This window comes from Chenopodium album, chromosome 6, assembly GCF_948465745.1.
Source record: "Chenopodium album chromosome 6, dcCheAlbu1.1, whole genome shotgun sequence".
In the NCBI taxonomy this organism is placed as follows: domain Eukaryota; kingdom Viridiplantae; phylum Streptophyta; class Magnoliopsida; order Caryophyllales; family Amaranthaceae; genus Chenopodium; species Chenopodium album.
This window is the reverse complement of record NC_137839.1, coordinates 45652664-45724752: the sequence shown is the minus strand read 5'-3', so window position 1 is coordinate 45724752 and position 72089 is coordinate 45652664. Positions and strand designations below refer to the sequence as shown.

At 35.1% G+C, this 72089-nt stretch overlaps 1 protein-coding gene across 5 annotated transcripts; it reads left to right on the top strand.

Annotated features, from left to right (window-relative positions):
* Positions 1–26055: 26055 nt before the first annotated feature.
* LOC145636050 (origin of replication complex subunit 3-like) lies at positions 26056–53963 on the top strand. Of its 5 annotated transcripts, none has more exons than XM_081687487.1 (18): positions 26056–26224; positions 26356–26601; positions 27066–27240; positions 27711–27880; positions 27967–28094; positions 31759–32032; positions 32119–32196; positions 35423–35496; positions 35618–35684; positions 35987–36177; positions 41770–41839; positions 45519–45601; positions 50771–50848; positions 51106–51181; positions 52021–52148; positions 52857–53024; positions 53324–53493; positions 53739–53963. In XM_081687487.1, the coding sequence occupies exons 2-17, from the start codon at positions 26365–26367 to the stop codon at positions 53427–53429; spliced, it is 2103 nt and encodes a 700-aa protein (XP_081543613.1). In that variant the 5' UTR covers positions 26056–26224; positions 26356–26364; the 3' UTR covers positions 53430–53493; positions 53739–53963. The 5 variants fall into 5 exon arrangements, with proteins under 5 accessions (XP_081543613.1, XP_081543612.1, XP_081543611.1 ...); XM_081687486.1 differs by having other exon boundaries at positions 53706–53963; XM_081687485.1 differs by having other exon boundaries at positions 53324–53497.
* The last annotated feature ends 18126 nt before the right edge of the window (positions 53964–72089 follow it).

Here is a 72089-nt window from a genome sequence, read left to right as displayed (position 1 = left end):
GATGACTTCTATTTTTGGATATAATTTTGGATGTGGTGTTGGATATCCATAAAAGATGTGAAATATGCAAGCTTATTAATAACAAAATTGTTAGTTAATAAAAGAAGTTACTAGTTACATGAAATTAGGAAGGAATTAACATTAGGAAGGAATTAACATTGACTAACAAATGACAATATTGTTAAGTAAAAGACAATAAGTAACTAATTTATGTTAGAGATATAACAACCAAAGATAGAAAAGGGAATCACCCCTAAAAGTCAACAACCAAGGACAGTCAAATTTAATGAAATTCAAATTGAATGTCAAATCCTAGTAAAAATCCATAGGCCAATAATTATGATATGATAATAAAATGCCAAGGATAGTCCATGTCATCAATACAAACGTCGTAGAAAACCTCAATCAGAAGTAGCCAACACAAATCTAAAATGAACCAATCGTCCATGTCATTAATCGAAATCTCTCAAACTAGACCAATTACAGTCAAGTATTAAGTAACAATCGTCCATGTCATTAATCCAGGCCTCATAAAATAGACCAATCACATAAACACCTGATGTACATGAACTAATTACCTTTCGATGGGACAACTCCTAAGTGGTGGGACAACTCAGCAAACCCATTATTGTACATGCAAATCTCTACAACGACAGTAAAGTAATCTTACAATGACAGTAATGTACATGCAAATTGACAATAGTTTCTACAATGACAGTAAAGTAATCTTACAATGACAGTAATAGTAGACTTCAGATGACAAAATTTATGTAGTGACAGTAATCTTACAATGACAATAATGTACATACAAATTGACAACAATTTATTCAATTATAAACATAACCTCTACAATTAGAATATCTAATAGAATTGTAATAACTTATAATAGAAATTGTTGAATAGTTTGTTAATCAATTAGGTTTGGTAATTGGATTTGACCAAACAAATAATATCGAAGTAATGTAAGCTGAAGAGAAGAGACCCTTAATCCGCCATGAATCCTTTGAGGACCATAATCCTTATACGTCCTCTATATCGAAGTTGAATTAATGACAACCCTAATAGAATCTAATCCTATTAACAATCCAAATTGAAAGTTAAAACTAATTAACAGTCAGAATTCAAAGTGTAATCCTATTAACAAATCTGAATTCAAAGTCAAATCCCAATTAACAATCTGAATACAAAGTCTAATCCCAATTAATAATCCAAATTCAAAGTCAAATCCCGATTAACAATCCGAATTCAAATTCTAATCTCAATTAACATTCTGAATTGAAATTCAAAGCCCATTAAAAATCCTAATTAAAAGTCTAATCCCAATTACCAACCCAAAAAGAAAGTAAAATCCTACTTCCACTGTTCTTTTTTACTTGACCTGTTTCTTTTATCACGCTTGCCAATGCAAAACTTTAACGGTCTATTACTTTAATTCTCCATAATTAAAATATATAAAAGTTATATATTATGATATTACTTATTGAGATGAATTCAAAATGATCCAACATGAATATGTTTTTCCTTACATATTATTCACAAAACACGGTCAAAGGAGGGGTGGTGAATAGTGTAAAAGTCAAAGTAGGTCAAGTAAAAAAAAACTGAGGAAGTATTAACATTCCGAATTGTTAAATGGTTTGTTAACCAATTAGGAATGGTACTTGGATTTGACTTAATGTTTGGAATGCTTAAAATCAACTACATTTAACAAAGTATAATAAGTTCAGATTAATTCAACTCCTAACAAGTTTAAGCTCGGTTCAATGGAATTCAACTCAAATCAAATTCTAATGAATTGTTTATGGAATTGTTTTTTTTTTTTTTTTTTTTTTTGAAAAAGGTTAAAAACAAATTACATATCAGTAGAAAAACAAATTGAAAGTTGTGCTGCTTCCGCCGCTATTTGGTGAGCTCGGTGAACCCACCTTCTATCCGCCTTATGAATGTTGCAGTGTCTGAAAGATTTCCCTAGTAGTTTGATTTTGCGTATGATCCAAAGTAAATGAATGTAACCTTGACCATCCCCTCTAAGGAGAGTAATAAGATTATAAGAATCAGTAAAAATGGTGACTGGCTGCATATCTGCGCTCGTAGCCCAACAAAGACCATACAAAAAAGCTGCAGCCTCCGAGTGTAACGCTGTAGTACAGAACCCAAAATTACTGCCGCCTCTAATCCTCTGATCCTTCACGTCCTGATTATCCATGCACCAACCCATCCCTGTTATATTTGAATCTGCAAACCAAGAACCATCTATTTGAATTGTACTCATGCCCGATGTAGCAGCATATTCCCCTAGTTGTGTTGCATAAAAGCCCGGTGGTATTGTGCAGGTAGAATTTAAGCAAGGAGCGTGGAAAGGTGTAATAGTAGGATCACCCTGTATAAAGAGAGTATGTGATCGAATTACTTCCAAAACTTGCAAAAAGATAGGTTGAGGAGATGAGGTTTCTGAACGGAAAACCCTGTTATTCCGAAATAACCAAAGACTCCAAAGAGTACCAATAAAGGTACTAATGTGAGGACTTGAAGTCCCATCCTGACTAATGAAAAGTTGGATATAATATTGGATCTAATCTATAAGAGAAAGGTCTCCGTTGTGCTGTGAATGGATGCCAAGGCTTCCACCCCTCCATGCAATTCTTACGATAATGCAATTCCTAAATAAGTTAAAGAAATTTCCGGCTCTGTTATGCATAAATCGCAGTGAATATCAGCTTTTATGGAATTGTTTATGACATAAGGAAATTAGGAATGAAGAAGTATACTAAAAGATGATTGGATTTGAACTAAATTGAACTTAAGCTAAAGAGAAGAGACCCTTAATCCTAATTGAATCATTTGAAGGCCCCTTAATCCAAATTGATTCTTTAAAATTCAAATGTCAATTAACAATCCTTAACAATCCTAATTATAGTTAAACACTATTAACAATGTAATTGAGACTCAAATTGAATCCTTTGAAATTCAATTTAAACACTATTAACATTCCTCATTATAGTCAAACAATGTGTAATTGAAAGTTAAATCCTAATTACAATCCTTATTGGAATTGAACTCAATTACCAATCCTCGTATGTTGTCAAATTCATCTAACAACCTTAAATGAGACTCAATGAAAATATGATAAATAAATGTCAACAATACTTTATGTTCTTGATGTCAATATCAGACAATAAGAAATAAAGGTACGACATTAACACCAAATTCAATGACAATACAGTTCTACCCAATTCAAATACCCCAAAACACAATACCCTAAACCCCAAATCCTCTGTTAACCCTAAACCATAAACCCTGAACCCTAAACCCTAAACCCTATAACACAAACCCCATTGCATTATGACAGTGTATATGTCAAAATTACAATGTATATTTTAATATGACAATATAAATAAATTAGATAATGTAGACACCCAAATGTGTCTCTCCAAAACCAAACCTAGTGATGAATACCTTTCATGTCATTTGATTATCGAACAAAGCGAAAGTGTGAAAAGTCTAGTGATGAGGATGTTTTTAATAAAATATCTCTTCTTTCTGTTTTTGAAAATATTTCTTTTCTTACCTTATTTATGAAAAAACGTGCATTCCAGTTTATTTTGGTCCATGATAAGGGTCCAATAATAGTGTATTTAGATGGGGCTTGAAAAGATCTTTCCAACGATATATTATAAGCCCAATTCCGATTAATAATGAGGAAGTTATGGCCAAAATACTAAACTGAGCCCGATTTTATTTTTATATGCGGCCCAATGATCTAGAAGAGGGCCTATTATTAATTATCATTCCTAAAGCTATTAGGATTGATTATAGTCTTATAGAATACTCTAGAAGGTTCTTTTAAATCCTAATGGAATTAGGATTGATAATTATGTTTCAAAGAGTTTGAAATTGAATAAAACTACTCCTTTTTAGAATCCTTGTTTTGTACGAAGTGGAATATAATCAGATTTTATTTTCGTGCTTCATAATCTTTATCCAAATTTTATACAATTGGATATATCTTGAAATTATCTTTCCAATTATATATTAGGGTTTTTCTACATTATAACCCTCTAACTTTCCGTTTTCTACGATGTGCCCCCCATTTTTTAGAAATCTACATTGTAACCCCAAAATACATTTACTTTCTATACGGTAACCTTGCTGTTATCACACCGTTAACAAATTTCGTTAGTGGGACCCACTCTCCACTTAAAAATTATTTTTTATCGATTTGCGTGTTAAAAATTGTTCTATTTAAGGTTTTAGGGGCTATTTTGGTCCTTAAAGATCCAAATTGAGCTCAAATTTAGCAAAAAAAATAACATAAATACCTCGTTTTGCATATTAAATACGTAAACACACAAATCGAGACATTTTTAAATACGCAAAACGGGGTATTTATGTTATCTTTTTGCTAAATCTGGGCTCAATTTGGACCCTTAACGGCCAAAATAGCCTCCAAAACATTTAACGAAACTATTTTCAATCTGCAAATCGATAAAAAAATTATTATTAAGTGGTGAGTGGGCCCCACTAACAGAATTTGTTAACGGCAAGGTTACCGTGTAGACACTGAAAGTATTTTGGGGTTACAATGTGAATTTCTCAAAAATGGGGGGCACATCGTAGAAAACGGAAAGTTACAGGGTTATAATGCAGAAAAACCCTATATATTATAATATTAAATCCGAGTTATAACGAAAAAGATATGAATGGAATATGAAACTCTATCCAAAACTGACACGCTTCCACTATTTCGGCCATATCTTTTTATCTACAAAAGATTTTAATCTGATTCTTATTGGGATGGAAAGTAGACTTCAAGATATTTTCAACGACATATTATATGCCTTATTTGGACTTCCGGATCAAAAGATATGATAAAAACAAAATCCGCAAAAATTGTTTCTAGCGCCTGGCGCTAAGGCTTGGCGTCTGGCGCCACTCCAGGTGTCTGGCGCTAATCGTGTTTTATTCTCATTGAAACTCTGATTCGTTTTTTATCCATCCGACTGATTTTCTCTGTAAATAGCCTCTTAAAATTCTGTTTTCAATCATCAATTCTCAACAATAATCAATTTTCATCAATTATCATCAATTCTTCTCATCAACTCTCTAGTTTTCTAATTCTCTTCTCTCTCTAAGATAAAGCTTATTCTCTCTCTTTTCTAAACCAACCCTTTTGCATACAAAATTCCACATTCAGAAGACTTAGAAGCACCTAGCCAAGTTCGAAGTTGCCTTCGCCCTAGACGTGAAAGGTTTGATTTCTAAGGGTTTGGTCCCAAATCTAGTCTAAACTTTCTTTAATCCCTCTTTCAATTATTTAATTTGATTCTTTATTTTATTATTTTCCTTGAAGTTACTAACGCGTGTATTTTGTTATTAGAAAGAGGTACGAGGCATCCAAGTAAGTGCTTTAATTGATTTATTGATTTTATGGTTCTTAGAAATCATGTCTAGGTTGTTATTATGATTCCTAGTGTCATGTTAGGGTACGATATTTTGATCTTCCTAGTATCATATTTAGGGTAAAAACTAAAATTTCTAATATCAAATATGACAATTGTGTTTCCTGCTATGCTTCCTATTCTCTTCCTAATATTCATGTTAGGGCTATAAAATTTGATCTTTATTGTTTAGTGACATGCTAGGGTTTATTATTAATCTTGTTAGTATCATGTCTAGGATCTTGCTATTAATATGCTTTAACATGGTTATGATAATTATGATTATGATTATTATTGTGTCAAATTATATAATTTTACGTAATTTGTTAATTAGCGAATTGTTTCACGTAATTTGTTAATTAGCGAATTATTTCACGTAATTTGTTAATTAGCGAATTATTTCATGTTATTTGTGAATTGACGGATAACTTATATATAATTTGTTAAAATCATGTTGCTTAATACTTATTATTATTTATTGCTTGATCACACCTTGTATGCATGTTTAAAGGGAATTTGGTACTTGTAATCACGCTTAATAAGATAATTAATAATCTTGTTTAGGGTTAATTTGATTATAATTCAAGTGATCGCCAATAATAGATTTATTTGTGCATTAATATTCAACCAACATAGATAAACAAGTTTAGGGTAAACCTTTTGATTGCATGTTAGTCAGAAAGCGCACATGAGTACGATAAGAATAAAGTAGAGGTCTATTATTAGGGCAGGTTCAATCTCTTTTAGGTTGGATTTGTACCTTCATCCCCGAACTACCAATCATGGTTCCAGACCTATTGGAGTTGATGATCTCCTGGATCGTTAAGGGGTGTAACCTTCATCCTGTGAACGGTTTACAAGTTCCTAAAACTTGTTGGCGACTATTTTGCTCTATCTTCTTTCCCTTTGGACGCCATCGTACTTAAGTGTATGATCACAGCGGGGTTCAAGCTAGGGATAATGCTTGAAATATTCCTTACAGATAACTATGTCGACAATAACATATTGCATTATGACAGAGTATATGTAAACATGACAACACATGATAAATGTCATGTTATCGTAAACGTCATGTTATCATCCGACAAACCCTCTATTAACCCTAAACCCTAAACCCCAAACTCATTGCAATATGACAGTGTATATGTCAATATGACAATATATATGTATGTAAATTTAACAATATAAAATAAATTAGATAACTATATCTAGCCTATCCCTATATCCTGAACCTTGTAACTTCTACTGGCTTATACTATAAGTATCTTTGTAGTAATTATCATTGTGTAAACTATAATGTAAAAATGGTTGAGGTTTTTACACTAATAATCCCAAATTACTCATATGTGTAATTTTAAACTATTACGACTTTGGGCGGAAAAATATAAATGTTGGGCCAAAATTGTTGGTTCATATTCTCTCCTTCACTTTGACATTGTCATTGTTTATATATGATTGGCAAATATTTCCTTAATGTCCTTCAACCTGTAATATTGTCATATTTTTAAGAAATGGCATGCATATTACCTACAAAAAATAGCCTGCAATGACCTTACTAAACAACAATGAATTAAAACAGTATTTAACAATCACAAGTACAAATTCTAACTAACTACAACCATCATTATCATTACAATGACTACAACCAAAGACAAACTTAGAGTTCCCAAGTTCAGCAAATACACATACACATTACTAATTGTGGTTTTCCAAACTGCACACCATTTCTCTGTATAAACTCGTCTTCTACAGACATGATGTCTTCGTTATTTGAATAATTTCTTTTGACGAACTCATCATGAACAACCAACTGGTCCTCAACTACAGGTTGTTGTAGAGAAGTCTACAATAGTTAAGGAAAGCCTTAGACAAATGTATCTGTAATAATTTGGACAAAATATAAAAAGGTAGCTTACGAAATACATTTCACCCCTACTTAAGTAAGATTCATTGCCAACAGTGTCTTCACTAACCTGGTCAAATAAAGTGTACATTTAAGTAATTGTAATTGACATATTTAATAGCTGTAGGTTTTGAATTATAGAATTATTAAGTACTACCTGTATACACCTATTTTCAGTTGAATTAGCAATGCACTCATCACTCTTTTGTTTGCCAATTGCCTTTTGTTTTGCACTTTCTACACGAGCCTTTTTTTCTTCATATTTTTTCTTACACAACTCCTTCTGTCTTGTCACCTCCTTAAATGTCGTCATAAACCTAGTACAACGAATTGTACCTGCACCCATCTTGCTAGGAGGATCCTTAATTGACCCAACAACAATATCTTGATGTCCAAGTTGCTGAACCTGTTCCCTACCGGGAACAACAACACCTTGAACCCCACTCTTACCAACTGATGACGGAGTTTCAAATGTTAAAGACCTCCTATTCACACTAGGAGGAGTGGATTTAAACCCCGTCTCTTCAACACTACTCATAGGAAGGACAGGAGTAGTTTTCTCCTTCACTTTTCATCTCTAATTTGAGAACCTCAATTACCATCATCATTGTTTCATCATTGTCACTTGCTAGATTTGAAATAGGTTCAAACACAACCATCATCTTATCATAGCGAACTAAGTCAACAGTTTTTGTTGGATCATGAAACGCAACTTTCACCCTAGTATGCTTTCGAAAAATATCTTTACGCCACCTATTCAATATATACATACTAGGCACATCAAAAATTTGTTTCAAATCTAACACCTTGATGCAATGTCTATATAAAATCCCACTACATTCAAATAACTTGCATTCACATTCAACACTTTTATTTTCACTAAAAAATAAAACATGGTAAGTACGGAACTTGCCAATCGGCTTTTCCTTCTTATCAAACTCACTCCAAACATAAACTCTATCAACTATCAAGTGTTCAAAGTAACCTTATGATATCTCTCTCATGCTGCTGCCATTGTATTACATAATTTGTTTACACTCCCTTTGGACCTCCATAAACTTTGCATCTGTGTATAAATTCCTTAGGATCTCCTCAATCCTAAAATCAGTGACTAATCCACGAAGGTAAACAATCAAATTAGCATATGACAACCTTTTCAATTGGATACGTCGTTTCATTGCACCAACATACTACTCCGCAAAATCACAGAGTCCTGTGCTTTTATAAAAAAAAACTCATCAAAAAAATTGTGAATGCTTTCAAACCTCTGGGTCATCCTCATTCTAGCCCAAAATAAATGTTTCATCGCAGCTGGAATCCACATTTCTCTCTCTATGATACTTTACGATAAACTCTTTCCACCTCAATTCAAACTCCTCCAAAAATAAACTATCATAGATAACATTATTCAACTCATCCTTGAACTCATTATACCCTGGACACTTGCCTAGTTTGCTTCCAAATTTCTCTGTGATGTGTCACAAACACCACCTATGCCTTGTTTGTGGCATCACTGCTTTCAAAGCTTTGTGCATAGCAGTATCTTGATCTGTTAAGATAGCAGTGAGAGGTTTACCACCAACAACATCTAGACAAGTGTTGAACAACCACCTATTGACATATATACTATAAATAAATAAAATTCAAAATCTTGTCATATATACATATAAAACATATGAAAAAAAATTATAGAATCATATAAAGAATTACAAAATCATAAAATTACATAATCATAAAAAGAATTTGCCAAATTTTATTATCAAACCAACAAACTTAGCGTCATTCTCTCTGTTTCAAATTATTTAATAATATACATTCATTTGCCTTAAGTGTAATTATTACTTATCCTAAACAAGCAACTAAATGGTTAGATAGGTTAAAAAATATTGACATGGTTACCTCATTTCTTAATTTAAAGAATGGTTCAATTAGTTCAGAGATAAACAGACCAAGAAAAGCTAATCAAGATCAACATAATCAACACTTAATACAAACTCGACTCAATTTTAGTCAAGCTAAAACTTAGCTGAGCTAAATATTACAAGTATACTGAATAACCAAAATTAAAGCATAACAAAATTATACATACGTAAAAGTTTCAGTGTCCTCGTGGGATATGAGAGCGCATCCAAATAATATTGTTTGCCCATGGTGGTTTACTCCAACAATATTTGCAAAACCACTAACAATATTTGCAAAGGGCAAGTCGTACTTATTCATCAAAAAAGTCGTATCAAAACACACTACATCACCAAAATCCTCATATGCAGCTCTGCTACGCGCATCAACCCAAAACGCATATTGCAATACCCCATTGGCATCCAACCGATGTATGTGGTAGAAGTTCTTATTGTTCTTTTGCATCATTAGGAAATAATTCATCATAGCGTTGCTGTCCCCATCCTTCAATTTTAGCTTCTTCTCCCTTAGACATCAAATTATTCATATCCTTCTTAGTAAAGGGCATTTTCTCAACCCCATTCCTCTCACTAGCCAACCACTTGTGCATAGTAACAGCGGGGAGCCCCACATCGTCTCCAAAACGCAGTTTACGCCTTGCATACCGCATCTTTTCCAACTCCTCAAACCTATATTTTGTCAATAGCATTGATTTTGAAGGTGATACCTGATAGGGTTTATGCTTCAACTCCACTTTTACTATCGCCCACTTACCATAATCCTTTAAACCAGCATATATCCCGGCTTCGCAATCACATTTTTTTTTACTTCTTTATTGCAACCAGCTCCCCTTCCAACTCCTTAAGTAATATTTTTCCACCAATCCTCCTTCGGGTGTCTGACGAACATGCACACTCACATTTTCATGTAACAACCTATTTAACCTTGCAACCATCTTTCAGAGTTTTGTATGGACTTTGGCCAAGAACCACACCAAACCCTTCTTGCTTGCCAAATGCATTATAGTATATATCAACTTCTTCCCATGAATCAAATATTATTCTCACTTCAGGTGGGTCTATTTTAATTATATTTAGATTCACCATATTACCTCCATCACTATCCATCCCCACTCCACCTTCATATGGACATAATTCACCAATATCAACGCCAGCCCCTTTCCCTTCCTCAAAGTTTATCAAATCCATTACACCACCTTCATCACTATGAGACAATGATACACAAATATCTTCTGCAACCTCTGAACTTAACATCACTGCCTCACCCTTCAATAAATTATTTTTCCAAAAGTTAACAACATGTATGTTAAACATTCAATCTTTAACAATTAATCTATCACATTTAACAATTAATCTATCACATTTAATCTATAACAATTAATCTATCACATGTGATCATAGCAAGCCATGTTTGTATGTTTTTTAAGTACACCTACTGTTATTTCAAACTTTAATGGCATTTGACTGTATTATATTTTACAATTAATGGCAATTACCTAACCTGTAATTTTAGCTAACCAATAATTTTAGCTAAACAATATTATCTACTGTTATAAATAATATTGTTTTATTTCAAACTTTAATGGCATTTGTATGTACAATTAATTACCTAACCTAACCTATAATTTTAGCTAACCAATAACTTTAGTTATAAACAAGATTGTCCACTGTCATAAACAATATTGTCATTTGTGATGAATAATATTGTCATTTGTGAAACATAGCTAGATTAACAAATAAATGTTACAAATCCAAAATAGCAATTGTAAATGTCATTATTACTTTCGACCAAACCCCAATTCCAAAAATGCACCAATTGAATAATCAAGTTAATCCCAAGAACAAAGTCGGTTAACATACCTAATTCCTGCCAACTAAGTTCTAGCCACAATCACTTTCAATCAGCTCCATTGATGTAGAAAGACCTAGTTCGCATTGCTACACCACAATTTCTTAAATCCGCTTACAATTGACGCGCTTTTACCCCAATTATCAAATTTATCTCTTCATCTTTAACCCCAAAAATCCTTTATTATTCAGACAACAAATTAGGAGAGAGGAATGGGGAGGCTGAAGAAGATGAGGATTCAACGAGAATGAAGATGGGGAATGAAAATGAAAATGGGGAATGAAAATGGGATAGCTCAGCTAAACAAGATGTAGAATAAAGAACCCTAGATTTTCATTTATGTCTCTAGATGAATTAAATCAACCTCATTTGCAAAATAACGGATCAACCTGTTGTAACGGTCTTGAAAAGCGCGCCAACAATGTATGGATTTGAGGGAGGAAGTACTAATGTAGGTTTGATATGTATTTGCAAATACATATCAAACCTTAAAATATTAAAAAGTATTGTAAAGCACATGGGGGTGAGAGAAAGGAGGAGAGAGATGGGCAAGTAGGACTAGTTTTTAAATGTACCACTGAAAACTTATATAATATCATTGATTATGAAGTGATATTATTTCTATACGTAGTTAGTACCACTAAATGAATATACAGTACCATTGAATGAATATATAGTACACTGAATGTTCAATGATACTTTTTGATCATCTAGTGATACTATTAATCACCTAATGGTACACTTAAATCCAACACGTGGGGGTGAGAGAAAGGAGGAGAGAGATGGGTAAATTCCATGCGAAATGTCTCAAATGCCCCTTGATATGTATATACAAGTACCTATCAAGCCTCCCTTTGGAAGGCCTCGGATTTGGGGCATACAAGTTCATACGTACATAATACACACCAATACAAGATAGGGGCCACCAAGAGCATTTAATATTCATAAAATTGGTGTGCTGGTCCAACATTTTGCTGGGCTAAGCGTCCCCCTACGCCCTTACCTCCTCCTCCTGTTCCCCCTCTCTCTCAGTTATATCCGTTGAAGCGCACTCAACGTTCTCTATTAATGCACAGTTCAAGTTTTCCATTGAAGCGTACGATGCCGTCTAATGCTTGTAATCCTCATCAAAATAATAATAATAAATATATAATCAAGCAACATAATAATAATCCATAATCAATCATTATAATAGTCATAATAATAATCATAAATAAAATAATCATCATCAAAATAATAATAATAATAATAATAATAATATTCATAATCATCATAAATTATAACAATTATAATCATAATCATATTCATGTTAATATTAAAGCATAATAACAGCAAGATCCTAGGCATGATACTAACAAGATTAATAACAAATCCTAGCATGTCACTAAGCAATAAAAATCAAATCTTTAACCCTAACATGATACTAACAATCATAAATATTAGGAAGAACATAGGAAGCATCGCAACAATCATATTAAGCATATTTGATATTATAACATTTTCCCTAAACATGATACTAGGAATATCATAATAACAATATAAACATGATTTCTACATCATAATATCAATTAAAACCTTTAAAGTACTTACTTTGATGTCTCGTACCTCTTTCTAATAACAAAATACACACGTTAGTAACTTCAAGAAAAATAATAAAACAACAATTAAATTAAATAATTGAAAGAGAGATTTGGGACCAAACCCTTAGAAATTAAACCTTTCACGTCTAGGGCGAAGGCAACTTCGAATATGGCTAGGTGTTTCTAGATCTTCCGAATGCGGAATTTTTTATATAAAAACTAGTTTAGAAAAGAGAAAGAAAGAAAGATTATGAATGATTAAAGAAGATAATGAGAGAATTAATTGAATGAAAACTGATTGTAGGTGAATATTAATTAAAACTAATTGTTGATGAGAATTGGTGAATGAAAACGGAGTTTTTACGACGTTATTTATAGAGAAAATCAGCCAAAAAAATAAAATTAACAAAACAGAGTATGGGCGCACAAAAAACAGAGCTGGCGCCAACCCTGGCTAACTGGCGCCAGGCGCCAGGCCTAAATCCAGGCGCCAATGCCTGGAGTCAAGTGCCAAGCTTGTTTTCGACGCGCTTTTCTCAAATCAGATAAGTTTCGCCGTACAGGAGGATAAAATCGTATATTTCCCTCAAAAATGCTATTTGATTTTAATTAAAACTCTAAAAAGTCAACAAAAGTCAATTTATCAATGCTAATTGAATTAGGAATGAAAAGAACCTTCTAGAAGAATCTAGAAGACTAAAACCATTCCTAATTGCATTAGGAATGATAAATCATATTAGGCCTTCCCCTAGATCATTGGGCCGCATATAAGGTTCAAACCGGGCCCAGTTTAGTAAATTGGCCATAACTTCCTCAATATTCATCGGAATTGGGCTTATAATATATCGTTGGAAAGCTCTTGTCAAGCCCCACCCAACTACACTATTATTGGACCCATATCATGGACCAACCAAACTGGATTGTCTGTTTTCTTAAAATAAATTTTCAAAAACAGAGAGAAGAGAAAAGAAATTAAAAATATCCGCAACACTAGACTTTCCACACTTTCACTTCATTCGATTATGATTCGCATGAAAGGTACTCATCACTGGGTTTGGTTTTGGGGAGACACAAATGGGTGTCTACAGAAGCCCCCACTTTGATTGAGTTTGGAGAAACGCAAGTTTTGAAAACAAAAGTCAAAGTATCGATAGGGACGAAGAATGATTTAGAACGTTCTGCGATCCTAAACCACTCTTGTAACGCCGATACCTGCAAAACTAGCGTTAGTCAAACAGATAAAAGAGTTAAGAAATGCGTTTCTTGCACCGTCGAGCACACGTCTCTGAAAGTAACCGATTTGCTGCTGCTTTACTGTTGTTTTGATGACCTCCTGCAAGCTAGAGAATGCCATCCCGCTTGAAAACCTCTACGCCCGTAACTGCTTCCAAATTAGAAGATTTCTTCGCCTAAAACGATCCTCCTCCGCTATGATAGTATTCCACATCCAAGGGAATACTATCGAAGATTATTTCTCTTGAAATCACCTTCAGTTGCTTTTTGACAACTTTCCACAATCTATGGAACGCCATCTTGCTGCTTGTTTTGAGGATCTTCCACAATCTAGGGAATGCCGTCGATCAATGTTGCTACATCTCGAGCCTTCTCTTGAATCATAGTGACAACCTTTCCAATCATAGCAAAAGTCGTCAAAGACTGCCCATCTCGTGCTATCTTCTCAAATCTTGGGTGACAACCTCCACAATCTTAGCGAATGTCGTCGAAGACCGCCCATCTCGTGCTATCTTCTCAAATCTTTGGTGACAACTTCCACAATCTTAGTGAATGTCGTCTTGCTATTTCGATGTTCACTCGTCTCTGAACAAAGAGATCCCTTTTTTTTTGTTATGTCCACGCGTCTCTGAACAATAGAGCTTGAAAATAGGAGATCTTTGATGATATGTCCACGTGTCTCTGAACAAAAGAGCTTTGATGGAGATGTTCACGCGTCTCTGAACAAAGAGCTTCGATACTTGAATGTTTGTTGCGATAATATTCTAAAGAAGAAATTTCCGAAGACCAACGTTTGTCGATCTCTAAAGCTCGCCTGAACTTCGCTTCCGCTAAAACCAGTATGTCGGTGTTTCCGTGATGAGCCAATTCTTAGGCGCTTTAAGCTAAGTGAGACGATATTTCGTCAGGTCGACCACTTATTGTGATTGTAATCAAATCGACTACTCAATCATGTCAAATTGCTTATAGGGGCTAACTGGCGTACCAAGGAACCCAAAATTGCTGTTTTGTCGCTGCTGAAATATTTCTAGCGCCAATAATTGGAGTAGGGTCTTCCCTATTCTGCTGCACCTGTATTTATTTTTTACTATAGAACTTTGCCAATCTCTTTAATTATCTTAGGGTTGACCTAAGGTTTAGCATTGCTTGACTCATCGACTTGACACGACTCAAGGTATAAACTTGACTCTCTGTGATTGACTGACTCGAGGTTGACTCGACTCGAAGTAAAATGACACGTGTGACTCGAAGCAAAAATTTTCCGTCATTTTTGTGGAGGGTACCGACTTTCTCCCGAAAAAGAAAGACGCGAAAAAGAATCGAAGTTTTGAAGGTGCATGTTGAATGAGCTTAGTCAAATGTTGTTTGATACTATCTCTCAAGGTGCAAGGATTAATCCATCCTAGGCTATCTCAACTGTTGACTCCATGATGAAAGCATTTAGGTAACTTAGGCACGGAGGCTAAGCACTTCATACTTCGTGATGCAATGATGATTATGATTGATGAGTGATGTTGATATGACTAGGCATGCTTCAGCGTTGTGTTAAGATTCCATGACAAAGGGTTCCTAAGGGAAGTATTTGGTCATGTATCTGTGATATGTGTGATAGTGACACTAAATTTAGGCCACAAGAGCTAAGTGTGTGGAAAAATATATTGAAAAGAGTCAAATGGTGGTGACTCTTAGGCTAGGTAAGCTAATGATGTAGGGATCAAGCCCCCAAGTCTAGCTCTACGTGAAAAGGGGTGAGCACTGGAAATTCCTAGGTATGATCATAGTGTAAGTGTGTGAATGTGAATATGAATGCATTTTTATTACGGCCGCACCTCAATGTGAGGTTGCCTACGTATCCGTTAGGAATCAGGCCGAACGTAGCTCTAGCCGAACCTCGCACAAGTGTGTGTATACCTCAAAAAGGTCTTTTTAAGGGTTGCAACGTGGTTAGGCTAAAGGTTTGAAAGAAGAAGGGGATAAAGGCTCAAGACCCTAGCTAAGCCCCCAAGGTGTGCAACCTCGCTTTCGAATCTTTATATTTTTATGCTTAAGTTTCTACTCTTTTTTAGCTCTCTTTTATCTTTTGCTTTAGCATCTATTTTATTTTTATAAGCGTGGGCAATCCCGATCATGCGGTCTATCACTCACTTGGAATTCATGTTTCTCAGGCACGGTACCGAGCACTCGATAAGAGACGCAATCTGAGACGTGTTCTTATCGAAGATATTTTCATATCAAAGACATTGGAACACTTACCCTTTTCTACACTTTTATGATTATTTTATTTTTGCTTATTTTTATTTTGATCTTTTGATATCACTCAAGCCTTTTTAGAATTGCATAAGTTACACACCATCCCATCCCGAGGTTAGGTAGATGTAGGTTGAAAAAAGAAAGGTCTATCGTTAGACGAGGCTCAAAGTGGTTTATGAAGAAAGGATTGTAAATTAGAAAGGTGAAAGGAGATATGATGTGGCTACAAGGGGTGCCTTAAATCATTGGTATACCTTGTGCTTAATTCGATATGGATTTTTTTTTTTTTTTTTTTTTTTGTGCAATATAATGAAATGATCATATATAAGGAAATAAATGCTCATTTTATTATAAGAAAATATATAAGGATCCTACAAAATAAATCTAAGGAGAATAAAAAGATGCCTATGCTAGACTTATTGGGGAAAGGGTAAATAAAAAAGAAATAGAAAAAAGAGGTCACGAAATCTTGTCGTTGAAGCTCGCCTCTTGTCTTGTGTTGTTTGCTTTATCATCACTCGCTCTTCTTGTTAACTGGAGGCATGGGAAGCTTGTTATTATCAATAAAATGTTGGATAGCCTCCTTTAGCTTCCAACAGCTCTCAGTAGTATGACCCCTACCTTGATGGTACTTGCAGTGTTCGTCTGGATTCCAACTAGGCAATCTCTTTTCAGGTGCGGGATCTTGAATAGGTCCAATGGGAGTAATAACTAATGAGTCCTTTGGCATGGAGTCGATCGAAGGTAGTATCGTAGCTCATCCCAATGGGGGTGAAGTTTTTCCTTAGTTGCTTCTTAGACCCTTGGTTATCCATGGCTAAAACTTCACTGAGATCAAAGGTACTAACATTGTTACTAGAGTGGGCGTTTTCGGAAGAAGAAGGATTGTCGTTCTTCTTTCCTTTCCAGCCACCGTGGTTACTATTGTTAGTAGCTTTTTGCTTTGCAAGGTCATCTTCGATTTCAATTCCGATGTCATAAACGGCCTTGAAAGTATTCAGATTGTGTTGATATTTTAAATGCTTCGAATACTTCTCTTGGAGATTCTTGATAAACATCCTCACAGACTCCTTTTCGGTGGGGACCTCAATAATCTTAGCGGAAGTTTCTCTCCACTTATTAAAGAAAGAAGTAAAACCTTCATTCTCTTTTTGTCTTAGCATCTCAAGTTGTCTATGATCGGTTTCAAATTGAATATTGCACTTGTACCTGTCAATGAAAGCGTTTACTATCGATTCCCAGGTAGAGGTTTTCTCCTTGTCTAGGGAGAAGTACCATTGTTGGCAAACGGTTTCAAGAGATAGTGAGAACAGAGAGGGGAAAACCTTCTTATCGATACCCTTAATACTCATTATGGTTTCGAAAGCTCTTAAATGGAAGTAAGGGTTATCTGTTGCCTTGAATTTAGGGATGTCAGTGGCGTTGAACTTATGCGGAAGAAGTTCCTAGTCCAGCGAGAACCCTTGTGAACTCATGCCCTGAAATTTGTAGTCACTAGATAGCTTGCTTAGACTCTCTTGCATGAGGTCTATCTGTTATTGCTTCACGGGATCATTGATCTTGAGTGTAAGGAGCTTCAGTGTCTCAGTCACGGTAACCAGTTGGTTCCTAAGCTCATTGACTTCTTCTTGACTTGCCATTATCTTCTTAGCCTTCCTCTTTTGACGAATCGGTTTATCAAAAAACGAGACCTGAATAAAGAGGTTGTCCTTGATTAATCGCCCTTCTCTCCTCGACCAAGTACTGTGGAAAAGGAAATTAGGGATATTTATTATTAATTATTAGACTCAAGCTTTATTAAACATGAAATGGATGGAGGAGGTGAAGAAAGATTGGAATAGAATGTGAAGAAGAATGATGTAGATGGGGGGATATGAAGAATTAGGAATATAATGTACCCCCCAACTCAAATGACGAAAAAGACCGACTCATGCATGGAACTAAGACATGGTCATGGTGACATATACTCAAAGTGTGTGCTAGGACTAGTGAGTGTAGGTGACATGTTAAGACTCGTGTCATTATTATGCGGCTAGACTATGTGACTAGACTCAATTAATGACTTAGTTAAGACTTCACGTATATGCATTAAACTGGACAGACCGTGGTATTTTAGTCATAACTTTTTATCTGTGACTATGATTTGGATGAAACCAACGCCAAATTAAAGATAAAACTCGGGGCTACAGATCCATAGGCTGTACGACTCGTAGTTCTTCCTAGAACTCCGGCTATGACCAAAACAAGTTGACGTTTGTGCAGTATACGGGAATAAAAAACCGGGTTGACTTAAAGGAACTATGACTCGATTTTATGTTTATTTATTAGCTCAAATTAATTAATTATTTAATTAAAAAAATTCCTTTAGTCATTAATCAGTTTATTTAGTCTTAACACAAGTCAAACAAACGGTTAGGAAAAAATCACATAGAGTATGCACAACAAATAATGCACAATTAGTCAAGTAGGCACAATATGATGCAATAAGTTTGCAACCTAACCATGGCTCTAGTTCTCTAAAGTTCAGGATATGGTTTAGTCAATAGAGGGTCCATGGTTAATTGTCCGGATGCACCACGCGGAAGCCTAACCGTGAAGGGTTGGCGCGAGTGGATGGGACACCGCGAGTTTTAGAAAAAACTCGCTTCCATGGTTTGGTGAATTCAACAATCTCGGATGTACCCTTTGTTGCACGGAGCGTTCAATTGGGTAGATGGAGAATGAATTCCCAGAGGGTTATGTCCATATGTAGAACACATATGGGTTTCAGAAAAGTGAGAAAAAATTCAATCAGGAAGTAGGATCGTGCAAACAATACGAAAAACCGGTCGAAATTAGAGCGCATATTTCTGGATCGGTATTGGGGGAAATTGGCGCCAGCAATCAGAGACTGGCGCCAGCTTTTAACTGTAGCGCCTGGCGCCAATACTGGCGTCTGGCGCTACGACTAAAATGCTGGCGCCAAGCTCTGGCCTCTGGTGCTACTTCTCACATGCCTCGGCAGCTTTCTGTGCTCGATAAAATTTTCCAGTTTCACGCGGTGTTATTTCGGTCCTAGTTGTGAAAGATATTTCTCAAATTTCCTACGTGTAAAATCCTATGTTTTTTACTCATTACGGATGGTCTTTCCAATGAGATCTTTTTTATGCATATGACAATAATGTTAATCAAAATTACGCACATGAAATACTTAGAACGTTTCGAGTCTCATCCACTCATTCAAAATCATTGCCGAAACAAATTCAGGAATTAAAATAGAAATCCTCCCCAGTGAAGTCGCCAAAAACTGTAGGGAATAAATTTCAAGCGTTAAACCCCTAGCTTGAACCCCACTGTGATCATACACTAAAGTACGGTGGCGTCCAAAAGGGAAGAAGATAGAGCAAAAGAGTCGCCAACAAGTTTTAGGAACTTGTAAACCGTTCACAGGGTGAAGGTTACACCCCTTAACGATCCAAGAGATCGTCAACTCCATAAGGTCTAGAACCAAATAAGGGTTCGGGGATGACGGTACAAATCCAACCTAAAAGAGATTGAACCTGCCCTAATAATAGGCCTCTACTTTATTCTGATCGTATTCATGTGCGCTTTCTGATTAACATGCAATCAATAGGGTTAACCCTAAACCTGTTTATCTATGTTGGTTGAATATTAATGCACAAATAAACTATTATTAGCGATCACTTAAATTATAATCATATTAACCCTAACAAGATTATTAATTATTTTATTAAGCGTGATTACAAGTACCAAATTCCCTTTAAACATGCATAAAAGGTGATCAAGCAATAACAAATAAATATATAATCAAGCAACATAATAATAATCCATAATCAATCATTATAATAGTCATAATAATAATCATAAATAAAATAATCATCATCAAAATAATAATAATAATAATATTCATAATCATCATAAATTATAACAATTATAATCATAATCATGTTCATGTTAATATTAAAGCATAATAACAGCAAGATCCTAGGCATGATACTAACAAGATTAATAACAAATCCTAGCATGTCACTAAGCAATAAAAATCAAATCTTTAACCCTAACATGATACTAACAATCATAAATATTAGGAAGAACATAGGAAGCATCGCAACAATCATATTAAGCATATTTGATATTATAACCTTTTTCCTAAACATGATACTAGGAATATCATAATAACAATATAAACAAGATTTCTACATCATAATATCAATTAAAACCTTTAAAGTACTTACTTTGATGCCTGCTACCTCTTTCTAATAACAAAATACACACGTTAGTAACTTCAAGGAAAATAATAAAACAACAATTAAATTAAATAAATGAAAGAGAGATTTGGGACCAAACCCTCAGAAATTAAACCTTTCACGTCTAGGGCGAAAGGCAACTTCGAATATGGCTAGGTGTTTCTAGATCTTCCGAATGCGGAATTTTGTATATAAAAACTAGTTTAGAAAAGAGAAAGAAAGAAAGATTGTAAATGATTAAAGAAGAGAATGAGAGAATTAATTGAATGAAAACTGATTGTAGGTGAATATTAATTAAAACTGATTGTTGATGAGAATTGGTGAATGAAAACGGAGTTTTTACGACGTTATTTATAGAGAAAATCAGCCAAAAAGATAAAATTAACAAAACAGAGTATGGGCTCACAAAAAACAGAGCTGGCGCCAACCCTGGCTAACTGGCGCCAGGCGCCAGGCCTAAATCCAGGCGCCAAGCTTGTTTTTGACGCGCTTTTCTCAAATCAGATAAGTTTCGCCGTACAGGAGGATAAAATCGTATATTTCCCTCAAAAATGCTATTTGATTTTAATTAAAACTATGAAAAGTCAACAAAAGTCAATTTATCAATGCTAATTGAATTAGGAATGAAAAGAACCTTCTAGAAGAATCTAGAAGACTAAAACCATTCCTAATTACATTAGGAATGATAAATCATATTAGGCCCTCCCCTAGATCATTGGGCCGCATATAAGGCTCAAACCGGGCCTAGTTTAGTAAATTGGTCATAACTTCCTCAATATTCATTGGAATTGGGCTTATAAAAATATATCGTTGGAAAGCTCTTGTCAAGCCCCATCCAACTGCACTACTATTGGAACCATATCATGGACCAACCAAACTGGATTGGCTGTTTTCTTAAAATAAGTTTTCAAAAACAGAGAGAAGAGAAAAGAAATTAAAACTATCCGCAACACTAGACTTTCCACACTTTCACTTCATTCGATTATGATTCGACGTGAAAGGTACTCATCACTGGGTTTGGTTTTGGGGAGACACAAATGGGTGTCTACAACTATACAACACACATATAAAGACCAAGATATTATAAAGTCTACTAGGGGCAAAGATCCATGCCACTTTGAACAATTAACAAGTTAATGAGAATCCAATTGATAATAAAATCATGCAAAGAAAGAACTAAAATGGGAATTAATTACACTCAAGAGCAATCTCTCAAATTCCTAGCCTAGATCCCTCATTGACTAGGCGCATAGAAGAAATTTACCCAAAATGCAATCAAATATATAAATTCTAGTTCACGATCCCTTGTCAAACTAGAACTAATATGCAATCAAGTATGCTATCATGGGAGATCAAACCAATCTAAAACAAATAACATGCCATCATCAATTCAATCAATTTAATCACACAATTATCCCCAAATTTATCTCAAATAACTCAATTAACCATTACAAAGTTTCACTCAACACCTAGTAGAAGGAAATCTATTCAAACATGATTAAAAAAGCAATTAAATAAAGCATAAAGAGAAAAGAGAGTAAGAATGCTCATTGATATAAGATGGAGATCTTCAAATCATCAAATTCCTTCTTTGATTATCCAAAATCCATGAAAACCATTGTGTTTCTCACTTTCTCTCTCCAAAATTTGAGAGTTTCTCTCTCTACAAACCTAAAACTAACCTAAAAACTACTAAAATATGAAATCCCCCCTCTAAAATGAGCAAAAAGTCTATTTATAGCCCTTACTAAATTGCCTAGGAAGCTCCGCAACAAGTCGAGCAACGCGTAGAGGAGCGGGCGCTCCAATTCCGTGCACGGGCGCTCCTAGCTTCAGCAAAATATGGTAGAATCGTTCCAAAAAGTTTGGAGCGGGCGCTCCTCACAGGTGTGCGCCCGCTCCTCTCGGACTGGGCAAACTACTCGGCTTCAAATGAGCATATCTCCCATGTTTTACATCGGAATTGGGCAAACTCTCGATATAAGCTTTTATCTCCAATTGGAATCGCCCCAAAATGTTTTGTAGATCAAAAGATATAGGCGTTTGACGTATGATCTTTGCAAATCAAGTGCACATTTCTTCGTTACTTGTTCTTTTATGTTTTATATTTCTTCAATCTTGAGCAATGAACTTATCCAAGTGTTCCTAAACATAAGAGTAAACCAATTAAGTTTAATCTAATGTCATAAGCCACCAAAATATGCAAGAAAAGCCAAAATTGAGCAATAACGACATTTCACACACAAACATGACAAATGTAGTAAAACGTTATTAAAACCAAGTAAAAAGATAGAAAAACTATGAAAAACTAACTAGAAAACTCCTAAAAATACCGACATAATGACACTTATCAAATTCCCCCAAGCATAACTTTTGCTCGCCCTCGATCAAAACAAAAGAAACACAAGGGAATGTGATGCATTTTATACAAACAAAGAAAACTAGAAGGGAAATAATATACACTAACTCACTTTCGCAGGAATCACGAATACATTTAGCGTATGTATCAAGCACTTTAAACCCCTTAGATTGCTCTAGAGGATGAGTAAGCTCTCGTAAGGGTGTCCTAAGAGTTTAACCCATAACTCTTGACAAAAATCAAGGCAAGGCAATAAATAAATAAAATAAAATAAATTAAAGTAAGAGAAAAGTTACAAGTGTTCTAGAGTGGACTTTTATGATGGAACAAACACTAATGAATGTCAATCTTTCTAAAATAATAAAGGTATGCACGTTCTAAGATGTCCAAGGTTGATTGAAACATAACATATGCTAAGCATAGAGAACTAAAGGAAACACATTTCATCTTTTGTTCCAACCAATCAAACCACGTTCTCTCTACTAGTTTCAAATCCACTTTCAAGTTATCTTCTCATGATTCCACGAAGGAACCGGAAAATAAATAAGAAATTAAAAACATCGAGAAGGTTACCCGACATCTTGGCTATGCAAACTCGCTCTATAGGCTTGATTCCTATTTCCCGCCATCATTGAATGACTTAACCCTCTAGGATCAAAAGGACTTTCAAGGTTGTAACATACAGGCTAGGAGAGTAAAGGTGTGGAGAACTTTTGAAATTGGTGGTAAACCTATGTAAAGCCCGGGTGGAACTTCTTCCACAAGATCCAAATGATTCCAAAACAAAAGTACCAAGTATGCTTATTAAATAACTTTCCCCCAAGCTTATTTAACACAAGATAACAATAATAGGGAAAACAACAATAACAAAACCTTTTTTTTTGTGCTTTACATTCTTCTTTACTTTTTTTTTTCGATATATTCTTTTTCCTAGCTTTTGCTTTTTTTATTTTTATTTTATTTTTTTTATGTCCTTGCCTCTTTTAACTTTAGACGGCTTTTTCTCAAAATGCATTTGGTTTTATGCACAAAATTATATACAACACATACTTGCTTTGCAAATGAACTCATAATTCTAAACTTGCACCATAAACAATAAAACAAGCTCCAAAACAAAATTGCTTCACAAACTAAAGGTAGAAGTTAAAGTGAAACCAAGGCTGGAAGACTTGTATTGTGGTTAGAGAAAAGAATGTATATGGCTTAAATGGGCTAGTTATAGGAGCAAATGCAAACCAAATCCAAAAATTGAAAATTAATCCTATAAAAAGAGAAATGTCTTTGTCATCCCCTAAAGTGGCTTAGTTGCGATCTTGGGAGCTAATAGTCAAGTTCTAGATATGAGAATGCAATAGCCAAGGATCCAAATATGCCGCTCAACAAAGTATGATGAAGACTTGAACAATTATACCTCACTAGGGATAGCAATAACTAACTCTTGATTTCATATCCACTATAGAGAGCAACTCCATCTTACCACAAGCAAGTGAACTAGAGCTTTATGGTCCCAAAGTTCTTAGCCAACTAACTTAGCATACCATATCTTAGAGTCAATCTAACACATTCTCAACCCGTGCACACCTCTTAAATTTAGGAAAAAAGCCATTAAAGAATACAAGTCCAAAAGTATTATGTCCAAAGCAATTTTTTTTTTTGGAAAAATTAGAAATAATAATCCCAACTTTCATCAATTTTGCTACAATAATCCCAACTTTGATTTATACCAGAATAATCCGAACTTTTGGGGGTGTTAATTTTCTTCAATCCCTTACCGGTCAACAGAAGTCAATGACCTATTATATCAGGTAACTTGACACATGTCAAGTCTTGATTGGTCCAAAAAATTTAAAAAAATAAAAAACAAAAAAAACTCAAAAATTGCAAACACACCAGCTAGCCTCTCCTTCTCCACCAGCCCATCTAAACACCACCGGCCCATGCCCAGACCGCCGCCTATGCATTGCCGGCCAGCCGCCTCTTTCCAGCGCCGACTTCTCCCCTCCCCTAAACCCCCTGCTATTCCCTTAAACAACCACGAAGTAAACCCCTCCCTCACTCCCAAAAACCCCTAACCGCCCTTCCCCCACCTCAAAACCCTAGCGGCTAGGGTTTACGATGGTGGGGGAGGGGTGTTTGGGGGGTTTTTGAGAGTTAGGGAGGGGTGGAAAAAGAGTTTCGAGTGGTGGTGGTTTTCGCAGCCACCAAAATCCCAAATTCGCAGCAACCGATACCCTAAATCGGAAATTCAAGGGAGGAGTTTTTGGGGGTTTTCGGGTTTAGGAGGGAGACCGTGGTCGGTGCTGGTGAAGGGGAGTTCGATGATGTTGAGGTTGTCGGATTGACGACGGAGATTTGCGGCGTTTAAAGGGGTGGTAAGGAGAGAGAGAGAGTGAAGGGTGTTTGGGAGAGAAGGCGGTGAGCGAGGTGGAGGAATGGTCGGAGGTGGCATTGTGCTAAAAATGGTAGAGTGGGAAACCGCCTCAGGGGGAGGAGAAGGGGAAAGCGGCGAGTAGGAAACCGTCGCCGGGGAAGGGGGAGAGGAAACCGACACAGGGGGAGGGGAATTAGCGCCGCCGGTCGGGGTTAGACTAGTGATTGTTGGGGTTGGCCGGTGGTTTTTGGGGTTGCTGGTGGCTGGGGTTTGATTGGTTTTTTTTTTTTTTTTTTTTTTTTTTAATTTTTTATAAATTGTTTTAGCCAATTCAGTTGTGACACGTGTCACTTTAAAAAAAAAAAACCCATTCAACCGGTCACCGGTTTTTGGGATTGAAGAAAAAGAGGAACTCCCAAAGTTCGGATTATTCCAGAATAAATCAAAGTTGGGATTATTGTAGCAAAATTGATGAAAGTTGGGATTATTATTTCTAATTTTTCCTTTTTTTTTTTTCCTTTTCTCACATTGGACTTTTTTTTCAACTTTTGAACACATTTTCAATTGTTTTTCCAATCATAATGAATTATGTATTTTGCTTTTTACTTTTTTTTAAAAAAAAAAAATTAAAATACTCAACCAATCATGTAGTGCCACGTGTCCCCGTAACTTGATATAACAGGTTTGGCGACCTGTTGGGACCATCCAAAACGAACAACCCCTAAAGTTCGGATTATTTAAAAATAATCAAAAGTTGGGATTATTTTAAACGAACGGGCAAAATTTGAATTATTTTTATCAATTTTTCCTAAATATAAACTAATACTCCATATTCCGTACTTTTTAAAAAGGTTTACTTTAAACCCTTAAAAAGGTCTCATTTATTTATTATTATTAGACGGATCTATCCCTTTAATAACTGTGACGCCCTGACAGGCCATAAGGGTTTCATAGATTGCTCTCTCTCAGACTAGTGAGATATCCATTGAAGCGCACTCAACGTTCTCCATTGAAGCGCAGTTGGCGTTCTCCGTTGAATCTAGTTTTTGTATCCCCCATTGAAGCAACTTCTGAGGTAAGTTGTTTGTATTTGTTATCATCATATCAAGTATCTCTGAAATTATGAGATCGATAATTGAATCAAATATTCCTATAATTATGAATCAAATTTGGTTGCTAATGTATTGCATAACACTTTAATGTTAGGATTTAACTATGAAATCAGAGCTCTTTTCCATGGGCCCAGGGCTGCCGCCCCTCCTGCCCTGCCTCAGGGACGGGCCTGCTTTCTTTGTTCTTCACAGGGGTTGTTCTTCTTCTTCTTTGTGGCGGCCAAAATCCAAGAGGAAATTAAATGAAGAAGCTGTGAATGAGTTTGATGATCGTTATCTATATAATTTGAGAATTAGTGCTTTTCATTATGTGTGGTCCAACATTGACACCACCATCAAGGTAATTATCACACCCCTTTTACTGAATGTGTATGTATAATATATAGTTATTGTTTTAGAGAATTTGCTGGACATCTTACACTTTCCTAAGGTATTTGTTTGGATTAGAACTAGGATAGGAGATATACTATGAATGTACTTGAATCTTAATGGAAATAAAATGGGGGAATGATATGGTGTTAGTAAATAATGTGTCAAAGTTAATTATGGATAGTTTAAATATCCTAATGTTACGATTAGGAAAGAACAGAGGAAGTATGCCTTTCATTTAAGTCGCACTATAAGAGTAAGCAGGTTGAAATTTTGAAATTTGGATTTCCTTGATTGAAATTTTATGTATAAATATTTTGAAATAATTTATGCAACCTTTCTTCATGCTAAATTGGTATTCTTCCTTAACCATTGGTTTTTTTTTTTTTTTTTTTTTTTTTTTAATTTTTAATTTTTTTTTTTAATTTTTTACAGGGTGTCCTCAAGGAAATCAACTTAAGCATATTTAATGAAGTGAGTTCTTGGGTTCATCAATCATTTAAAGCAGTGAGATCATGTGGGGAACCGGGCTATGCTGAAACCACTCATCCATATCCTATAGCCCTTGATGCCTTGTCGAAACAAATCTACACTGGGCTCGTATATACCAGTAATAATTCTACCCAAGTCTTTATTTGTGCTAACACGGTGTTACATCTGTACAAGTTTCTGTAGTTCATACAGGATACTACTTTTCTTAAATTATTAAGTAGCAAGTGGCCTGGAGAGAGAACATGTAGAGAGAATAAATTGGATGCGTGAGTGTAGGGGATTAATTTAGTATAAATATTAGAGAGGAATAACCTGCTTAAAGTAGATTGTATACTTTAAAATGGGAGGTCTATTATTGTTAGATGTATACTTGAATATTTGATTGTTTTCTCAAAAAGATAGAGGTGTGGAGCTTTTGAGATTTCCAAACTCTCTCTATGAATTTTAATAAGATTATCATATATAGTGATGCCTTTTTAACTATATACTACTATCAGTATGACTATCAAGTAACTGACAAGTGACTACAACATAATAATTTAAATAATTCAAAGTTAACAACAACGAAATTTTATATGTTGTCTGCAGAAAATATGGAGTTTGTTGATGATCAACTTACCTTTGAAGAACTTGGCAATCACTTGAAGTCTGGTGGCTGCCATGTAGCTAATATGTCATCACTGGACTTCTCAGCTAAGAATGGGATTGGTGGTTGTTTGAGTTGTTTATTGAGAAAGTTTCTGAAGGTTGCACTGGATGTAAGTACCTTGTATTATATGCATGCTGCAAAAGATTCTCTAGCCTTAATCTACCTTTAAAAGTTACTTTTATATTTTCTGTGCAGGATGCTGATATGTCCATTCTGGCATCATGGTACTGTGGACAAAGGGAGTCTACACCAGTAGTCATAATCATTGAGGACATGGAGAGATGCTGTGCTTCCGTGTTGTCCAATTTCATTTTGATGTTAAGGTATTTAAGCTGTTGCCCATCCTTTGTTGGAAAGATAGAAGGAGATATAATTTCATTCACTTTTAACACATCTGAGGAAATTTCATTTTTCATAGTTTCAAAAGCCAATCAATGCATATCAGTTGCATTCTGAAGCAATGTCTGCAGTCTATTATCTTAGCTAGCTTTATACCAAAACATTTTTACTTTTAATCCATGATGTCCTCCAAATTTGTTTCTTAATAGTTATTGGCCAGTGGCAAATTCCGGTTAAGTCGAGATATTAATTTTTTGTTAATCAAACAAAGCAATCAAGCTGATATATTTGTTGCTTCATGTTGGTGAGTTGCAAATGAACTGAGTCAGCCCAGTCAGGCTCATTTTTAGTTTGTTGGAGCTAAGGTTCATAAGAATTATTCCTTTGTTTTTTCGTAATAGTTCCATTTCTAAATGGTACGACTTTTAAGAAATGTCTTGTAGGTGTTGTAACTTGTAAATTACAAAAGAGCCATGGAACTAAAACAAATAGTTAGAGAGTCCATGTGGGGTTTAATTGAGGAGTTCACCAGTAGTTATTGCTGCCACCCTTGCTTAGACCGCCATGCACACCCACCACCTTTATAAAATCACTACTAAAGTTCACTTGACCCACAAAACAACTGTTGTTACTGCTTGAATTCATCTAAAACCACATCCACCATCCACCATCCACCTAAACTTAATCATCACAAAACAAAAACCACCACCATCACAAAGTGAGCCTACCCAAATTGACCATCATCACAAACCAAAACTCATAACCCTAACAAATTGAGCTTAACCAAGCCTACAACACGAATCTACTACTCCCTTCGTGATTTATTACTTGCTCCATTTCTCCATCCGTGGAGTTTTTGGAGGAATAGTGGAAAGTAATAAAGTATGATGGAAGTGGGGTTGGCTGAATAATAAAAAAAAAAAAATCTAAAAAAGAAAAAGTGAGTATAAGTGGGGAGGAGAAAGAATATTAAAAATATTAAAGTATGATATAAGGGGACCACTCGTGGGGAGGAAAATAGTAAAGTAATGTTTTATGTTTCCAAAAAAGGAAATAGAGCAAGTAATAAATACGACCACAAAATGGAAGTGGAGCATGTAATAAAATACAGAGAGAGTATATAGTTTGTGCAACACTTAAATGTCCAAACCCACCATCTACACGAATTAAACTTGTCTGTATTATTATTTTAACAAAAGGCAATGAGAGAGATGAGACTATTCAAGCCCACAAAGCCACCATTTATTGGAGTGGAGGAGATTGAAACGTTGGACGAGAAAGGTGAATGGGTTGCAGGAGATAGAGTAAGTGACATCTCATTAAGTTGTTGGAGTTGGACACTAGGGGTAATTTTGTTGTTGGTGGTGGGTTGGTGCTCTCATGGTGGGCTTGTAAGGATGGGGATGGATGGAGTGAAGGAGATTGAAACGTTGGACGAGAAAGGTGAATGGGTCACATTTGGAGGAGATAGAGTAAGTGACATCTCATTAAGTCGTTGGAGTTGGACACTAGTGGTAATTTTGTTGTTGGTGGTGGGTTGGTGCTTTCATGGTGGGCTTGTAAGGTTGGGGATGGATGAAAGGGGACTATAAGGGAGAGAAAGTTAGGAAGGAGAGAGAGAGAGTATGGTCGTATGAGGGACTGAGGGTGATAAGTAAGGATAATATTGACTTTTGTTAAAGCTTAAAAGTAAATGGAACAATTATTTTTGGATGGTAGAAAATGGAAAGTGGTGTAATTATAAAATTTAATGAAAGAAGTATTAGTGTTTGAGCTAGCTTGTGCTTGAATAGGCTTCTATAATTCTTATTGTATTCTTATTATTATTATTTTATTATTATTATTATTATTATTATTATTATTATTATTATTATTATTATTATTGTTATTGTTATTGTTATTATTATTATTATTATTATTATTATTATTATATCTCAAAAACATACAAAATTATACTACCTATAGAAAATTAGTGGGAAGCCGAGAATCAATCTGGGCCCCAAAAATGGCTTCGCCCAGGGCTTCTATAATTATTATTGTAATATTATTATTATTATTATTATTATTTTTATTATTATTATTTTTTATTTTTATAATAATAATATTAATATTATTATTATTATAAATATCAGAAAACCTACAAAGTCAATCAATTTACAAGAAATTGGTGGGAAGCCGAGATACAATCTGCCAATCTGGCCCCCCACCCCTCTAGTTATAGCAAACCCGATTCTGCTGAAAATTTGGATCTCTTAGCATGGATTATGCTATGCTCTCTAAAGTTGGGTACACTCATTAAAAGATTTCAACTTTTGGGAAGCTATTAATTTTAAGCTAAATGCCTAAGGGCGTTTGGTTCAAACAATGGTATGTGTTTGGAATGAAAAATGAAACCTAGGTGGTATGGGGTTGGAACTTGATACTCGATTTCATATGTTTTGTTTTTATATAGGAATGATAGTTTTTCTTTAATTTGCAGCTGCACGAGCACTAATATCCTGAGCGAACGCCTGTACCCGCTTCAACAACGCAATATCATCCTTCTCTAATTCTCCCAACGAAGAAAAAGAGAAAGGAAGAAAACCATAGCCAATAGCCCTGCAACGCGCCCTATACTTGTCGCGCTTCCGCTGAGCTGCCGCCGACACAACACGACGAGGAACGAAGTCAGATAACCCCGATTGTGTCGAAGGTGAAGACCGTCAAGTCAACACATACATCAAGGCCTCTATCCCAGGAATAAAGAGACAAAGACACTGCTCCATCGTTCCCTCCGGACAACCCAGCGTTAACCTTCTTTCGAGCAGAAATCCCTGACTGAAAACAAATATCAACAAGGGTGTCACGAACAACGTTATGACGATGTTTAATACCCACCATCCCAGATCAAGACACTGCATGATCCCCATAATTATCCCCATAAAAAACCCTTGAGCAAGCAGAACACGGTGTTGAAACGGAGAACAAAGAAACACCTAGTTGGTAGCAAAGAACACTACGGTAAGTCTTACCATTCATAGTCTTACCCAAACCCGATATTGGAACCGTCCGCAACCAGGCCGAAGAGTGATCCCCCGTTGGGACTTCCATAAGGCAACCTGACGCGGAGATAAGGAGAAAGTGGATTCCGCGGATGCAATGACCTTCGTGAATTATTATTATTGTTATTGTTATTATTATTTAATGTTTTTTTTTTTTTCTTTCTTGTATACAAAATATTTAAGTATGTAAAAATAATTAATATTTCATGTACTTTTTTTGATTTTGATTAACCTTTGAATAAGTTATAATTAGACATGAACATAGTCACATAAGAACTAAACGAGCTTTTCATGAACATTAATGAGTCGAAAAGAAGTTTTTCAAGCTTGACTCATTTACTTAACAAGCATAAGAGTTTTATTCAAGTTTGTTTATTACCTTAACAATTGAGTTATAATCGAGTTTTGATTGAGATTGTTCGCGAGTAGTTCGTGAACGTATCAACTCATTTTCCCTCTATGCTGGTCTTTTTTCTTTCTAGAAATTAATTATTTTTGGTCTTATGTAAATGATGAATAGATGCTTCTTTCACTTTGGTATTCAATTACTTAATTTTTTGCTTCCATTGGACCTAAGTTTCTAAGTCTTGCTCATTTTTTTTTCCAGCAAATGGGTGGTTAAAATACCAGTCATCGTAGTAATGGGGGTCACAACGACGCTTTATTCGCCAGAAAATTTGCTATCTTCAAATGCATTATTGTGTCTACGCACTTGTAAATTTGTCTTGGGATCTCCAGCTCAAAGAATGGATGCTATTGCTGAAGCTGTTCTCTTAAGGCCTTGTTCAAGGTTTAATGTTGGCCACAAGGTGGCTGTTTTTATGAAAGATTATTTTTCGAAACATGATGGTACCTTGACTTCTTTTATCAGATCTTTAAAGGTACAACACCTAATTCCAATGCAGCTTATTAAGTTGAAGTTTTACATTGTGTGTTTTAATGATTGCCCTTTTTCTCTCCTTCCTAGATATCTTGTATGCTACTTTTCTCGTCCGAGCCTTTAAGCTTCTTGCTAAAAGACTTAGATGCTGAAGATGATTTTCAGGTTTGGTTTATACCCACTCCAATAATCTAAAATTTTTTTCACCTCATATTACTGCATGTATGATAATCTGCTCTTTTTTCTGATGATATTGATAACTGTCTTGTTTATTTTCTTCTGGACTGTTTTGGTCCACAAATGATCATATTATTGAAGAAATTCATGCAAAAGATCGTCTTGCAAAGCAACAAAATGTCATGTTTTTTGGTGCTGCTTTAATCACATAATATACAATTTTTTCTTTGCCACTATTATTCAACTGGCTTATCTTGTGAAATTATATTTCTTTCATTTCAGAATACTGTAATACATTCGATAACCACACTTAATTTAAAAGTGCGGCTTAGACACCCCCTAGGTGCAAGGTGCGAGAGCTGAGCTCTTCCAGGCGCAAAGATCTACGAAAGGCGGTGCCTACGTGCTTTTACTAGGTTCTTCCCCCCCCTCTCCCCTTTTGTGCCTTATGTTGTCAGTGTCATTATTGATGTAGATAAAAAAAGAAAAACACCACGCGACTGACACCTGTCAAAAATAAATTCCTAACAAAACCAACTAACAATGTAGTAGGGTAAGTAGGGTCGAATCCACATAGAGATGGCTATTCAATCTAGCTTTCAAGGTATGGAGAAACTAAACTATGTCACGAAATTGGGATAAAAATATAGTCTAAAATAAAAGTGGGATAAAATAAATAATAAATAGACCTAGGGTGGGTTCACCATGTTTATAGTTCTAAATCTATCAAATATCAATAACAATTTAATCAATCAATTATCTAGAGCAATTGCTAAGCCTACGGTCGGGTCTTAACGCTCTCAATTCAACATATGTAGTTCGGTCGCTAACATAATCAGAATTGCTAATTGTAAGTAAGCCTTTAAAAGTAAGATCTTTCGATTCAAACTCTTATTAACAAGAATTAATCAAACAATTGATCAGGTTGCAAGATTAATAAGGAAACACCATCAATTAGAGAAATCAATAATCAAAATATTAAAAATACCAATCACGATTCATAGTATAAACATGGATTCCCAAACCCTAGAAATAAAACTACTCAAACATGAAAGAAATAATTACATTTAGATCTAATAAAGAAAACATAATTAAAGTAGAGAAATAAAATTACCTCTGAATTAAAGCAACAAATTCAAGTTCCATGGATTTGTCCATGAAAAACTAGGGGTAGAGAGAAAACTAAAAAGAACGTAAAAATAATAAAAGATATAAAAGGCATAAGGGAAAATAATAATCCCTTGAGTATTTATAAACTTCCTAAATTCTAATCTAAAAATAAATAAAGAAAAGAAATAAGAAAATAAAGATTACATAAGTTGAATTATTATTGGATGATAGAAGATGACGTGACCCGAAGACTTGTGACGATGTGGAATGAAAAAGCTACTCGAGGCTTCAAGGCCGCTTGACCAGACGTGCGGGCGTAGGCCGGTGGCCGCGGGCTAGCAGCTGCGGCTGGTGTCGAGTGGTCGCGAGACAGGGGCGCAGCAACATCCCGCGGGTGGCTGTCTGCATCGCTTGGATTCAAACGCCTGTAACTTCTGTTTTAGGAAGCTTCTTGAGGCGTGCGACCTATCATTGGAAAGCTCTTCAAGTCTAGTTTCCAATGCAACTTGAATCGCTTCAATCCAATCCGTAGAACTCAAGATATGATCAAAATAGTAAGCAAAGGTCATTTTTGATTCTTTGCAAACCTTCGTTTTTCTTCGCTTCTAACTCAAATTCATTTCCGTAAAGTGCATAACGACCCTTGTGAATGCTATATTCATGTCTCATGCATATATTAATTAAAATCAACATCCACAAACATGGGATCTCCGATTAAGAAACTCAATTCATTGGCTTCCATCTAAATATCATCCGAATCAACTCTAAACACTTCGAAAGCGTCCAAATGACCATCAAATCACCTTAAACATTAAGAAAAATACAAACGAAGCGTCATAGAGCACAAAACAAACAACTTATGCATTTGCGACCTAAAAAGCAACAAAAAGACCTAAAAGACTACTATAAACTTAGCATAAACGTGCCTATAAATCCTATATAAATGTGATTCATCAGCGACTTTTCAACATTCAGATTTACTAAGGAGAGAGAAAACCGATCTGTAGAACTCAAGATATGATCAAAATAGTGAGCAAAGGTCATTTTTGATTCTTTGCAAATCTTCGTTTCTAACTCAAATTCATTTCCGTAAAGTGCATAACGACCCTTGTGAATGCTATACTCATGTCTCATGCATATATTAATCAAAATCAACATCCACAACATGGGATCTCCAATTAAGAAACTCAATTCATTGGCTTCCATCTAAATATCATCCGAATCAACTCCAAACACTTCGAAAGCGTCCAAATGACTATCAAATCACTTGAAACATTAAGAAAAACACAAACGAAGCGTTATCAAACAACTTATGCATTTGCGACCTAAAAAGCAACAAAAAGACCTAAAAAACTACTATAAACTTAGCATAAACGTGCCTATAAATCCTATATAAATGTGATTCATCAGCGACTTTTCAACATTCAGATTTAATAAGGAGAGAGAAAACCCATATCCCCCAATTCCATTTGTAAAATCCTAGGTATCGATCACATGGCTCTTTCACCTTCGCTCATAATTCTTTTTAATATTATTATATAAATAAAGTGGAGGCGTGCCTCTTTGCCTTGTGCCTAGGCTCCAAGGATTTTTGCGTGTGCATCTTGTGCACTTTAAAACTTAGTTCCCACATTATAAACTTGTAAACGTTGGTCAATGATTTGCCGAAGTTTATTTTGTAAGCCTACCTTGTTTATTATTTATTTTGCTGAGATGTTTTGAAAAGAAGGAACTAGAAAGTATGTATGTAAGACCACCTTGGTTTTTATTAAATAAACTTTTGATCAAGAATAATAGGCATCGCATAGTATTAGCATGATCCTTGCTATTTATTTAATATGCATCATCATCTGGTTGACTTGTTTATCTTGTAAAAGCAAAAATTGCATGTATTGCATGATACTCTATTTGTCGATCATGGTTGATCAAGGCTACAAGCATCCTTGACATCTTGTCTTGTCTATTGTAGAGGCCTATTATGTGGATAAAATATTCTAGAGTGTATTTAGCCTTAGTGTTGCTTGGAGTTGCCTTTCAGTAATGCTATGTTAGGAATTTCGAAACCCTTAACGTTGCATTTTCTGTTGAGTTCTCTCACGTGTAGGAAATATGGGAAGAGAAACATGCGTTTATTCAGGATATCATGTTGAAACATTCTTCACAACTTTCTTGCAGAGGGTATGGTACTATGTAGGGATGCCATTATTTTAATTTTATTTTTTTCCTAGATTTTCTATTTGCTCTTGATACTAAGAATTCATCCATCTTATTAATGTTATGATGTTGGTGAACTAACCAGTGAAAACTTGATCCATGCTATTGGCGAGCTAAAGAGATTCCACCAACGCTGGATCACAGTAGTCAAGGTGAGTTGTCAAGCTTCTCCTTCTGTTTTCTTTCATTAGTTTTGTATATATTGTTTAAATCGAAAACGTAGTCTTGTTTTCAATTGTGGCTGTTGACTAAAATTTTACGTGAGTATACATTTGCTCTAGATTTTGTGGGTCCTCAATTCGTTATAAATATTAATTAACTATACTTTCTGCATTAATAGTAGGATTTACTCATACTAACCTTCTATTAAGCTTCACGCATTTAGATTTTGATGTTACTGATCTGATTGGGGAATATGAAACCAAAGATTTTGATGTTACTGATCTAATTGCAGTGCTTACATGAAGCTGGAAAGCACCAAAATGTGCAGCTGTTAGATTTGTATTGTGATGCCCTTGATCCAGATGTTCATAAATCTGGGACTTTTTATAAGCATGGGAGATCTTTAAGGAATGGGTGTTTATCTAGTCAATATGATGACTCTCCCAAAAGACCTTACATATTTAAAGCAGTGAATAAGGTAAGGTAGGTATCATATTTTTCTGAAAATTAATTTAAGTGGTAATCGATTTGCAAGATTTATGTGTCATCAGCTTGTGCATTATTTAGTCATCAGAAATGAACCTAGAGAATGTAGAACTCATAGGTGAGTTTATATGAGTTCATGGGGGCTATCTTTCATCAATCCTGAATTGTACCTTAGCTTAACAGAAGTGTTGTACTAAGAACCCTACACAGTAGACTACACTGCAAAACTCACCTAATGAACTGGTGTTATTCATTTTTTTTTTCTAACATCATCCTCTAACATGTATCTATACTTATACAATTTGTGTTGAGAGTGGAGTGAGAAGAGGGGGGGGGGGGGGGATAAGAAGTAAATTAAATCCTACATATGATATAGGAAAGTAATGTTCAGTGTCACGTATGTGTTTTTGTGAATGTGGTTTCAATGAATTAAATTCTTTTCGACGCATTGAATGCTGATTGAGGGGGCAGGATGCTTATTGTTATAATTTTTTGTGGCCTAGGTGTTATGCTGACCTGTGTCCTCTCCATCTGATGTGTGGGCTTTTTGTATTGTCCCTTTGGTTTTATTTCTTTGTGATTTAATATATAATGATTAGCCTTCCTTTTAATTCTTAGTTGGAAATGAGTAAGGTGGCAAACTGCAATAATCTATACCCAACTCTGCTATTAGTGAGATACATGCTGCTGTAGTAGCATTTGGTCTTGTCAGTATTGACTTTAGTACATCTTATCTTTCCAAACATTTCATCACTGCTTATGGCAAGATCTATATTGTGTAATCATTGGTGGTAATTAGCTAGCAACTATTGGAACTCAAATAAAACTCCTTTGTCTTAATGATTCATGACTCTTGAGCGTGACAAATTGAATACTTGCCTGAACTTTAGGTAGACTTGGGTTTTATGACTTTATTTTAAAATCAAGCTGTGGTAAACTGGTAATACGTATTTGCTTCAACATTGGCATTCCCTTAGCTAGGGTTCAAGCTATAGCGAAGTTACTGCACTAGTCTGTCCTTACAGTGATACATGTGAGCCAGAAAAGTTGTTATACCTAGCAGTTTAAAGCTGATCTTTTTTTGATACTACTGATTCACAGTTGATCAAGAAGATTTCTCTTTCTGCAGATCCTACAAGTTAATGCACTTGTCAGGTTATTAAATAACTTCAAATCATATATTTTCATTTATGGTTAATTTGCAAGGAGTCTGAAAAAATAGTACTTCCTCCGTCTCATATCACAAATCGAGTATTCCTTTTTGGGTAAACCAAAATTAAAAGCCTATTTCTATTTATAGGTTGTACTTTTTGACAATAGTACCCTCTTTTTGATGAGTTGTCATCTTTTTTTTTTAATTTTTTTTGGGTACTAATGATGTCTTTTGACATCAATCCCAACACTTTCTCTCTCCATCTCTTCAATAATTTTCAAATTCTTTCTCTCTCTCTCTCTCTCTCTAACCCCACATGCACATATGTAATCCCAATCAATAGATTTAAGGAATCAACATCCTCCTAAATTTCCGTGAAATAACCCAAATAGGCTTTGTAATATGAGACGGACGGACTATTGATTTGGTTAATGATCATACTCTCTCCGTTTATTTCAGTATTACACTTGGAATGACACATAGTTGTCGGCAAATTATTTGAATTGAATATAAAAGATGTAGGTGGGTAATTTGGAAATTAATATAAGAAAAGATAGTGGAGTTATATTTTATAAAAAAGTGAGTTATGCGAGAGGGAAATAAATAATAAAGAAGTAGAAGTGGTTTGAGTGGGGATCGTGAGAGGAGAGAAAACTAATATTTAAATTGAGTAGGTGCCAAAAAAAAAAAAAGAAGTGTGACACTTAAAAAATCAGTCGCAAAAGGAAAGTGTAACTCTTAAAGAAAATACGGAGGGAGTATATTGAAGTCGGAGTAAATATTTTGGACATTTGCCTTTATAATTTTTCTTATTATTTTTTTTATGAAAATTTGCCAAGAATAACACGATCTTTGAGCGGTCTTCCAATAATAGAACAACCTTTGGATTATTTTAAAATGGTACGGCCTTTGATACACATCTTTCAAAAGTGGAACAAAAAACGTGTCACATGTGTGATAAGTTAAAATAATTTAATTTTTTTTTAACATTTTTTTTAATAATAATGATTTAAAAACACTTAAATTAAAAAACTTAAATTTTTTTTAAACAAAAGAAAGAACTGAAATTAAAAAAAAGAAAAAAACCCTTCCCCCGACAGCCACCCCATAATCGCCGGTGGCCACCGAGACACCGACACAAGAAATGTATTGAGAGATTAACAATTCTCTCCCAACAAGCTCATCCTTCCACCATAGCTCACACAAGCTAGAAGTGTCGGATTACAACCGTAATCAGATTCGAAAAGGATCAGGAAACAGGAAACAAACGCAGAAGAGAAGGCATTTTGGGGATGTTTTGTACAAATTAGGGCATGTAAGCATAGATTTGAAGATTGTGAAGATGGGTTTTTTTGTTGGGGGGGTCGTTTGACTTGGGTTGTTGAATTTTGAGAGGATCTTCTAGGTTTTTCAACGGCGGAGAAGGTAGAGTTCTCGGGTTTTGATGGAATTTTGAATCCTAAAACCACCACTTGATTTGGGAGTTTTAGAGTTTTCGGGTGGTGGTTTAAGGAGGGAAGGGGGTGGAGATGATCTTTTAAGGCGCGAAATGGGTTCAGTGGATGTGGGTTGGGCGCCGACCGGTGGGAAGAGGAGGGTTTTCGAGGGGAGGGAGGAGGGTTGTAGGGTGGGAGGAAGGTGGTTAAGAGGAAGGAGCTGTGTGGTTGGTGTGTGGATCTGGTCAAGAGGGGTGCCGTCGAGCAAGGGAGGGTTTATTTTATTTTATTTTAAAAAAAATTTTAAGCAGTGTTACTTGGAACGCAGGACGGTATAGCGTTCCCCGTACCGAAACGTCCGTACCAAAACGCGGATTTGACGCGTTCCAGTTCGCGGTGGTTTGCGATCAGGTTCGTCGGTCGATGACGGAGAACCCAATTTTAGTAAGATCTAAGTCGCAGGTCTTGAGTTACAATTGGGTTATTATTTGTTTATAATTTCGGGTATAATTGAAAGCTTTTTAAAAGTTTTATCAGTGGAGGAGGGTGATGAAGAAACATGTAAATAAACAAGTCTTGAGCAATAAATAAAGATTGTGGACCCCCATATCCCCTTTTCTTTCTTTTTTTTTTTTTTTTTGAAAATTGCCTACACAGTTTTCAGTAACTTATTTTATACTATGTATAACTATATAGCATGGGAAATCGGGTAATACATTAATTACAATTTCCAGAATTCTAGCTTTATCTTATTATTTTTTTTATTTTTTTTAAAAAACGAATATGTAATTAATTTACGGTAAATATTAATCTATAAAATTAAAAATTTAAAAAACCCTATTAAAATAAGGACCATACATTCCGCGAACTCTAAAAGCAACGTTCCACGTTCTCGTACCAAGTTCTGAACGTTCCGCGTTCCATGTAACCCATGTAACGTTGATTTTAAGTATTTTTTTAAAAAAATTGTTAAAAAAATCTGTCCAATGACATTGCTACACGTGTCATTTCATAAATTTTCCCTTTTTTTATTTTATTTTTTTAATTTATTGTAAGCTTGTATAAGGTTGGTGGTAGCATGTAACATGACTACTATACAATAATTTCAGCAAGGTTGGATAACTTCAATGTGCTAGAATTTTGTAGTTAATCTCTTCTTACGATTGGTGATACAATATCGTTAAGATAATTTGCTTTTTATTTGGACCTCATCACACGTAAAAGCTACTACTTATGTGTATCAAAATAATGTTCTCGGAGGATTTTTGGGTAATTGCAAAAACCTGGTTTACAAATGGTGGTTCTTGAATGTCCAATTACCCAATCTCATTAAAGTCACCCTTTCCCTTAAAGCTATCTATATCCTAATGTTCAAGTACACAATACATTCTCATGTAGGAATTTCTATGCAAATAATTATTTATTCAGTTGTGCTCATAGCCCATACTACTGTGTTGTGTATAATGTTGCCCGAATCCATAAGCCCAATTATCCATGTCTCAAGGTTTCTAGAGATTCTAGTATATATTGGCGGAAAATTGTGGAAGATACTAGCATTTGTGAATTCTAATGAAACTTCTAGATTTATGTGGAAATATATAGGGGTGAGCAGAAAAAGTGGGTACTCTGTCCCGGACCCGGAACTGCTTTGAACCCACCGGGTCCGGACTCGGAACTGGATCCAATTCCATATTCTTGGAATTGGTTCCAATCGGGTCCGGTTCCAGTTCATGATTTTTTGGATTGGTACCGGGTGGGTTTCCAGTTCTAAAGTTTAAGGACATGCATAGTAAATCTGGTGGACTTTTAGTTTTGCGTTAATGCGCATATTGTAATAGCCAGCCCACTTAAACTCTAAAAGCTATACCCACTTGAAAATTCAGCCACCTCACATGCTCAAACCCTAGATCTAAACTCTTCTTCATTCTCTATGCTCTCATCTTCATCCTTTTAAACACATCAGCCATTCTTTCTACATCACTGGTTTTCTTTAATTTGCTCTTTCATTTATTCTCCACATTATTATATGGCCTTGATTTAATTTAAGCTAGCAGCTTTATCATTATTTTTACCATTCTTTGAGCATATTTCGCAAAAATCGGTTGTTGATGATGAATTTAATGATGATGGAACAACAACAACAAAGATGGAGCAAATTGAGGAGTTTATACTTTGCAAATCGTTGATATGCTATGTAATTTATCGATAGCTAATAAATATATTTATTATTATTATTGGCAGTTTAAAGGGGATTTTAAACAATTTTTAAAGTACCGGGTACCTAGTATTGGAATTGGTTCCGGGACCGGTTCCAATAATGTTTGACCTGGTACTAACCAGTTCTGGGACCGGTTTCGATGGTTTCAACCGGGTACCCAATTTTGCTCACCCCTAGAAATACAAGGAGCATGCATGTGTAGATGTTTCTTCCCCTACAGACTTCTTCCACCACCATACGTCAATTAAAAATATGGTATGCTAGGCATCATTTGGGAGCATCCAATCCACCTACATACTCTAATGTTCCTCCAGGGCTCCAATCCTCTAATACACTCTATGAGTGTTCCCCAAAATTTTGGGTTGTAGAGATTATTTATAGTCAATTGGCTCTCTAGGAATTATAAAGACTGGAGATACTCTTATACACACTATCTCCTTATCTACCATCCCCTTCAGTCTGTGAGTCATAGTGTGAGTTATTATTATTATTGTATTACTCACCGTTAGGGTTTTTTTGGCCTTTTTGGAGGATTTTTAACATGTAAAATATTGTTTCCCTCTTTATTATTCATCTTGCCTTTATTATCTTTTTCACATCTCTGCTTCCGCTACACATTCACAACCATGACATACTTTACTGGTTCTAAACTTTTTTTCTTTTCTTTTTGAGTTATTACTTTTATTTAATATATAATAATCTTTTGTTCTGATTATGCTATAGAGATACTTTTAAACTTCATTTGGTTTCCTTACTGGATAAATAAACATGTGTCTGACCAGGGATCTTTCACCAGCAGCATTATCTGAATTGCTTAATAACTGGGAGAGACATGCTGATGGCGTATGCGAGGTATGATTTTGACTTATTATTGGCTGTTGCTGATTGAATATATAATGGGAAACTATAACTGTGTCATGCACAAATGTGTTGGTTAACTTAGACTGTATATGCTGTTTGTCATCTTTTGACCTTGTATGCCCAGTTTTTGGATGTTTCCCTCCACACCTCTCAGAAAAGAAAGGGTGGGGTTTTTCTGATGATTGTCATCACGCTCTTTTAATAAATAAACCAATGAGAAATGTATAAAGGTAGAGAGTTTGCTAAAAATTAGTGTTTGATATTTTTCCAGTGAGAAGACTTGGTGTAATGTCATATTTTATAGTCATAATTTTACAATATAATCAGCATCATTAGCAATTTAAAATTTTCCGTTATGTTGCTATTGGACGTTCTTAAAATTTTTACAAAGCTTCTGTTACTACATACTATTCTTAAGTTGGAAGATCTGAAAATATACTGAGGTCTTTTATCTCTAATTCTCTATCAGACTTGTCAGAGATCTGAATTTTTGCTTGAGATATCTTGAATTATTATTTTATCAGTTAAGCTTTAAGATATCAAATATGCGAAGCTCTGATCTTTTGCTTGGAAGTTTGTTTAAGAGATTGGAGCTTAGGCAGCGAAAGTGTCATTTAGGTCTCCTAAATTTCCTCCATTCTCGTCTTTTTAATTCTCCTTTTGGCTTTAGGTATCAATCTAATATATTGGAGTTACAATGTGATAAGATTATGTACTTGAGTAAAATCTTTCTCCCTTTTGTCTTGATGTGGTGTTGCTCCATTCTACATATATTCTTATTTTGGTTTTGTAAAGTTTAGAATGGATGATCTATGTGATCTTAAATAATTGTTTGCTGAAAATATCCCGAGTATAGTTTATCAAAGGAATAAAATTCATTAACAAAAACTTGTTGAAAAACAGGAGAAAGACAGCCTCTGTATCCATGTTGATGGAAAGTGTGTAAGATAATGTAACGAACTGCTACTACTTTCACTCAATATTTCACAACTAAATGGAAGAACAAATAAAAAAAGAAAAAACAATAAGAAAAGTAAGGAAAAATGGGCTGCTTTTTGATTGATAAAATTGGAAACTTTCTTACAAACGGTGGCTTGAGGTCACCACTCTCCAAGGTGACTTCAGGTCACAACTGTCCAGGATTCAATTACCATAAAAAATAGCTGACTAAGCCAATCCCTACTCCCCCTTTTTATATATGTACACAGCTAATTTTAATCAGCAAAAAGGCCAGCTAGGCTTGCACAAAAAGCAAGGTCTGGCACAGGTACACCTAACCCCTGCAGCAGTCATTTGTTGCTAAGTGACTGCCCACTGAAATTGATGTGCTGCTGCTGCTCCACTCCTCTTGCCCCAACAGTCTGCCTTCCCTTTTTTGTGCCTCTTTTCATAAGTGATGATACCTTAAGGCTGCACCTCATAGTTCGTTGCATATAATGTCACCAAGTTGTGAACCAAAGTTGGATCCCGTCTTCTTTTCTAAAGCTATTCACACTCATCAAAGCATCCAGTTTGCTAAAAAAAATTGATTCTCTGGGCTTTAATTGACTGCAATGGGTGGTTCACTTGTTAGGTTAACCAACTGTCTTTGTGCAGATTTATTAATTGTCAGTTTGTGTATTTTCCTTCCTTCTCCTTACTTTTTTTGAATAGCAAAAATATTTCATTAATTAAAAGTCATACGACATCTACAAATATACAATAGAGATTTGACGTTAGCAAATACATAAAATATTGAATCAAATAAAATTTTCATTCATTAAAACCAAGATCGTCGAGTAGATCTTGCAATGTGGAACATCTCTCGCTTATATCGCTTGAAAATAAAGCCTTGTTGGAGAGACAATCTAACAATGCTTTGTAGCTGTGAGGATGTTTTCTTTCTGATTCATCTGTGTGTATTCGAAAACTTGATAACTTTTTCAGCTACGAAATAATTTCATGACAATCCATTAGATCTAATATCATGGATTCAAAACTAAGAAATTTCTCCCCCGAAAAGAGGAGATAAACCTTGTCTTTCAAAGGATGTCGAAAAACCCTTGTCATCAACCCTTTCTTTCGGGGAAGAAAAGTTCCTCCCAAAAGGATTAAAGGAGGCAACATTATTATAAACCTAAAAAAACTTTAAAAAAACAAGGATTGGGGCTTTCTACCGGTTAAAACCGATGGAAGCCGCTTCAAAGTTCAACAATGGAGGCTAGGGTTTTGGATAGAGGAAGGAGGAGAGAGGAGAGAAATTTTATTTTTTGATAAGCTTTTGATTCCTTCTCCTTACTAGATGTGTCTTTGACTTTGTAAAATACTCTTCACTTGGGACGGTCCAACTTTAGGCACTTTGCTGGGTGAAAATAGACTGAACTAACAAGGAAGAAAGGTTTCTCATTTTCCATAAAAGTATCAATCTTTTCTTGTAATGAAGTATAACTTCAAACATCCATTCTAATTAAGCTGCCTGACAAGCATGACGTGTTTTTCTTCCACTGCTTTAGTCAATTTTGTAAATATAATTTAGTAGGTGCGTCACAAAGTATAGGCACTGTACGTAGCATTCCAAATTGTCATTTTTTCTAACCTTAAGGCTTGAGATATGCTCATATTCCAGTCATGGTATAAAAACTCGGCCTTTACGTCGCGAATCACCCGAGACGTAATAGATTTTGAAGCTGCCGTTCCGATATTTATCGGTACAGCACGCTGCTTTACAATACTCCGCGATTTCGGCTGGTACGGCCGTTTTAAAATAAAATTCGGCCGCATCAAACGTTACCAGCGAATATCCAAAGTTAAAACACCGAGTTTTAAGCTCTTTTGACATTTTTTCCGGCGAGAGATCTGAATTCTCCATAAAAGTCTAGTTCTTTTTAAATAAAATGGGGTACAACTGATTAACAAACATCACTTTTTATCCTCTTTTCAAATTGACCTGACCCCACTGCTTCTCTTTCCTTCTGCTTTTTTCTTATTTCACATCCCACATGACCCCCACCCCTTCTCTTCCCTTTTTTTTCAATGTACTAGGGCCCTACGCTAAAAAAAAGATTTTAATTTTAAAATGTAAAGAGGGGTATAAGAATACATAGTAGTAAAAAGGGAAATATGGTGGCATACTCTGTAAAAAATATAAGATTTTCAAAATTTAAGAGAAAAACCATTGTAAAAATACAGAGTTTAAAACTTAAATATAATTTTTAATTCATACGCGACAACCCCGATACGATCCGCGATCAACGCATCAATTCTATTACCGAATCACGCGACCGTTTCCGCGATTGCATCCAAAACCGCATTTTCGTACTATGATTCCAGGTATATATTGGATAGCCTCATTTTATCATGGAATTTTTGTTTATTTATTTGTAAGTTTGCGGTCTGCCCAACTGATATTTGATGAATCATCCTCTGTTTTTTAAATGTCTTTCTGTATAATGTTTTGACATGTGTATGACAATTCTTTGATGGATGCTTTAACTACCTCCGTTCCAAATTACTCTCAACTTTGGAATATTTTATATCTCACAAATAATACCCCAAAGTTGCGAGTAATTTGGACTGGAGGTAGTATATGCTTTCTTACTTATAAAATATACTAAATGTTCACTTGCTATAATTTCGATCTTTAAAATTGTACCTGATTCAGCCATCTCCATGAATCTTTTTAATATCATAGATTGGCGATAAAGTCAAGGAGCTGCAAGTTATGATGACTGCAGAAAGCAAGAGCTCAGGAAGCGATTTGATGTATGATTCCTCGTAAGATTCTGTCTTTAGTCTATGCTGTTGTTAACTGAGCTTCTCCGTTCCTCCTATTTTTCTGATAATGTTTAACAGGTTTATTAGGTGGCTCAAACCTCTGATAGGTAGACTTTGCCAGTTGCTCAGCTGTACTGTTGTCAATGTGGCCTGACCAGTTGTGGAAACCGAATCTGGGACCTATAAGGGAGAAAATAATTCATCCAAGAGATAATTATCAAACTGAATTGAAAAAAATATTCAACACTACAAGTCTACTAGATCTAGAGTTTACATTTCAAAACCTTAGATTTCAAAAGCAAGGCAATGGACTGGATGAAACTTTAAAGGGTATTACTTGCCTGAAGGGGGCAACCTTCCTCGTAATTCCATTGTTGTTTGTGCGTGGTTGGTCATGATTGCGAGAGAGAGAGAGAAAGAGGTCATTTGTGGATAAGTAGGAGGTTTGACATGGTAGGAGAGTATGCTTTAAACTTGTTAGGTGGGACCTGTTTTTTTTTTCCTTCTTTTATTAAGTACCTTTCAAATTAACAACTGTATTAGAAAACTATATTTTTTATTTTATTTTTTATATTTACCGTCTCTTAATTTCTTAAATACCATGCTTTGGCTTTTACTACCATGTAAAATGTTTTTTTTTTTAACCATCTTAAGTTTATCAAGTTATTTGATTTCACTTCCTTAACTCGAATTCCTTCCAGATATGGGACTTACTAACTGATTTTTTTTTTATTTTTTATTTTATTTTATTTTTTCCCTTCAATTTTACTAACTCTTTTTGAGTTGTTACATTCTCCCTCTTTATTTATCATGTTCATCCTCTTTAGTTGTTATTATCCCATTTTTGGTTGTCCTTAGATGGTTTGATGAGGCAATTCAACATATTAAGGCATCAATTTAGCCTACATTAGTTCAATATGAAGTAAGTGAACTTAATTTTGAAAATAACTCTCTTTCAAAATATTCTAATTTGCATATGAACCTTAAGTTTACATATTGAATATGATGAAAAATTAGTCATTTTAACCTAATAATAATATACATTGTGAAAATGAGTGCAATATGAAGCTATTTACTAAAATATGGACTTAATTTATAAAATAATTAAATTAAATTGATAAATTCCCCAATTTTCCCTAACTAAATAAGTATAATTTAGAAGCTTGATTCTCTTCCGATGAACACCAGTATAATTGAAGCCACCTTTCAAAAAAACTTTCCCGAATACATCGCCATAAATTGTTTAAAATCCGAGTTAAGATACTGAATTAAAGAGTTGATAAACTTAAGGTGGTACTTGAAGACAAAACGAAGTAAAATATATTAATAACCAAAATTTGTTTTTAAAAAAATCTCATTCCTTTTGTATTGTTTTTTATTACTAATTCACTATAGATACTTAGTTTAAGAAAGGTTTTGAAAAAGTTAGTGGTGTAAGATACTGGTGGATAAAGTAAGAGAGATGGAATACAAAGGTGGGTGAGTCGAATAAAAAAGATAGATAAAGTAAGAGAGGGTGGAAATGTGTAATTATTGTCGGGTAGGATCTATAAGATGAAGGGGGTTTGCCAAAATGGAATAAAGTGGAACTGATTTGAAAAAAGTTTTTGATTGAAAATTGAGTAAAACAAAAATATAAGCAGTAGGTAGTAAGTACTCCATCTGTTTTTGATTGAAAATTGAGTAAAACAAAAATATAAGTGTCCCCTTTTCTTTTTTGTTTGTTTGGCCCTTGACAAAATGAAATGAAATGGATTCGATTTGGAATTAGGACTAATTGGAAAGCGATTTGAACAAAAATAAAAAGGAGGTAGTATATACTCCATTCATTGCATAATAGTGTCCCCTTTCTGTTTTTATTTGTTTGGCCCTTTCAATTTCTATAAAAGGCAATGACCCATGACTTTTTATTAGTTATCTCCCCTGCTACCCTGCTAGTCTCTACCAAAGGTTAGGGTTTCACTTTCTCTTTCATTTAATGTAAATACTACTCCCTCTATCCCAAAAAAGTTGTGCTTGTTTTGAGTTTTTCAGGGAAATTAAGGAATAGGGAGATTCCAAGATTTTAGTGCATTCTCATGTCCTTTTTGGCCCTGTAAATTTTTTATTTATTTTTGTGATACAAAAAATAAAATCAGCATTGATGAACAAGGAAAAATATGTGATCTTTTTATTTTTCCCAGTGTGAAAAGAGCGAAAAGCCAAAAATAACTCATCTCCTCTAATAGTTATGACACGGATTTTTGTGAAGAAAAATGGGGCATGCATGATATTATAATGTGCTGATGAGTGCATAATTGTCCAAAATCATATGACAAAATATGAATGATTTACAAATGAGCACAATTTTCTGGGACGCTCGAAAAGTTGTCTGGGTACATCTATGTAGAGGGAGTACTCTGGGATATATATTCCTTTCTTTTTGAGAAACAAGTACTTCATAAGACTGTTTTTAGTACAACGCATTGTTTTAATTTATTAATTAAATTATTGATTGACATCCTCCATCATTCTTGTATTTCTTTCTCCTACTCACTCTTCTTCATCATATCTTCACTTCCTCTTCTTTCTGCTCTATATCTCCTCATCTTCCCTTGCTTCACAATATGTACTTGCTTAATCTATAAAATAATAGTGTAGCTCAGAACCCATGAATTGAAGCAATACGATAAGGTGAAGATGGGATTTTATTACAAAATAAATTATTTGTGTTGCTAAAAGTTGTACAAGTAACATCAATAATATGCTCCTACTTTGCTTATTTACGCAAATTTGGAATCTAAGCAAAAAAATAAAATAAATAAATAAAAGGGCTACAGTTGGAATCTTTCGTCAAAAGGAATTACTGCGCTCTTAGCTGTAATGAATTGGAGTAGCAAACAGCACTTTCTAGGCATTCAATGGTAAAGTTACAGGATACTAAGGAGAGGTTGGGAGAGAACAATGCAGCCAGTACACTGAAGTAGTGATGCAGTACCTTGAGGAAAGCAGTGTCCTACTTCTATTTATGAAAATTCAAATGAAGTAGAAAACAACTTGGAACATGAAATTTTCATTATAAGGGTCAAAGGAGTGAGGAGGTCTGTAATCATCCTCACTAAATGCCCAACTTTTTCACTGAGATAGCACCTTTTATCTGACCTCTGTATTCGAGTCCCTGTGTATTTGAGTCTGAGTGTCATAGACTCGAGAATAGGACAATCATCTTTGATACATAATATTTTAGCATGACCTTGAATAAATCTGATGTAGTTATGAGTCTGAGCACCTTTTATTTGAGTCCCCTGTACACAAGATAAGAATAAGCATCTTTAATATAAATCATATTGGCATAACCTAGGTGAATCTGAGCTAAGGTTTATGAACAATTTTCTGATGTCGCTAGTGTGTGTATGGAATTGGTTTTAGTTACCCACCGATGACAAACAGTTTGTGGAGAGAAGAATGTAGCAGTTGTATCCATGTGGATTTGCATGTTAATTAAGGCCATAACACCTTGTGTTTCTTCAGAAGTTATTTCTTCTCCACTAAGTCACTACCCTTACGAATAAGAAGGGAAATAGGCAAGAGAGAGAGTAGATCAACGACTCCAATATGACATTTGAATTATTGTTATTTATATAATTCATCCTAAATAACATGTCTTATTTATACATCATCCTATCTTTGAAGTATTGATAGGAGCTTGTTTTTCCAGTTGGTGAAAACAAATATCTGTATCATAATAGTGTGAAAATCGCTCACTGAAAAGGAAAATGTGAGAGAGTAGATCAACGACTCCAATATGACATTTGAATCATTGATATTTATATAATTCATCCTGAATAACATGTCTTATTTATACATCATCCTATCTTTGAAGTATTGATAAGAGCTTGTTTTCCAGTTGGTGAAAACAAATATCTGCATCATAATAGTGTAAAAATCGGTCACTAAAAAGGAAAATGTGAGAGAGTAGATCAACGACTCCAATATGACATTTGAATCATTGTTATTTATATAATTCATCCTGAATAACATGTCTTATTTATACATCATCCTATCTTTGAAGTATTGATAGGAGCTTGTTTTCCAGTTGGTGAAAACAAATATCTGCATCATAATAGTGTGAAAATCGGTCGCTAAAAAGGAAAATGTGAGAGAGTAGATCACCGACTCCAATATGACATTTGAATCATTGTTATTTATATAATTCATCCTGAATAACATGTCTTATTTATACATCATCCTATCTTTGAAGTATTGATAGGAGCTTGTTTTCCAGTTGGTGAAAACAAATTTCTGCATCATGATAGTGTGAAAATCGGTCACTAAAAAGGAAAATGTGAACATGCTTAGTGAGGCATGTTGTCAGGTGCTTATTGTTTTAATCTTAATGTAATTATTTCATTATTATTGATGTGATAGAGTTTGTGGTAGTCACAAATCTACCACAATCCTCTATATGAGCTTGGAACCGGCAATGCTTATATTGAATTTGATTCCTAAGATGAGGGATAGATGTAAAATCGTATATATTCAGGGAAAGTTAGATTTACGAATATCGAGGATAAGATGAAGGAGAACCAATAACTTTGGTTTTGGGCACGTGACATGTCGACATAATTGATGGAAGGATGGGAGGATAAATATTTCAAAAGAAGCCAAAGGAGACCAATGATTTGAAGAAAATGGATATGCAAGAGAATCAGTCTGGTTTGGGCTTCTGACATGCTGAAATGAGGATGCACTGGCAAATCTGTGGGTGGGAGGTTGGGATAATATAGATTTCAAAAGAAGCCAAGGGAGACCAAAGATGATTAATGAAGGAAGTTAAAAATGCTTTGAAGAAAATGGATATGCAAGAGTATGTAACAATAGATAGAAGTAATGAAGAGTATTTATGGATGACTACATGAGATATATTCTTGGTTCATGCAGCCGATCCCATCTTTTTGGGAATAAGGCTTTGGTCGTTATATTTTAACTGTTCTTACTTTTTTGAGCAGTTGCTCATAGTTTATTACATTGTTTGTTTAGGTGGCCGTTTGCATCTAATCATTTTCATATTAGGATATTGGAGGCATTAGGCACTAGCATATTAAAGTATATTAATCTGGAACAGTAAAGCTGTTCCATTATCCTTTCCATTGTCAAGAGCCATAATTTTCTGTATAATCTGTTTCTCAGGTCCCAAAAATCAGATGCACCTAAAGATCCAAAATTATGGAACAGTAAAGCTGTTGCATTGATTGAATGGATGCTTCGGTAATGATCATCATCCCTTTGCTAGACAAACTTTTATTTTTTCTAGGGTTTATTTCCTTATCTTATATGTTTGCTTCTGTATTAGTTGGTGAAGTTTAATCTGAAAAACTTAGCTTTTTATAAGTGCTATTTGTTTGATAATCTTTCATTTACTCTTCTTCTCGCTGTCTTAATTGGTAATTGATTGACAAATATATCTTTGATAGGTTTTTGTGTAACTAAACTAACATTCCTAGAAAAAATGTTTGTTTGCACAGAGATCAGATGAAGCCCATTGAGAGTTTTCCGTTTCATGAAATCTTGTGCTTTAAGATAGTTGACAAGCTTCAAACAGTAAGTATTTTATTTTTATTATTTATGCTTGCCAAAAGGATTCTATGTTTGCAGGTTCCCTGTAGGGAAATGTTGATTTTGTAAATGTATGATGCAAATATAGAAATTGGGGCTATTTCTGGTTAATGAAGTCTTGTCATCCTAAGGGCTTCTAAGTCTTATCTATTCCATCAAAGCTCATAACTTCACATCCTTAATACCCTTGAACATTTGCGCTTAACTATGCTTTTAATTTTTTAGCTCATATATATGATGGAGATTAATCTCATGGAGGAAGTCATCAGGCACATGTTATGTTTTATTGTCTTCTTTGAACCTTTGATATATGTCACTCCGTCTCTCTTTCCATAACTTTCTCATGCCCATCTCTTCCATGAATTCTCTTTAGTTGTGCAGAAGGTGACCCCTTGGGTTTTTTGCTGTTAAGTAATGTTGTGATCGATGCCTGGTAGCAAATCTGTGGGCAGCTCTGGGCAATTAGCAATAGGAGAGCAACAGATATTCTAGAAAAGAATATTGAAAAAAGAAATAATTTCTAAAATATACTTTTTTCTACTGTGACGTTATTGTTGCTGTGATTTAAGAAGCAATACCCAACACGCCCAAGTCAAGAGATTGGATAATGGATCTGGCTTGGGCATCTTTTCGTTCATAGTGGGATATAGCCCGTCCCCTTGAGTGTATAGGACTTAATTTTTTGTTATGGGCAGCAATTTGATCTTTTTCTAGACTGATCAAGGGATAAATTAATTGTTGTTGACAATCGATAGGTAATTCTTTGTGTACAACTATTTGTTATTATCGTAGTTGCCTAAGCATTATATTTTCAACTGTGCTAGGCCTTGCTGGGAGATCCTAGAAGAAGAATTCAAGCTGATCTGCTGGAGTTCCATAAATATTTGCACTGCAACTGTTGCAGCACTAGGGGAAGCAGATTGCTGCCATCACTTCATGACACTTCAATAACGTAAGTAGTTCTGACAATATTCAATACTGACATTAAGTTACTGTTTTTGTCTCGTTTTTATACTGGCGTGCTAATGTTGTATTTTCTCTTATTTCTTTCCTCTTTAATTTCTGCTTAGTAATCCAATTATTAGTGCTGCTCTTGATCTACTGCTTTTATTGAGCGTATTTCCTTGTCTATGCTATATCCCTTTTGCTTTTCTTTTTCTTTTTCATAATTATTATTAGAAACAACCTTTTGTATGTCTGAGGTAAGGCATTGATGAATCTGTACAACATGGAATCTGTTTAAGGCTTTGCTAAGCTGGTTAAATTAGGTGAAGTTACAGTCTTTTGTGTTACCTCTTGCTGTCTCAAATTTTCAATGGGTGAAGTACATCATTTTAGAGTGTGAATTTGGTCTTGATGACGTAACGGTTGTTCGTGTCATTTCTAAGAGAATGAAAGTTTCTTTATTTACGAGGAAGCCCCAGTTAATCTCTGGGATAAACAAAATTTGTTTATCACATGGCATTTTGGTAAATAAATCAACAACTTTATCCAGTCATCATCACTGTAGCCTGTAGGACCCACTTTTATGGAAAAAGTTGATTTATTTACAAAATTGCCATGTGATAAACAAATTTTGTGAATCTCAGAGATTAACTTGTATTTACCCTTTATTTACTAATAAAACATTAAATGAAATATATTTTTTTCTCTTGTGAAGATATGTTCTGGCTCAAGAGCATGGTGATGTCATTAATGTTCACGATTGGTTCCAATCTTTCAAGGCAATTCTTGTAACTCCACCTACAAAAGCTAGGAGTAAGTCAAAGCATTCTTCAACTCCTAAGAAAAAGAAGGATATTAATAACCTCAGTGAAGCAGCAATTCAGTATCCTTTGATTTCTTTATTTGTAATTAATTATCAATATTATTACTTATGTTGATGGTGCTTTAAGATGGAATACTCAAGTCTTTTGTCCTTTGGGTGCTTTGGTGAACTATAATTGTGATATTGCTCATAATGTAGTTTCAATTCTTTCAAATTTCTTCTTCTAGCCTGGTATTGATTTCCATTTTATTTAAATTAATCTCAGTGTCATGTGCTTACTGCCTCTAAGAAGTCCCACTGAATTATCCCAGTAAATTGAAATGATTCTGACTTGAAATCCTTAACCTTGTTTTCAAAAGAGCACGTTTCTGCAAGGCAGTTTCAGAACTCCAGGTCACTGGACTACTACGAATGCCTACAAAGAGGCGTCCAGATTTTGTGCAGAGAGTTGCCTTTGTACTGTAACAAGAATCATGAAGGTTTTACTATATGTGCATCATCTTGCATCTTTGGCATGAATTCCAATCTTGTAGGTATTTTACCGTCTCTATTTTCTCCATAGTGACAAATTGTGGTAGCCTATATACTGGCCACTTTTCTTTATAATGTGGTTCCTTATGACAATCCATGTTAGCCGATCCCAAATCATTTTGGGACTAAGGCTTTGTTGTTGTCGTCTCTATTCTCTATGCTTTGTTTATCCTCCCCGTTTTGTAATTTTATATCAATCAAAATCTGCAGGCTCACTGATGCTTTTGTTTGTACTTCACTTAGAATTAAGAGAAAGAGGTGCTAAGAAGACCTTCCTGCCACAGCTAAATTATCAAGTGAAGCCGATCTTTGTTAGGGGGTTGAACCTTGCTGGTTCATCTATTATTGCTTGTAAGAAAGTTAACTCTTCACAATGCTATTGATATGTATGTATTTTTTTTTTATTTACTAATGGACAAGTTAACATCTTTTCGAAGCCAATAGAGCTTTATGCATTGTTCTCTTCAATTTTTATTTGTTATTATTTATTATTTTTTTATTACTTATCACTTAACAACAATGACTTTCAAAATGAAACACTTCTTTAAAAGAACAATTAAGCTTTGGGGCTAGCCTGGATTCAGGGTAGCTAGTAGGGGGTAGATTTTATCAGAGGAAATAGACAGGAGCCTAATTCACGAGGGCAATATTTCAGGACTAAATTTACACATGTTTCGCATGACAATAACAGATTTCCCTGCTATTTCCGTTGCTCAAAAATATTGAAGAAATTGTTAGCCTTTTCGATTCGGAACTAGTTTTAGGGCTCGGACGATGTCTCGGATTGGATTATTACATAGAACTGCTTTAGTATACGTTGTAATTTATGATTCAATTTTCTTGCAATAAAATTTGCTGTTTATATTGTCATTCGGTAAATATTAATATTTTGTATTCAAAAGATTACATAAAAAATCACGTAGCTTGGTGGTGAGACACTTAGTTCTAGAAGAAGTTGTGTATTCTAATCTTGAGGAGAGTTTTTTTAGTTATTTTTATTTTTTTATTTATTTCTTTTTTTTGAAGTGCATGACATGATATGAAAAACAAATGGTAAGACACTTAGTTCTACTTAGTTCTAGAAGTTGTGTTCTAGGAGATTTTTTTTTATTTTTTATTTTTTTTGTGCATGACATGCAATGAAAAACAAATGGAAAGGAGAGCCACATGGCGTATTGAGGGGGTTTATGTGGAGGCATTTTAAAGGGAGGAAAATTATGTACTTATTGGTACGTAACAGGGGCATAATGGTAACTTAGTACAACAAAAAGGTGATGAGACCACATATTATCACTTTAATTTTTAGGTTTAATTGGACCACTATAGTCATTTTAATACCGTTACAACTACTATTATACCATCACACTCCAATGTCATAATTTCACAACCTAGTGGTGCATATATTAGCTTCAAAAGTATACCATTGTAACAATCTTTAGTGTAATTTAAACTATTTTCAGTAATACTATAATAACAATGATACATTTCACATCTCAGCAGTACTAATGTTAATTTTTAAATATTTAAGAATGGTCATGTTCAAATACATTATTTCTCCATTTCTACTTTCTTGTTTATGTGACACGTAAATGTTCTTAGCAGGGGCGGGGCAAAGAATTTCGGAGCCCTGTGCAAGATCTTAAAATTGGTCCTAGAAAAAATCTCAATTACGAAATACTAATATTATAAGTAATAATAATCGACCACTGCAAATACAAATTTTTATTAATAGTCACTTAATTGTTGTTATTTGAGACGCAACTTTATATAAAAAACTCTTTGAAACCTTGAATGTGAGAATGAGAAAGAAAGTAGATCTTAGAAATAAAAGAGTAATTATGAAAAAAAATTCTCCAAAGTACTGATCATTGAAAAGTAAAACATAAAAAAATAAAAAAAATAAAAAAAATGTTATGAATTATATATAGCGAGAGAGCTAAAGAAGTATTTTACTATCTGTTATATTATCGCACTACATATGAAAATGAGAATGGGTGAATTTGCAAGTGCATTTCACCATGTATTTATAGTAGAAACATGTTACTACTAGATATACATTAGTCATACATATAGGTTACTAGGTTTGGAAAATATTGGCTAATGCATTTAATGGTGATGACCAATTCAAGAAGACCAAATAATTGTGTGGCATTCACACAAGTTACTTCATAACACTCCCCCTTGAATGCCCACACAAAACTAAGTAAATGTTGTCTAATTAAGATCTTGCTAAGAAAAAAAAAATTCTATTATATGTTGTAGTGTACTGCCTCATTAAAAACCTTGTCAGGAAAAACCCATTGGGATAAAAACCTAATCGAAGGGAAAAAGAGTACAGTGTATATAATGCTCCCCCTGATTTTAACATAGTTTATGAAGACGACGCATCCCTTGTGGACCAACCGCTCAACACTTTTCGAAGGTAGGGACTTTGTAAACAAGTCTGCAAGATTATCAGATGATTGGATCTGTTGGACATTTATCTTCCCCTCCTTCTGCAAATCGTGTGTAAAGAACAGTTTTGGGGATATATGTTTAGTCCTATCACCTTTAATATATCCTTCAGTTACTTGTGCGATACATGCAGTATTGTCTTCGTAAATGATGGTTGGATTTTCAGTTACTTCTTTCATCCCACATTCTTCTTGGATATTGCCGATCATTGACCTTAGCCATACACACTCACGTCCTTCTTCATAAAGGGCAATCAACTCAGCATGATTTGATGATGTCGCAGTCAAGGTTTGCTTTGTTGATTTCCAAGAAATTGCAGTTCCACCATAGGTGAACAGATATCCAGTTTGTGAATTGGCGTTTTGTAGGTCTGATAGATATCCAGCATCTGCATATCCGATGAGGGTGGCATCTTGCCTTGATTGATAAAACAAACCAAGATCTTTCGTTCCTCGTAGATATCGTAATAAGTGTCTTACTCCTTTCCAGTGTCTCTTCGTTGGTGCGTTACTAAACCTGGCTAACAAATTCACAGAAAAAGCTATGTCTGATCTAGTATTGTTAGCTAGATACATTAGAGCCCCAATTGCACTTAGATATGGTACTTCAGGACCAAGGACATCCTCGTTTTCTTCTCGGGGTCTAAATGGATCATATTTCATATTCGAAGACCGAACAATCATCGGGGTGTTTGTTGGGGTCGCTTTGTCCATGAAAAAACGTTTTAACACTCTTTCAGTGTAGTTAGACTGATGGACAAGAATACCATTATTTAAGTGCTCAATTTGCAGTCCAAGACAAAATTTAGTTCGTCCAAGGTCTTTCATTTCAAATTCTTTCATCAAGTATTTTGCAGTTCTTTCAAGTTCATTTGGAGTCCAATGATAATCAAGTCATCAACATAAACTGCAACAATTGCAAACCCTGATTGTGATCTCTTAATGAAAACACAAGGACTGATTTGATTATTCTTGAACCCTTCTTTCATAAGGTATTCACTAAGACGATTATACCACATCCTTCTAGACTGTTTCAATCCATAAAGTGACCTTTTTAATTTTATGGAAAGCAAATGTCTAGGCTTGTGGTTTTCTGGTAATTTTAGTCCATCTGGGACTTTCATATAAATGTCTGTATCCAGTGACCCATATAAATATGCGGTCACTACATCCATCAATCGCATCTTTAGTCCCTCTGAGACTGTCAAGCTTACTAGAAATCTTAACGTAGTTGCATCAACTACGGGAGAATATGTCTCCTCATAATCAATCCTTGGAATTTGAGAAAAACCTTGGGCTACAAGTCTTGCCTTGTACCTAACAACCTCATTTTTCTCATTTCGTTTTCTCACAAATACCCATTTGTATCCAACTGGCTTTACACCTTCTGGTGTAAGGGTTATTTTTCCAAATACTTCTCGTTTTTTGAGTGACTTTAACTCTGTCTGCATTGCCTCTTTCCATTTTGGCCAATCATGCCTGCAACGACATTCTTCCACTGTTCTTGGCTCACTATCATTTTCGTCAGATGCCATTTCAATTGCAATGGAATATGCAAATATTTCATTTACGATAACATCATTTCTATTCCAATAATTCCTGGTAGAAACAAAATTTATTGAAGTTTCATTGTTATCGATGTCATGGTCATCTTGTTCATCCCCTTTCGGATTATCATCTTTTTCTTTATTCTCATCTATATTTTCTTGATCTTCCGTAAGGGGAATGTTGTTGATCTCATCGGGTCTTTTTAGTTTTCTTGGTTTAGAGTCTTTTGAATCAAGTGGTCTTCCACGCTTTCGGCGTGCTAGAGATTCATTTTCAGTGATCTTATCACCAGATGGAATTTCGATTCGTGCAGGTGCATTTTCAGCTGGTATATGTGATTTTGTCACTTTCTTTGCATCTATAAATGCATCAGGCAGCTGATTTGCAATGCTTTGTAAATGAACAATTTTCTGAACTTCTTGTTCACACATATTTGTTCGTGGATCAAACATTGACAATTGTGTTGCATTCCAAATGATTTCTATTTCTTTCTTTCGTGGGTCCACTTTCTCTCCCCCTAAGGCTGGGAATACTGTCTCATTGAAATGACAGTCGGCAAATCTAGCCGTAAATAAATCACCGGTCATTGGTTCAAGATATTTAATTATGGAGGGTGATTCAAACCCAACATAAATTCCCAGCCTTCTTTGTGGACCCATCTTTGTTCGTTGGGATGGAGCAATAGGAACATATACCGCACAACAAAAATTTTTTAGATGTGAGACATTAGGTTCTCGACCAAAAACTAATTGTATTGGTGAGAACTTATGATAAGCAGTTGGTCTCAATCTAATTAGAGTTGCCGCATGTATTATGGCATGATCCCAAGCAGATGAAGGCAATTTTGATCTCATCAATAATGGCCTTGCAATCAATTGTAGTCTCTTAATTAATGACTCAGCGAGTCCATTTTGTGTATGAACATGAGCTACTGGATGTTCTACAATAATTCCAATCGACATACAATAATCATTAAATGTTTGGGATGTAAATTCCCCAGCATTGTCAAGCCTTATTCTTTTTATTGTATGGTCTGGAAATTGTGCTCTTAATTTAATAATTTGAGCAAGATTTTTGCAAAAGCAACATTTCTACTGGATAAGAGACTTACATGTGACCATCGAGTTGAGGCATCAATTAATACCATAAAATATCGAAATGGTCCACATGCAGGATTATTTGGTCCACAAATGTCTCCTTGAATCCTCTCAAAAATGTTGGAGATTTAGTAGCAATTTTGTTCATAGATGGCCTTATTATTAATTTGCCAAGTGAACATGCAGAGCATGTTAATTCATCTGATCGAGGGATTTTGACATTCCTAATTGAATGTCCTACTGAATTTGCTATAATCCTGTGCATCATTCCTGTACCAGGATGACCCAAATGATCATGCCATAAAGTTAGCAGATTCTTATTATCTAACTTCTGGTTAGATATCGAATTTATTTGAACTGGTCGTATATCTATATGATATAACCCTGAAGAATATGCTGGCAATTTCTCATACACATGTTTCTTGCCATTGTTTTCTGCCATGAGGCATAAATATTCCTTTTGATCCACTATCATTGTTTCTAAATGAAAACCATTTTGACGCACATCTTTAGAGCTTATAAGATTTCTTCGAGATTTACTCGAATATAAAGCGTCATTAATGATTAATTTTGTTCCATTTGGGAGTATTATGCAAGCTTTTCCAGAACCTTCTATTAGCTTGGCTGACCCAGAAATGGTATTAACATTTGCTTGAAATAATTTTAACTTTAAAAAAATATTTTCTATCCTTCAGAATAGTGTGTGTTGTTCCACTGTCCAAAAGGCATTGAAATTTGGAACCAACTTCGGGCAGATCCATATCTTCATAAAATAATAAGTATAAGATTAGTTTAAGATAATTAAACTGGACTTACTTTATTAATGATGAAAAATTAAAAGTACATAACTTGAACATGAAAAACATAAAGAAAAGTACATAAAGAAAATATAATACATATCATAGTAATTGATGAATTATCTAAGCATGATTATTCTCTCCAAAGATAAATTCACCACCAGCTTCACCATTGTCTATGAGGAAATCAGACACATCAAAGCTAGTTCCAGGGACATTTTCTTCATTAACATAATTTGCTTCGGCATGTTTTTCTTTCCCTTTAATGGAAGCCTGGTATAGTTCTACCAGATGTTTGGTTGTACGACAAGTACGTCCCCAATGTCCAGTCATGCCACATCTATAACATGTGTCTTTTCCTTTTGTGGTGGCTTGATTTTTGTTTCCTTGTTGATGCCCCCTTTGAGTGTTGTTTCTAGGGGGGAAATGACCTCTACCACGGCCATGACCACGCCCACGGCCACGTCCGCGGAAATTTCCACGACCTCTGCCACGATTATTATATTTTCCACGTCCACCTCTATGAGCAACATTTGTCTCGGGTGGATTTGAGCTTTCTACAACATTGGTTTCATTGAATGCTTGAGACCCAGTTGGTCTTAGGTTGTGATTCTTCAATATAAGATCATTATTCTTTCAGCAACCAATAATGTAGAAATAAGCTCAGAATATTTTGCAAAACCTCTTTCACGGTATTGCTGTTGCAATACAATGTTGTTAGCATGGAATGTAGAGAGTGTTTTCTCTATCATTTGCACTTCAGTGACTGGTTGATCACAATATCTCAATATTGATACAATTTTATAAAGTGATAAATTATAATCACTGACAGATTTAAAGTCCTGAAATCTCAGGTTTGTCCACTCAAACTGTGCTGAAGGAAGGAGTACCCTTTTGTGGTGGTCATACCTTCCTTTCAGGCTATCCCATAGTTCTTTGGGATTTTCCACCATTAAATACTCAGTTTTTAAACTATTATGTAAATGATGCCTTAAGATAACTATAGCTTTTGCTTTCTCTTGATCAGTAGGAACTTTAACTTGAGCAGGGGAATCTTTTTCGTTTCCTGGGATGGTAATTTCTTTGATTGTATGTTCCAATCCCTGAGCATTTAAATTCATTTGGGCATCAACTGTCCATTCAAGATAATTATGTCCGGATAAGTCTAATACGTCAAATTGTCTTTTCATCAAGTCTCCCATTTTAACTACAATAAAATAGATAATTATTATTAAGTCAATTGAGTAAGTGATAATTAAAGTAATCAAATTATAATCATAATAATAAGCCATTTTAAAAACATATTTTGCTTCTCCCCCTTGAGTTATTATTATGATTTACATAAAGTTAAGCTAAAATAAAATATGATAATTACGTTAGTTAAACAACAACAGCAATAATAACAATAATAATGATAATAATAACAATAACAATAAATACTACTACTATTACTACATCACCGACAGCAGCAACAACAATAACAACAACAACAACAATAACAACAACAACAACAACAACAACAACAACAACAACAACAACAACAACAACAACAACAACAACAACAACAACAACAACAACAACAACAACAACAACAACAACAACAACAACAACAACAACAACAACAACAACAACAACAACAACAATAATAATAATAATAATAATGACATACATTAATGATAAGACAAAAGGAACATTTATTATAAAAAAATGCACTTATAATCTACCTAGAAGACAAAAAAAACTTGAAGTACTACGGAGATTACATGCATTAATTCCCTTTGTCGAAAAACCGAGCGCTACTTATGTAAAATGATGAAAATCATCATTGCCATTAATAAAACTACTAGGGCCATAATTAAAACTAAATATAGCTTTAATTTCCTTAAATCTTCTTCAAAGGTAAAGGGGTGTGGAGGTTGTCGGTTGTTGGCGGGAAACATGGTGTGGTGGCCGGGAATGAGCGAATAAGGGAGGAAGAGGAAATAATTTGAGTAAAAGTGAGGAGGGGATAAGGATTGTATGGTGAAATAAGGGGGGTGTAATCCGCTTTTTATAGGGGGTAAATTATCCGTTTCAGCTTTACACAATTGTAAAAATATCATACAATGTTCTAGTAGACTGGTAAAAAAAAAATGTAATCAAACTATTAATATTTACAAACGTAAGTAAGTATCACACTGGGATGCAAGCCGTAGTGGTCCGAGAACCCTAATCTATTAATGAGGTCAAGGGTTCGAAAACTGAAAGAAATATAAAAGGTGTGTAATCTAAAATAAAATAAATATAAAGGCTGCATCATTTTTTTTCATTTTAGTAATTATGCATAAGTATGTAAGTATGAACATGATTTGTGTGACCATGAAATTTACCTTATTAACATGCATACAACAATTATTTCCACATGCAAAAGTAATTATATATTACTTTCTATAACCATGCATGAGAGTTACCAAACTAAATATCATAAATAAGGTGCGTATTGATATCCTCATTTTTATCAACATGGCTAATTATGTAGAGTAATTTTGTGGAGAAATATATTGTGAGTTTCTGGTATAGAGGATTCCGTATGGGCAACTATAGAGCATACTCCTCAAAATATATTTTGTGAAGGGCAACTATAGAGCATACTCCTCAAAATATATTTTGTGAAAGAAATTGAAATTTTTTTTTTGTAAAATTGGATAGTCGGTATAAGTATACCTGATTGAAGATCGTGCTGATAACGTGTTATGAATTATATATAGAGAGAGAGCTAAAGAAGTATTTTACTATCTGTTATATTATCGCACTACAGATGAAAATGAGAATGGGTGAATTTGCAAGTGCATTTCACCATGTATTTATAGTAGAAACATGCTACTACTAGATATACATTAGTCATACATATAGGTTACTAGGTTTGGAAAATATTGGCTAATGCATTTAATGGTGATGACCAATTCAAGAAGACCAAATAATTGTGTGGCATTCACACAAGTTACTTCATAACAAAAAATAAAAAATTACAGACTTGGGAATATGGGATACAACTGACAAAGTATGACTTTTTATTAAAAATATTGGTAGAACCAATATTGGATTTCCTAACCTCTCTTTTAAAGTTTCTCTTTGCCAGTGTACCAAGGAGATTATTGCAACATATCCTAGTCAATATACACTTATGTTTACTTTTGGGGCCCCAAAACTTACGGGTCTTTATGCGGTTGCTAAACATGCACCGTTCTTCCGCCGCCCCTGGTTTTTAGGAATGTCTTTTAATATGTTAGTATTAATATTGATTGGATCAACATCAAACAATTTTCACATTACATGTAAAAATCATATTCAGATGTATTTATTTAAACTAGATAACAGCAAACAAAAATTGAAAATACGATTTAAATCAATAAATATAATTCAAGGTAAATCTGATAAATATGTATCAAAATCAATCCATCAAATTTATCTAATTACCAATATTCCCTAATAATTGTCAAATAGAGCAAAGCACAAAAGCCATATATAATTCAAGACTACTGTGCTCACACACTCTTCTCTCATTTATGTGGCAAGTAAAAGATTTACTCGATCGCTCTCCAACCACCCCTTTATATGTGAACAAAGTGAAGGATTTATGTCTTCGTCGTGTGCAATTAATAGATATATAAATGGATCAAATTATGGATATAATTAATTTCGAACATTTGGGTCATCGTTTTATCATAGCTAGAGGTACTAACGATGTTTGGACTAGTAAAATAGGCCAAAGACCAATTAGATAGTGTAGGCGTCGCTCGAAGTGCGCCTACGTTAAAGCATGTCTGAATATGCTTGACACTCTTAGGAAGTGGGAATTGACGTGTACGATTAGGGACAAGGAAAGTAGGGAGCCGGCAACAAGTTTTTAAGGAACTTGTAAATCGTTCACGGATCATAAAAGACAACCACGATTAAGAGACAACGATAGGCAACAACGATTGACCCGTGAAGGTTACACCCCATTCATAATCCAAGAGATTACTAACTCCATATGGTTTGGAACCACGAAAGGAGGATCGGGGATGATGGTACAAAGTGAGTCATGGAGTCACATTCGCCCGTATTGGCCTCTACTCGATTCTTATATATAGTTAAAAGTTATTCCTGCGATCGCAAAGGCATACAAACAAAGATTCAATTTGTTCCAAACTATTATTATGCTAAATTGGTTGAATATTAACGCAACAAATAATTCTAAAACATTGTGATCACTTGATTAAACAACAAGATTAAAAAGGATCCTAAACCGATTGTCCAAATTATCTTATTAGGTGTAATTTTCAATTACATATTCCCTTTAAACGTGCAATATAGTGATCAATAAATATAATATAATAAACATTAATGTTGGAAGCAATTTAACAATAAATTGTTAGTCAAATCAAATATAAAATAACCTAATCATGATACTAGAAATATAAAAATAAAATAAGTAATTAAATTAATTAATTACTCACATTCCGCGCGTTCCTTTAAATTGCTACATCATGAATAAACTGTTAGTAACTTCAATAAAAATATAAAGCAAATGAAAATTAAATTAAATAAATGAAAAGTAGAGTTGATTTGGTCCAAACCCTCAGTTATTTGTACCTTTCACGCCTTGGTTTAAGGACGGAACCTCGGGTTAAGTATAGACTCCTTGGATTGCTTAGGGGAATTATTATGGAAGAATAAGAATTAGGTTAAAGAGGGAGAAGAAAATAATTTTTTGTGTAAGGTGAGAGAGTGATTATTGGTGCCCCGAACTGCAGAAAGGGGGGTTCTATTTATAGGGAAAATGAGCAGAGGGAACACACGGAACCCTAAAAGGATAAAAACCCTAAAAAATAACACCGCGACACGGAAGAGAACACCGTGACACGGTGCCAGGCACCGTCAGACGGGGGAAGGCACTGTCAAACGGGGGAAAATCCCGTGATGCGGTGGAAACTGGAGTGACTCGGGAAATATTTGACCTACGGGAAGTGAAAACGCGTGAAAGATTTACGCGGAAAAGACACGAGAAAATTCTGTGACACGGCACACGTACCGTGACACGGCAGTGTCCACTGTGGCACAGTATAGTACACCGTGTCACGGTATGGGAAAACGCGGAAATTACACGGAAAAAGCACCGTGACACGGTGGGAAATACCGTGTCACGACAGCAGGTACCGTGCCACGGTGGAATTGGACCAAAAGAGCTTCAAAAATGGCACCGTGACACGATGTACAGTACTGTGTCACGGCACCAGGCACCGTCAGACGGGGGAAGGCACCGTCAGACGGGGCAAACTCCCGTGACACGGTGCTTTTGCACTGTGCGAGGTGATTCCAGTTTTTTACCCGTTTTTAAAATCATCATAACTTTTGATCCGTAACTCGGAATAAAGCATATAATATATCATTGGAAAGATTATCAAGTCTACTTTGCAACACAATAATAATCAGGTCAAAATTATTTGTAGATTTTAAGATATCTCCGTTTTAGTGGAAGGGTGTCGGTTTTAGGCCGAGTTTAGTGTTTTGCTCATATCTTTTTCGTTATAGCTCGGAATTGGGCTTATGATATATGGTTGGAAAGCTTATTTAAAGGAATATCCAAAAAAATAATAATTGGATCAATTTTTTATAGCCATAAAATCATTTTCTCTCAGTTTTGCGATGTGGACACGAAAAGTGGAAAATAGGTTATGGTTTAGGGAAATGAGCTAGAAATTGGATTGGTTCATGAAATGTATTGGATAGAACATGGATTTAAGCACTCCAAAGATTAAGTACTCAACCCAAAAAATAATGGCGGTAAAGGGTGTTCATCAACGGGTTTGGTTTTGGGGAGACATTTTTAGGTGTCTATAGATTGATCCTATAAGGTCACACAAAGGGCCTAGATCGAGCATTAGAGCACGAGGCCCATCATGGGCCTCATCACTCTAGGTGGCCGGCCAAAGGGAGGAATAAGAAAGGGTTTTGGGCTTCGTGCCTTAGTATGATTATAATAAGATTATAAATAGGCTAGGTGCCTAGGGTTTGTAGACATTGCAATTTAGTGATCAGTTTGATCAAACCCTAATTAGCAAACACGAGACCAAGCCCTCTCAAACTTCTCTCTCTCCGCCCTCGGCGCCTCTCAAGATGGTTCGTGGTCGTCGGCTAGTCCATTAAAAGTGGTGATCGCGTTTTCCTCAATCACTCGACCAATCTAGTATTGGTGGACGGCTCGTTCGAAGCTCATGGACTAAGTAGAGAAGCAACGCTTGGGGCTCTATTCTCTCCCTGATTTGTCAATCAATTGCTACGTGGAATTCACGCTTCAAAGATATGATTATATGTCTTGTGTGTTATGCATGCGATCTTGGGATTAGATGCTTGATTGAATATGATTCATGATTTTCCACTTAATAGTACCTATAAACTCTTACGTATTGCCCTCTTAACTCACAACACTCGTGTGTTTAAAAAGACATGCACTCTACCTAATGGTCGACTCGAAATATATCAAATCATTCTGTGCATTGATAAACAACTAATTTCACATTCATAAAATTCTATGCACAATGGTCGAGAGGCCTTCAAAGCTTGTAATGTAAGGGTAGGGTAAAAGGTAGGAACTATTTGGGTAAATGTTAGAGTAAAGCTGTGCTTAAGGGAGCCAAATCCTAACAAATAAAACCAAGGTAAAAAATAAATAATAACCAATCATCTCCAATTCTCCACACAACTCAAATCCACCAAAAATTAACCAAACAACCAATCCAATATTAACAATATTTTCAACACTTACAACAAATCACTCATACAAATATGATATTATAGAACTTGAGTGATACCAACTTTGAACTCTGATCTTCTTTTCTTTTGAATTTGTATTTTTTTTTTAAACTTATATTTTTTTTTTCTTTTGAGCAACCTTCATTAGAACACTTGAACATTGAAACAATTTTTCCTTTTCCTTTTCCTTTTTTTTTTCCAACTTTTGAACACATTTTCAATTGTTTTTCCAATCATAATATCAAAAGACCAAATTACTTCTCTTATTCACCCAAATTGTGCAAATTATGTGCACACTACAACTCCTTTACCTCACTTACTATTAGCTCCCCCAGCCAAGCTTGGGACTAGTAACCAATCGAGCTTAAATAGGCTTGTAATGAGGCTAAATAAACAATGAAAGGGCAGAACAACATGTTTTACACCCTAGAAATTCCTTTCTTTTAAAATACCTATTTTGCCCTGTTTAAACTTTAAATAGGAATATCTAAGACATTACCGCCACCGTGAAAACGTTTAAGGCAACTATCAAAGACACACAGTGGAAGACTAATTTCAAAACAATTCAAAACAAGTCACTTAAAAAGTCAATTAACGAAAGTAAAGTCAAATCAAAGTCAACGAAGTAAAATTAAAATCAACCTACAACTTGGAACCATTGTAGGCCCTTATTAAAAACAAATCCGAACTCAAAACCTTTCGTTAGTCACGCATAATAATAAAGTCATAAATAAATAAAGCAATAAACACATCATATACATATAGAAACTAGCATGATTCGCTCTTCACTCAGCCCATTCACGAATATTTCATCACTGGAAAAGCTTCTCTCTACTTGTTTCCACTACTCTCCATAAAAAATGGGTCATCATAGGGCCAAAATAAAGACAAGGCCAACAAACACACAAAACACACAATCAGCAAAACTGAGTACATAAGCGTAATTAACACACTAACATATAATTTCCTATCAACACATAACTTACTTTGTTGCACCTGTTTTTCAAGCATACCATAACCAATAAGAGTTCTCACTAGACACTACATATTTATTTAATGTTGACTACGCATCGAATGGGTTTCCCCACTAACCTCCCCCAAATAAATTGAGGTTACTGACACGGGAGCTAACCGTGCTAGCATCAATAACCACTCATAGGTGGCGGAATTCCAGCGCATAATAATAATAAAAAGGAATGTAAAGCGTCCTATACTCCAGTAGAAGTTATGATCAAACATAAAATCACATAGCTCCCCCCATATGTTCAAACTCAAGGTGTATACGTTCCAAGCGGCTTAAGCACTATGTTTTCAAAACGTATGCATCTGTGTTTTGAAGACGTCTTAATGCTTGAGTTTTTTTTTTTGGGTTTAACCATTCGATTTTCTTTTGCAGAGGACGCTTTGAAAATGATGAATCCGGACAAAACACCGGCTAAGTCGGCTGCTCTTCTCAGAAAGGAGCAACTGGAGAAGTAATAGAAAGCCTTGGATGCCAAGGATGATGGGGGTAAGTCCACATGCCATTTGCAAGCTAGCTTGTCTTTTTTTTTTCTTTTACGTTGTGCCAATTGTAACCCTTTTGCCTCATCTGCAGAGTGGGAGCAAGACTATCCCTCGCTTTCTTTCCAAAATGTTCAAACGGCCCCGCCTGGGGGTGAGTTGGGAAAATCCTTAACCAAGGTAGGGAGAAAAACCCCTTCTAGTCTATCTTAATTGCTACGCCCGACCAACCGAGGCCTACAACCGGAGGGAAGAGCCCAGCTATTCTGAAGGATCTAAGAGAAAGCTCAGAGAGGGCAAGCAAAATGCCAGACGCCACTACGGCGTCAAAGGATGGCATGCCACCCAATAATGCAGACGACACTATAGCGGTTAAAGAGGGTGGGATCTCACAACCTAGAGACCAAGGTAAGGAAGATTTCTTTGAACTCTGTAGGGAATATTTCATCATCCTACACTTGAGCCCCGCTGTGTACATACACTTAATCATGGTGGTGTCCAAAGGGAAGGAAGCTAGAGCAAAAGAGTCGCCAATAAGTTTTAGGAACTTGTAAACCATTCATAGGGTGAAGGTTACATCCCTTCCCGATCAATGAGATCACTAACTCCATATTGGTCCTGAACCATGACTGGATATTCGGGGATGAAGGTACAAATCCAACCTAAAAGTGATTGAACCTGCCCTAAATATGCCTCTACTTTATTCTTCTCATATTCATGTGCGCTTTCTGACTAAAATACAATCAATATATTAACCCTAAACCTGTTTAATCTATCTTGGTTGAATATTAATGCAAAAACAACTATTATTGGCGATAACTTGAATTAAAATCACATTAGCCCAAATAAAATTATTAATTATCTTATTAAGCGTGATTACAAGTACAAATTCCCTTTAATCCTGCAGGAGAGGGCGTGATCAAGAAATAACAACAATATATCGAGCAACATAATATTAATTGACACAAAAAATCATCATCATAATAATAATATTCTCGTCAAAGCATAATAATAATTAGCAAGATCGACATGATCATACTAACAAGATTAATAACAAATCCTAGCATGTCACTAAACATTAAAGATCAAAGCTTAACCTTAACATGATACTAACACGATAAAAGAAATAGAAGCAACCTAAACATGATACTATAAAGCAATAAATAACATCCTAAATGATACTAGGAATCATAATAATATAAGCATGCTTTTCTACAAAATATAGCAATAAAACTACTTACTTTGTTGCCTCGTATCTCTTTCTATAAAAATAATACACACGTTAGTAACTTCAGTATTAAATCAAACAATTAATTTAAATAATTGAAATAGGGATTTGGACCAAACCCTCAGAAATTATCAACCTTTCACGTTTAGGGCGAAGGCAACTTCGAACTTGGCTAGGTGTGTCTAGAACTCGTGAATGCGGTATTGTAGACACCCAAATGTGTCTCCCTAAAAACCAAACCCAGTGATGAATATCTTTCATGTCATTTATTTATCAAATGAAGTGAAAGTGTGAAAAGTCTAGAGATGTGGTTGTTTTTTTTTTAAAATAGCTCTCCTTCTGTTTTTGAAAATGTTTCTTCTTACACTCTACTGATGAAAAAAGCCATTCCAATCTAGTTTGGTCCATGATAAGCTTCCAATAATAGTTTAGTTGGATTGGGATTGAAAAGAGCTTTCCAACAATATATTATAAGCCCAATTCCGATGAATAATGAGGAAGTTATGGCCTAAATACTAAATTGGGCCCGAAATGAATTTGTGGCTCAATGATCTAGAAGAGGGCCTATTAATTATTATTCCTAAATTTATTAGGATTGATTTTAATCTTCCAGAATAATCTAGAAGGTTCATTTAAATTCTAATGATATTAGAAATGATAATTATATTTTAAAAAGTTTTGTTTTGAATAAAATAAGTGTTTTATCACAAACCCGATTTTCATTTGATCAACGCGGAATTAGCTTCTTAATCAGATTAAGGAGAGTATTCCACGTATAAATCACGTTTTATTTTTGACTTAGCGCAGGACGACAAGTCTGTCGCCTGGTGCTAACAGCTTTCGCCTGGCACTAAGCTTGTCGTCTGACGCTAACTCATGTCATTGGCCACAGGAGGTATTTTATTCCGAATAGGACTTGATTTGTTTCCTGACTATTTTTTCTATAAATAGGGGTCGTATCTCCTCGTTTTCATTCATTCACAACCATCTCTCTCTATTCTCTCTTAAAAGCTAGAAGCTTTCTCTCTCTCTATTCTTCTTTTAAACCTTCCCTCTCACAAAATTCCACATACATTAGTTCTAGACACACCTAGCCAAGTTCGAAGTTGCCTTCGCCCTAGACATGAAAGGTTTATAATTTCTGAGGGTTTGGTCCCAAATCTCTATTTCAATTATTTAATTTAATTGTTTAATAGTTTCCTTGAAGTTACTAATGTGTGTATTTTGTTATTAGAAAAAGATACAAGACATCCAAGTAAGTAATTTAATTATTCTTTTGATATAGAAATCATGCTTTAATTATTATGATTCCTAGTATCATGTTAGGATGTTTTGTTGCTTCCTATTATCATGTTTAGGGTAATAACTAAGATTTCTATTATTATGTATGTTTATGATGCTTCCTATTTCTTTCTTATATCATGTTAGCGAAAGGAATGGTGTCCTTCGAACAAGTGTATTATTCTGATAGCGGGTTCAGAATTATTAGAAAGCTAATATATTCAGTAAGGTCAAGTGATCGGAATGCCTGGGTGGAGGCCGCTTCCGATCAGTAATATTAATATAATTAATATTACAGCTTAATCTTGACTGAACCCTTCGGGTCACACCCAAGCAAAATATACGAACCGACTCGACGAATTAATTCGGAAGAAATTAATTCGTCGCCCGAGTGTTAAATATTTAGACGTCAGAAAATCGAGCTTAGAGCGTCGAAACCGAGCGTCGGAAGTCTAGTTAAAAATAATAAAAAGACGAGACGACAAATTAGTAATAAATCAACAATGACCAAAATACCCCTAGCATCGAAATCCCGAGTGCTAGGGGATTAGCCGAGCTAGCAGCCCGCACCATGTGCGAGACATGCTAGGAAGGCGTGGCTAGCAGCCCGCACCATGTGCGAGGCATGCTAGCACAGCACGGCCTACAGCCCGCAAGCAGTGCGTGGCGTGCTGGCGTGCGCTGCTGCTAGCAGCCCGCACATGTGCGTGGCTAGCTAGCAGCGCCCTCGGCATCAGCAGCCCGCACTGATGTGCTTGGGCGTGCTGGGCCGAGCTGGCAGCAGCTAGCAGCCCGCACGGTGCGAGGCTAGCTAGGCTGTGGGCCTAGGTCGGGTAGAAAGGGGAAGCTAGTAAGTATGCTTGCTTTTTGGTGTGGACAAGTGTCACAAGGAGAGGAAGGAGTGGGGAGCAAGTATGGTCCCCTCCTCTCCAAGTGGTCCATACTCCTCTTTACATATGATTAGGACACTTGTTGATTTATTACTTGCTTATATATTTAATTTAATTTAGCTTTAAATTAATTTGTGAAATTTCATGAATCCCACATTGATGGGATAGAATTTCCCACTCATACTTTCCTCTATAAATACCAACCTTGGGATTTGGAGTAAAGTGCTTGAGTGGGAGTTAGAAAGAGCATCCCATATTTTGGAAAAACTCTTAAACTCCATTAACACTTGGGTTTTGGTCGGACCTTGCTAACTCCAAGGTAGCGGACCTAAAAAGTCGTGTTCGTCCTTTGTGGGTGGATACCGTTGGAGGCACGACATTGTGCTCAAGGCTTTCAAGTAAGAGCCCGTTTTGAGAGGGCGAAGCTCGCTTCAAGGGTATGATTCGTTCTTCCTTTTCTCGTGCTTATTTATTTATGCTTTATGGTTTTATTAATTACGAGTGGTTCCTTGGGTCGGGGTTGTTTCCGCGGTGAGTCGGACTCACCAAACCCCAACAGCGGTATCGGAGCCCCGCTCGTTTATTTTTATAATCATGTTTTTTAAGGTTTATTTTGGCTTATTTTTCTGGTTTAAGTTGCTAATTAGATTAGTAGCTCGGTTTTATTTATTTTAATCCCCTTTTTAATGTCGAATTTGGCCTAGACCCCAGATTTTCGTCCAAAAATAGTGAATTTTGGGTGGAAAAGGTGTTCTGTAAAGGTTTTTACCCCCTCGGGACTGTGATTTTAGCCAAATTATTACCAGAAATGCCTTTTTCGAGGGATTTTTCGTTTTTGACGAAAAGTTTTAAGTCTTTTCTAACCTTGAAATTAATGGCATAACTTGTTGATTATGTGGTTGATTATTTGCATTATTTTCTGCATTTTTAAGTCCCCTTAAAGCACACTTACTTGGTAGTATTTGATGCTTAAAGGTTGATTTATTTTCACATAATTGCAAACTAATTGCTTTTTAGTGTGAA

Bases quoted from the DNA above. Each gene is read 5' to 3' on its own strand.
- LOC145636050 (XM_081687487.1), top strand. From the start codon at position 26,365: ATGAAATCAGAGCTCTTTTCCATGGGCCCAGGGCTGCCGCCCCTCCTG. The intron at 32,033-32,118 runs GTACAACACCTA...TCTCCTTCCTAG, and splicing joins CTTTTATCAGATCTTTAAAG to ATATCTTGTATGCTACTTTT. The intron at 32,197-35,422 runs GTTTGGTTTATA...TCTCACGTGTAG, and splicing joins ATGCTGAAGATGATTTTCAG to GAAATATGGGAAGAGAAACA.